The 61,667-nt window shown below is 33.8% G+C and overlaps 3 protein-coding genes across 3 annotated transcripts; 1 reads left to right on the plus strand and 2 right to left on the minus strand.

Annotated features, from left to right (window-relative positions):
• Window positions 1–12,386: 12,386 nt before the first annotated feature.
• HELRODRAFT_108457 (hypothetical protein) lies at window positions 12,387–18,194 on the plus strand (the record flags this gene model as incomplete). The annotated part of the gene is made up of 3 exons (XM_009032273.1): window positions 12,387–12,651; window positions 16,387–16,615; window positions 17,165–18,194. 3 exons carry the CDS (start codon window positions 12,387–12,389, stop codon window positions 17,757–17,759), a joined length of 1,089 nt encoding a protein of 362 aa, XP_009030521.1. The 3' UTR covers window positions 17,760–18,194.
• A 1,655-nt stretch (window positions 18,195–19,849) lies between these two features.
• On the minus strand, window positions 19,850–28,535 carry HELRODRAFT_70217 (hypothetical protein; the record flags this gene model as incomplete). The annotated part of the gene is made up of 7 exons (XM_009031856.1): window positions 19,850–20,043; window positions 20,298–20,377; window positions 20,414–20,623; window positions 21,806–21,869; window positions 23,556–23,662; window positions 24,222–24,299; window positions 28,231–28,535. Coding segments are annotated over 7 exons (1,038 nt in total), but the record flags the coding sequence as incomplete, so codon positions are not given.
• Window positions 28,536–33,292: 4,757 nt separating this feature from the next.
• Window positions 33,293–60,426, minus strand: HELRODRAFT_108462 (hypothetical protein). Its single transcript, XM_009032274.1, has 44 exons — window positions 60,350–60,426; window positions 59,756–59,927; window positions 59,295–59,451; window positions 58,842–58,919; window positions 55,474–55,550; window positions 53,550–53,617; window positions 53,010–53,101; window positions 52,330–52,351; window positions 51,339–51,517; window positions 51,016–51,100; window positions 50,656–50,804; window positions 50,234–50,324; window positions 49,657–49,817; window positions 49,338–49,392; window positions 49,004–49,167; window positions 48,249–48,330; window positions 47,844–48,007; window positions 45,717–45,807; window positions 45,237–45,404; window positions 44,977–45,119; window positions 44,706–44,876; window positions 44,397–44,480; window positions 44,169–44,250; window positions 43,953–44,012; window positions 43,294–43,380; window positions 43,042–43,163; window positions 42,602–42,939; window positions 42,186–42,260; window positions 41,269–41,418; window positions 40,367–40,415; window positions 39,649–39,740; window positions 39,357–39,441; window positions 39,015–39,179; window positions 38,632–38,699; window positions 38,314–38,446; window positions 37,941–38,043; window positions 37,734–37,857; window positions 37,297–37,387; window positions 36,699–36,799; window positions 35,985–36,099; window positions 35,497–35,663; window positions 35,311–35,394; window positions 34,919–35,027; window positions 33,293–34,578 (listed from the first exon to the last, which is right to left on the minus strand). The coding sequence occupies exons 2-44, from the start codon at window positions 59,875–59,877 to the stop codon at window positions 34,462–34,464; spliced, it is 4,920 nt and encodes a 1,639-aa protein (XP_009030522.1). The 5' UTR covers window positions 59,878–59,927; window positions 60,350–60,426; the 3' UTR covers window positions 33,293–34,461.
• Window positions 60,427–61,667: the final 1,241 nt, after the last annotated feature.

The raw sequence follows: 61,667 nt of genomic DNA on the forward strand, positions 1-61,667 counted from the left end.
CTCCGTCATTATTTCATTCATCTTTTTCCTCACCAGCTGGTCATCATCAGTCAGGATGACGATGGTAGCATCATCACCTTCTTGTTTCATCATCATCTTTACAATCATCTACATCATCATTTTCTTCATCTTCACTTTTGACATCTTCATTATCATCGTCAACACTTGTCATCTTCCCATCATCATCATTTGCACTAATTTTATTTTTGTTTACAATCATATTTAAAGGTATCTACATATTCATTGAAACACGCTCTACTTGTAACAAACATAATATTGTGTGTCCTAAGACATTTTTATGAATACACGTGAATAAATACACAGACACACACACGCACGCACGCAAACGCACGCACACACGCTTTATTTATATTAGCTTGTTTATATATGTATATATATATATATATATATATATGTGGGTGTGTGTGTGTGTGTGTGTGCTGTTGTGCGTGTACAAACACAAACCGACCGACACGCATGCCCATAATTATGACGTCATCGTATGTCACGTGATAGAGTGACGTCACGTCATGCTTCGGTGGCTGCGTCAAGAGCATCAAAGAACGAATTCTACCTTACTTTTTCCTTTCATTTCTTTTTTATTCTTTTATTTTTACATTCCGTCTGTTGCGCGTATTTTTGTGTGGGGGTTTCGGTTTTGGTTAAGAAGATCTCGTAAAGAAATGTTTGCTTGTTCGTTAGTATTGAAGTATGTCGAGATTTGTGTTGTTGTGTCTGCGGATCTAAATAATTTAAATTCTACTCTAAGGCGGGAAATATTTGTATGGAGCAAGTTTCAACGTTTGGGTGAAAAAAAACCCGGAATAACTGATTATGATATCTGCAGATGACCTGTCGAAACGGAACTTAAATTCAATTTCTACTTTTAAATTTAATAAATTGTTTCCGTAAAGCAATATGAAAACAGATTTGAAAATTTTTGAATTGATGCGTTTTGTGATTGTGGTGATGGGGACCGCGAAGACGATGCTGTTGATGATGATGATGGTGGTGATGATAATGATAACAGTGATAATGATGATAACAATGACATTGATGATGATGTTGACGATTACGATGATGATGACAATGATGATGATGACGACGATAATGATGATGATAGCAAGATGCTTGTTTATGTGGGAGAGACGATGACAGGAAACTGATAAAGTGATGATAAATACGTTGAGTTAAATTAATCTTACCCTGCAATTGTAACAATATGATGGATGACCACAATAAATAAATATAAATAATTGTGTGTATGTATATATGTTTGTGTGCGCTTATGTATGTGTGAGTATGTGCTTATGTATGTGCTTATGTATGTGTGTATTTGTGTATGTATGTATGTGTGTGTGTGTGTGTGTGTGTGTGTGTGTGTGTGTGTGTGTGTGTGTGTGTGGGTGGGTGTGTTTATATGTGTAATAAGTATATGCATACGTGTGTATGTTTTTTTATGTGTTTTTTCTGTAAAACACAAACATCGGACAATCATATTGCTAGATAAATACCCACCAAAATGTTTACACCAAGTGTGATGTGTTGTGATTTTAAGTATGAGGCTGATGATGGCAACTACAACAGCTGCTTGAATCAAAATTAACTTGCAATCAAGCTTAAGCCAATCATCTCACGAACCAACCAGCCAATCAATCAACAGTCAATTTATCAACCAACCAATCAACCGATCAACCAGTCATTAAACACAGCCAACCAATCAATAAATCAACCAATCAAATCTCAATCAACCATCCAATCAAGCAATCTCATGTCGCTTATTAAATTTTAATTGACTTATCTGATTTTAATTACGTTTCAGCCTGCAGTATGGAAGTACCGTGAAATTGATTGTATAACACTGTGTGCGTGTGTGTGCGTGTTTGTGTGTGTGTGCGTGTATGTGTGTGTGTGTGTGTGTGATGTACTCAATTGTTGTTTGTATTATAAAGGAACAAGAAAACAACACACACACACACACACACACACACACACACACACACACACACACACACACACATACACACACGTGCATAAGAACACACACAGCACTACTCATTCAATAAGACTAATCAATTTAATACGGTCCCGATTCAATCAAAAACATTTAATCACACACTCACACACACACTTACATGCAGGCACGCACGCACTCACAACATTATAAATAAACACGTTTAAACACATACACTTACACACGCATCAAACTCAAAAGTTACATACATTCAGATAAATACGGTCATAAAACCAAAACTAAACAAATCAATACATCTTCACTGCCAAATATATATATACAGAAGCTTGCAATAGGTATGCAATAAATCGCACACATACAAACACACACATACACATACAAGCATGCACACAATAATATTTACACAAAACAAAACACGATTCTTCATAAACTTACGAACACACAGAACTATATAAATTAAAACACTGAACATACACATGAGCACATACAGTTACGTATAGAAGCACGCACATACAAATACATGTACAAATGCAGACAAACACTCACAAACAAACACACACACACACATACAAACATACAATCAAACATAAGTACTTACACATATGCAAACAAACAAACATACATACGTACATACAAACAAACAAACAAACATAAAACCAAACAAACACACAAACAAACAAACACATGGTGCGTGTGTGCGTGCGTGCACATATTTTTTGTTTGCGTGAGTGTACATGTAGTGTAGTTGAATGATTGTTTGTTCGTTTGCTTGTTTATTTGTCTGTTTGTTTGTTTGAATGTTTGCTTGTTAGCAGCATTTAATTCAAAGCAGCTGCCTCCCTAGTCCTAATCAAAAGTTAAATCTACATTAATTTTAACTTTTTAACTTCAATTATTTCTCAATAATAGAAATATAAAAGATTTTCATCAAACAACATCAACAACAACATCAACATCAACAACAACAACAACAACATCACAACAACAACTGTAACTACAATAACAGCATGAAAAACAACATCATCGTCAACAACAACAGCAATTATAACATCAATAACAATAACTACGACAAACAATATCAACGATAATGTCAAGAATAATAAAATCAGTAGCCTTCGAAATTTAATTTGAAAGAAATTTGAAAAAATAATTTTTCATGATACTTAGATGTTACGAAATAAGGTAATGATTGTGAATGATGGTTAAGATGATGATGAGTATTATGGTATGATATATATAATTAAGATGCTGATTATGATGATGACAATGATAAGAATGTTGCTGCTGATGATGGTGGTGATGTTGATGTTGAGATGAAGATGACGATGATGATGACGACGATGAAGATGATGGTGATGATGACTATGATGACGAAGATGATGATGATTGTGATAGCGATAATGATGATGATGATGGCGGTGGTGACGATGATAATGCGGCAACACGAGACCGTGAGAATGGGCTTGATAGCGATACACTTTGAAGTGCCATGCGATCAATTAATGACTTAATAACATTAATAACAACAATAATTTTATTACTATTATTATTGTTGTTGTTGTTGCAGTTGTTATTATTGTTGTTGTTGTTGTTGTTGCTGTTGTTATTATTCAATAATGTTGTAGTTGTTATTATTCAATATTGTTGTAATTGTTGTTGCTTCTATTATTAATATTATTATTTCTGTTGTTGTTAATATTAATAATAATTAGAATTATTATTGTTATATTATATTATTCAGTTGTTCATTATTTAGGCGCAGAGTAAATTAGTTAATTATTCTCATGTGAAAATTCTACTATTACAAAAAAATTATTTCTATAGATATATATTACAAATTATTTAACACACGCACACACATACTTGCCTATAGAAACACACACACACAAACACATACACAAACACATACAAACACGGATATATACAAAGCAAAGTATGCAAATATTAATTTTTTAAATTTGTAAAAAATAAATTTAACTATTTTAATTAATTCAAGGAATATAATATATTTTCGGAAATATATGTCAAAATAAAATTGGTGTGAAAATCGTCATCATTGCAGCTTGGGTGAGAGTTGTCATTATCGTGAGGATGATAATGACGTAATCGTTATCAGTTGTCGCGGTAATCGTCGCGAGTGTTACCGTCAGGTTTTCGACATCACCGCTGACGTTTTCAACCTCATTATCATCACCAAATATCATTCTCATCACCCCATCATCATCCTGTAATCATCATCCTCATTAAACGTTTAAATATGTACATTAATAAAACAAACACCTTGATCTACTGCCATCTAGAAACCAGCCAGTCAACCAACAGCAACTAACCACAACTAAACACAACTAACCACAACTAACCACAACCAACCACAACCAACCACACCGTCCGCATCTTTCAAGGAGCCCATTAATTAAATCATCATGGAAGACTTGTTAACGCTCTAATCGCGAAGCCAACATCAAGCTACATGCTATATGCATGAGAAACATACAATTACATACTTATACGCAAATCGTGCACTTACGTACAAGTGTACACACATACATACATACATACACATAAACATACACACATACATACATACAAACATACATACATACATACATACATACATACATACATACATACATACACGCAAGCACACTTAACCATACACAGGTACATACCCACATACGCATATTCAAGCTCACAAAATATTACACATGTTAGCACATATACAGACACACACATACACACACAAACACACACACATATCAATATATGAGTGTAAGTATATGTATATATACAAATATGTATATATACATGTATGTATATATACATCATCATCTGCGTATTTAGTAATATATACTACATAGCAGAAAGTTAAATACGTACATGCGTACAAATGTTGATGTCGTGAGTGCGTTTCGTTTATTAAAGGCAGTTCAGTTCTGGTCCTTTTAATTTTTTTGAAATACTTCAGGAATTAATAGCTGCGTATGATGATTAGTGTTACATTGTGATCGATATGTGTGCGTGTGCGCGTGTGCGTGCGTGTGTGTGTACATACATTTATGTATACATATATACATATGTACATACATACATACATACATACATACATACATACATACATACATACATACATACATACATACATACATACATCCATACATACATACATACATACATGCATGCATGCATACACACATACACACATACATGGTGTATGTATGAACTGGCCGACAATTAGCACGTTACATAACATAAACATCCGCAAGCTTTCAAAGAACATCAAGCCAATAACAATAACAAAATATCACTAACTCTGATATGGCGACAATAAAATAACAATTATAATAATAATAATAATCTTGGAACCAATAAGATTTGAAATAAAATGACCACAAAGATGTACAACTACCATCGCAGCAAATATAAAATATAATGTAAGCAGAACTTTGGAGTGATTGCAATAACATTATTTTTATTATTATAGTTATTATTATTATTATTATTATTACTTCTGTACTAGTAGTAATACTATAAATATTGGTACTACTAAGGTAGTAGTAGTACTAGTATAGTAGTAGTATTAGTAGTAGTGGTAGTAGTAGTTGTTGTAGTTGTAATAGTTGTAGTAGTAGTAGTAATAGTAGTAGTAATAGTAGTAGTAGTAGTAGTAGTAGTAGTAATAGTAGTAGTAGTAGTAGTAGTAGTAGTAGTAGTAGCTATAGTAATAATGGCGGCGGTAGTGTTGTAGCGAAAATTGAAAAGCACTGGAAGCTGATGACACGTCCACAAAGATGAAGCCGTTGTTTGAGGATTTTAAGCGCCAGTTGCAGCCGATGATCGTCATTTTGAATGTTGCTGCCAATTCCTGCTAAATTCTTTTCTCATTTTCTTCATTGAATGAAATTTTAGACCGCAACGAAACCTCAACAACTCTGTTTGATCCATCAGTGACTTGTTGCTGTGATCTCCGCTCTTATAGAGTAACCAAAAAACTTTGGCTGCGCAACAGTTGATAGGCAGTGAAAAGTAGCTCCTTAGATTGTCTCTCTTATCATTGCGTCAAAGCTTTTCAATTTACGTCAGGGAGATGTCGCATGTTTTTAGTTGGTACGGACGAGGGTTGCGATGCAACGGAGCGCTTCAACACTCACTGTGGCGTCCTTGGTGTAGTGCTGTCCAGTTTGTCGATTTCCTACCTTTAACTAGAAAGAACGCATATATATATACATACATGTACACACACACACACACATACATTTATAAATATATTTAATATGATATAAATTTAGAGCTAATATTAAACAGTACACACAAAACAATTTATAAACATCAAAAAACAAAACATACACCCATGCCAGCATATTGCATCTCCCTCCCAACTTATAAAAACGTGTACAAAATGAATACTACGGCACACTCCTTAAACAACTGTGTGTACAAAACAATTATTGTATAGAACTCAAACCACACACTCAACAGTTACATACAACTGATGTTTAAATAGATTGTTTATCGCTTCCACCAATCAGGATTCTTTATTCTTCTATGACCTTCACCCTGAACTTCTGACCTTAAGGTCGTGCCACTGAAATGAACATGCACACGCACTTATATATGTATTGCATGCATGCATACATACATACATACATATGTGTGTATGTATGTATGTATGCATGCATGTATGTATGTACGTGTACACATGCATGTTGTATTAAAAGAGCATTCGTGAATATAATTCATTTATTAAAGTGTAGCCAGACATTGGGACAAGTGATATTGAGTGATATTGAAAGAAGACTAGTAATGTGTGTGTTTGTGTGTGTGTATATATGTGTGTGTGTTGTGTGTGTATGTGTATGTATGTGTATGTATATATGTGTGTGTGAGTGAGTTGTGTATGTTTGTATGGGTGTGTATGTATGTGGTGTTATATACGTAGACGTGTTTATACGTAAATAAAACTGTTTTATTTCATTTTTTACATATTCAAAGATGCAATGTTAATGTTATAATTTAGCGTAATGACTGTCACTCACTTTAATGTAATGATTAATGTAATGTAATTTAATGTAATGCATTGTGTTTGCGATTTACTCTAATGTATTGTAATTGAATGAATTGTAATGTGTTGTACAGGTTGTAGTTCTCTGCTACTTACTTGATCGTGCCTTATCAAAGGAAACGTCATTCTTCCATGCAGCCAGCCATCATCCTGATAATGATGGGGATGCTGTTGTGGATGATGGTGATGACGACGACAACGTGATGGTGAAAAGGTGGATGATGATGATGATGATGATGATGTTCATGATGTTCATGATGATGATAAAGAAGATGAAAAATTGATAGTTATGATAATGAATATTATTATGAAATGATAATACTACTGCATTAACATCATCATTATCGATATATCATTATCATTTTAATATCACCATCATCACCATATCGTTATCAGTATTCTGATAATGTTATCATCATTTTTATATCACCATCATGAAGATTATCTTGTCTTGCAATTATTTTAAGAATTGACTTCCCATACATACATAGATACACCAAAGAAATTAAACGCTAAATAAATAAATAAATAAACGTAGAATCTCAAAACAATGCTTACGTGTTCATCCACAAACAATTAATTTCACACACACACTCACACACCTTAAGTATTTCAATACAATCACATTATCGCTCAATTATAAACGCTATCACATACACGCGCGTGCGCACACACAAACACATACAGGAAAAATTAAAATAAACATACATATGTACACATATACGTACGTATGTATACGTTCAATCACGTGACTACAGAAAAAAAACCTCACAACATCACATACACACACACACACAAATACATACAAACACACATACAAACGCGCACACGCACACACATCCATCCATCTTAATTTCGACAGCTGTTAAACGTCTTGATATGATGTGATGTGTTTATCATTGCACTGAACGATAGCAAGGATACTAGGACAGCCTGCAACGTCAACATTCACTACCGTTTTCCTGATAGTAGTAGTAACAATAATAATAATAATAATAACACTAATGATAATTATTACAACATTGTTGTAATAATGGCAGTTGCAGCAATTGTTGATGTTGTAGTAAGTGTAGTAGCAGTAATTGTTGTATCGGTGGCGGAGGTTGTTGCTACCATAGCAGCAGAAGTAGTATTATTTGTTGTAGCAGCAGCAGCAACAACAGTAGCAGCAGCAGCAGCATTAGTAGTATTAGTACTATGAATATTATTATGGTTTTGTTTTTAATTAACATTTATTGTTGGAGTTAGAGTTAAATGTCTTGTGTCTGTTGTCATATACATGCATGCATGCACAATGCACACGCGTCAGCATTCAACCGTGGATACATTGCCAAAAGGCCATCGCGAAGATTTAAAAAAGATTCTAAGGTATCAGACGGCAGACTATGAATGCAAAATCTGTAAATTTATTTTGTCCTTTAAAAAGTCTTTAAATGCTGATTCTGTAAATGCGTATGTATGTATGCATGTATGTATGGATGCATGCATGTATTTTTTTTTCCAGTCATTTATTTGGTAAATAAATATATATATACATCTAAATAAAGATGTATGTAGGCATGCATGTATGTATGTATGTATGAATGTACCTAACAAGCACAACTAGCGTATGAGAGTTTACATAATGTGTGTCTCTAAGGTAAAAGATATCAAAGATAATTTTGATGAAACACATTTTCCAATTGCGTGTTAGGAAAACAAACGTGTGTGTGAAGATGTGTGAAGATGTGTGTGTGTGTGTGATGAGAAAGAGAGAGAGAGAGAGAGAGAGAGAGAGAGAGAGAGAAAGTAGTAGAGAACGAATTAGTACGTTAATTCACGTACACAACCTGTGTTTCACGTACATACAATACAAGGATACGTAATCACGTTGAAATAAACAGTTATGGTACTTAAACCCTTATCTAGGTACTGTAGTTGCTTATCATGGAAGGAGTAATTGAATATCTACATTCAATTGCCATCCTGCCTCTTGCCCTTTATTTATCCACCATTCCATCTTTTTATTCATCCAATATTCATCGGTTCATTAATCATCTTATTCATTCATTCATTCGTTCGTTCGTTCATTCGTTCATTCGTTCGCTCGTTTGTTTGTTTGTTCATTCATTCGTTCGTTCACTTATTTGTTCGATTCTATGTTTTTACTTACTTAATAAGTTCTCCATTATGTGTTTGTTTTGTTTAACTTTGTATAGATGAAACAATTAACTGCTGATATATAGCAACATAGATCATACTAATCATAATCATCATCATCAAAGTCATCATCATAATCATCATCCGCTTAGTCACCAACATATTCCTCATGGTCCTCAACATCAGCTCCAACATCATTATCTATCCTATTGCCATCATCATCATCTTCAACATTAGCATCATCTTCTTCGTCATCTTCTACGTCATCAGTGACATCATCATCAACGTCAACCAAAATTTTACTGCTGTCATGTAATCATTGTTTTTATTCGTGAATGACTCAAGCGGTTTTTGTCTTGTTTGTTTCCTGGTTTGTTTGTTTGTTTGTTTATTTGTTTGTAACATGTTTGTTTCTTAATATGCGTGTATATATTTATATAATTATCAATATATATGATCATACATTTGTATAGTATTATATACACAAGTCTATATAATATATACGATCATATACTATACATTGATTATCTAATAAATCTATATGTTTAAAATGCTTTCAAATGCACTCTACAAACGGAAGTGAAATTGGATGACTACATGCACACAAAAACACACACACACAAACACACGCACACACACATACACACACACATACACAAACAAACACAAACAAACACATACACACACACATACACAAACAAACACACAAACAAACACACACACATACACAAACATACACACAAATAAACACACACACATACACAAATATGCACATATGCCCACACGCTCAAGAGCGCGTACACTTTGTACGTATGTTGTATTAGAGTAAAATCAAACATTATAGCTAATATTGATAGAAGATAAAAATTGGCTCCTGCTGATAAACTCCCATCCATCTGTCTATTCTAACAACCTTATCAAGAACTAACAACGAACGCATGTGAATGTATAGCATTGTATGTATGTGTGCGTATGCGCATAATGTATATATATATATACATATAAATATATTTATATATAATTTGTGTGTTGTATGTATAATATGTTTTTATGTTGTGAGAAGATATGTTTTATACTGTATGTATCTAGTCCTAAGTACCTGAGTTTATAAGTATCAAGCTCCCAATAGGCAACTACGCTTTGCATCTTGTTGTGTTGCGTGATGTTGGAACTACGTAAGGCTGCTAACCAGCCCATGCGTGCGTGCGTGCGTGCGTGCGATCTTGAAAATGTTTAATAAATATTTCGATGCAACTTGTATTGAAGTGAATGTACGTATACAATAAAAAAAGAATTGCGTATTAAAACTACATACAAACGCGTAAAAGTACCCACACACAACCATACATACAAATGTACATACAAAAGTATAAAAAGTACACACAAACACACAAGCACACATACAAACATACCTACAAACATGTACAGAGGTACTTACGGACAGACATACAATATCTTTCAGAATACTTTTGTACAACTGAATCATCGATAACACGATCCTTTGCATTATCGTGACGTAAAGCAGAAGTTTTCCCGCCAAAAAAGTACACGTGTGTGTATGTGTGTGAGTATGTACGTGTATGAATATGTATGTGTACAGTATTGTATTTGTGCGTATGTACGTGCAAATGTCTGGCTGCGAACGTGTGTTCGTGTTTTTTGATCTACAATTTTATTTTAATTTTTTTTAAATAAATTATTGTTATACATGAAATTTGTTATCAATGTTCATTTTTGTGATTGTTATTCGTGTTTCCACGTTTGTTATCTTTTACCAACAACCTCCTCATCATCTTCATCATCTTCATCTTTTTCTTAATCATCTTCTTCCTCATCATCATCATCTCCATCATCTTCTTCTTCATCATCATCGTCCTCTTCAAACGTAGTTGCCATCTTCGTCATTTTTCACAAATGCGCCAATCTCAATCAATCCATTTAAAAATAATAGGAGGAGCCTAATATTTCGCATCGACCAATCACCTTTGAGATACCGTTTGATGGGAAATCAATCTGCAATTAGTATTAATATAGCTGTTTTTCTTGAATGTGGTTGTGCACGCGACTAGTTCATTTGTGTGTGTGCGTGTGTGTGTAGTTCATTTGTGTTGTGCAGTTTATTTGTGCGTGTGTGTGAGTGTAGTTTATTTGTGTGTGTGTCTGTGAGTGTGTGCGTGTGAATGTGTAAATTTGCGTATACTGATACATTTATGTGTGTGTATGTATGTATGTATGTATGTGCGTGTACAAGTTAGATGCCAATGTTTGTGTGAATGCAAGTTCGTTTACGAGTGTAAAAGCTTACATGTATGTCTTTGTATACTATGTATCTATAAACATAAAAGAAAAGCTAACGAGCGGAGAATAGAACAATGCAAGCATGTGAATATTAACGTTTAACAGTCACATAACTAAGACAGCAACGACAACATCAATGACACTAACACATGTCAAACATCTGCAATGACATCAACAACTTTTCTTACATAAACATTTAAAAAAACTCAAAAGAAACATCAACACTTCTTCAGCAGCACTATGAAAGTATTTCAACTGCAAACAACAGCACAAACAGAGACTTACAACAGCCTCACAACACAACACTAATAGTGACATCACGGATTGGGCGGGGCCTAACGTTCGTCAGGAAGATGATTCGCTGATTGATTGGCTGCTCCTGGCCTCAGGCCGTCTATAAATAGAAGCCATCGTGCCTGCTTTAGATGATGAGGATGATATGATGATGATGATGATGATGCAAGATTAATATTTAAGCACTTTTTGATATTTCATTGGTTCACAGTTAACAAAATTTTGATTATACCAATGAACCAAAAATAGCATGCTCCATCCAACTGATTATATATTTTCAAAACAATGAGCTATTTGAATTTTATCATAGTTAGATATATTTAAAATAATAACTTCTGAACTTCAAGTCAAGTTGAAATCACAAACTCGAGGGTAGGTTGTCATTTAATATTTTATTTTTAAATCAACGCCTGTGTAGATGCAGTTCAAATTTGCGACTACAAGTTTTTAATCAAAAATTAATTAATAATCTTCTTAATTAACATTCGACCAATTTATAATTTCATTAATCGGTTTAAATTTAAAATTTTTAGTTCGTGTTCGTTGCAGCAAGTTTCAAAATTTTATTACCATAAAAAATTGCAGACCGTCAAAAGTTTAATTATCGAAAGAGCACGAAGTATGCATCGCTACTTCTCCTGCAGCGACTGCGGGAAAAACTTCGCGACGTCGAGTGGCTTGAAGCAGCACCAACACATCCACAAGAGCGTCAAACCCTTCCAGTGCAAGGTCTGCTGCCGGTCGTACACACAATTCAGCAACCTCTGCCGCCACAAACGGATGCACGCCGACTGCCGGCAGCAGATCGACTGCCACAGATGCGGCCAGACGTTCTCGACGCTTGTGTCGCTCAACAAACATAAACGGTTCTGCGACGGATCGATCGGTCTAGCCGTCAGTAACATTAGTAACATCGCTAGCAGTAGTGACAATAATGCAGCCGTAACATCAATTAATGGTTGTCTCAATAAAAATTTTAATAGTATTAGTGGAAATTTCAACAAAACCACAAAAAATATCGCCAACAACATCGGAAGTATTTCCTTAGGCGGATACGGAAGCAACAACTACAACCAATCAATCATAGAGTATTTGAGAATGGCTAATTGCGTTGATAAATCCGCTGATAACAACATCAGCAGCAGCAGCAACAACGTCAAATATAACAACAACAACCTTCAAAATAACAACAACATGGAGAGGAGGATGTCTGGGAAGTTGTTCGACGGCAGTGGCGATAGAGAGATGGGATCGTTAGGCAACACTAACAAAGAATTCAACAACATGAAACATTTCAGCAACGATTTTAAGAGTCACATGTTAAACAACAACAACAGCAACAACAATGACAGCACCAACAATAACATTAATGGTGACATTAACAACAATGTAAACAGTTTGCTTGACGAAAAGAGACTATTTTATAAGAACAATATTTACAACAAAAATAATAACAACAATATTTATTATAAAAACAACAACAACAACAACAACAGAAGGAAAGGACATTCAAATGACGATTATTCATTTATTTACAAAAACAACAACAACGACAGCAACAACAATAACAACGTCAATTACAGAACCAACACAGATAACCAAAGCAGCATGAATATGAGTAGAGAAGAGCACATAAGATTTCCCAACAACGACAACATCAATAAAATCAACAGAAGCACCATTAACAACTACAACCACAACAACAACAGCATGTCTAACCCAACGTTCAATCACCACACTGCTCTCTATCCAGACACGTTTCAAAACCACATGTCACCACCACACAAAACTAACAACCGATCAAGTAGGATTATGGAAACGAATGAAAAATTCTCCACTCAAAGTAACAGAGATGCCGTGCCATCATCAGCCAGCGAGTCATCTCCTGTTTCAAGCTATCCTTTCCATTTCGTTCAATACAAAAATTCCGAGTTTCATCAGAAGGTAGCAGTCGGTAGAGAAACAGAGGATATAAAGATGATGAGAGTTGATGGTAGAGATGATGACGGGGAAGATTCTGGAAAATATGATGACGTTGACGATGCTGCTGATGAGGTGAGTAACGATGGAAAACATTCTGCCAATAAAAATATCGACAAACCTGTAACTGTTAGTAAATTACGACAAAATATTTCCTTTCGTGTTGACAACATCATCAAAAAAGAACAAACAACAAACAACACAAAGCCTCACAACAGCAATGATGACAGCAGTAACAACAACAATAACAACAGCAACAGTAATATAAGCAACAACAACGGTAACCACAACAGTAGTGACGTCAATTCTCAAAACTTCTTCAATTCATACCACCAGTATCTATCCACACATCCATTCCTATGGAAACTCCACCAAAACGTGCGGAAACTTCATTTTGAACTGAATCCATTTTTAAACCCCAACCCCACATGTTACTATGGCTCCATTCCTCCATTGCCCCCATCTTCCTTTTTTTCTTTTCCTCCTCCATTTAATCCTTTCCTCTGGCAACTGACACGTAATTTTCTCAGCCAATCAAACAACCGTTTCAAAAATGGAGGCCAATCAGCAAACGAAAATATTGAATGTTGGACATGTCCACCTAATCAGCAAGCCAATGGAGTTGAAGCTTTTAATGATGATATTTGTCAGTCGCCCAACCAGTTTGAATGTCATAATAACGGAGATGTTAATGGTGGGTGCACGCCACCGTCAACAACAACCACATCAACTTCTACCAACTTTTCATCAAATTCATCATCGTCGTCGTCATCTCCAATTTCAAAAAAAGTCTCCGTGGAAGGATCTGCTTCCAAAAAGATGTCGTCCTGCACAGAACTTCGCAGCAGCATGTTTGGACGCAAAAGAGCAACCTCGCCGCTTGATTTGACAATCAGTCAAAATGATCATCATAATCTTCAAATCGAAAAGCTAGAAGAGGACTTCAGCGACGATTTTGAGATTGAGGCTGGCATCGCGAATGTTCAAGCCACGAACGACTACCAAAATTACCAACCGTTACTGAAACGTTGCAAAACAATGTCGCTGCAACAACCATCACCACAGCAGCAGCAACAGCAAAAATCACTTCAGAAAGAACAACAGCAACAATCACTTCAAAAACAACAACAGCAACAGCAATGTCAGGAAGACGGGCAGCAGCAACAACTACACACTGAACCAACAAGTCGTCTTAATGAACACGCACAACAACAGCAGCCACAAATTCACAATCAATCACAGTTACAACACCACCACCAACAACAACAACACGAACAACAACACGAACAAGAAAAAAGAACATCAACAACAAATCAATGCGCCTTCTTATCAAAAATTAATGACGCGAAACAATTAATTGCTGATTCTATTGGCGTTGAAAAATCTGATCTGTCTACTTTGACATCATCATCATCATCACCGCCACCGTCATCGTTACCATCATCATCATCATCATCATCGTCATCATCATCATCATCACCATCATTAATATCACCATCATCATCATCATCATTGATATCATCGTCACCAACATCATCACCATCATCATTGATATCACTATCATCATCATCATCACTATCATCATCATCAGCATCGGCAACATCATCATCATCACCAGCAGCATTGTTGTTGCCATCGTCAGCAGCGCCACCCATAAGCTCGATGATGATTATGATCTCTAAAAATTATGAAAATGATATTACCAATCCTAACTTTGATGAATCATCACCACCATCATCGCCACCACGATCATCATCATCATCACCGCCACCATCATCATCACCACCATCGCCATCATCATTATCACTAACGACACCGATTTACGACAAAAACTACGCAAGAAATTCAACCGACATCGACAAGCGTGTTAGCACCCGGAGCAATAACAGCAACAACATCTATGACAACAACATTGTTGATAACAATAACAACAACAAAAACAACAGCAATAACAACAACGTCAATATCAAAAACAACATCAGCAACAACAGCAACAACAACTCAAACTTTAACTACAACTTACATGCTGACAACGACAACATCAAGAAAAGCCTGGACGCTGATGTGGCAAACGATAGATTTCCATTTTACAACAGCTTGTTGAAGTTCCACTACCAACATCGTCATCGTGAAGAATATTTTAATGAGGGTGAAACCAAGGCTGAAGATGACGGCAACCGTTGCAGCACCAACAAAAATGACTCGAGTCGCAACATCACCACAAACAACATCAACATTACAACTACTATTAACAACACAAACAACAACAGCAACAACAACGCATCATCGTATTTCAAATCTTGGGACAACAACAAATTTGTTGATAAATACTTCATCTCTTCAACAGCATTCGACAACTCTGCTTTAACTAACGCAGCAAATCGCAGTGCACCATTTAGGGCTGACGACAACGAAGCTACCACCAGGGCAAACAACAGCGGCAACATTAGAAGCAGCAGCGTCCACAACAGCAGCAGCAGCAATAACATCAACGACAACAACGTCTTCGGCAACGTCACATCGTCTGCTTTTTCCAGCATCGAAAACAGTGATGAGTTGATGAGCGCAGTTTACAACAAAAACATCAGCACAACATCAACTACCAGCAGCAGCATCAGCACCACCACCACCAGTAACAAAGACAAGTACTCCTGCAAGTTCTGTCTGAAGCAGTTTCCACGGTCTGCCAACCTGACACGCCACCTGCGAACGCACACGGGAGAGCAGCCATACAGGTGCCAGTTCTGTCGCAGGAGGTTCAGCATCTCGTCGAACCTGCAGAGGCACGTCAGGAACATCCACAACAAGGAAAAACCATTCAGGTGCAGGCTCTGCGATCGACGTTTCGGCCAACAAACCAATCTGGATAGGTCGGTTTCATTCATTCATTGGATGGATGAATGGATGAATGAATGAATGGACGGATGGATGGATGGATGGATAGATGGATGGACAGACGGATGAATGGACAGTTTGGTGAATAAATGGACAGGCAAACAAAGAGATAGATAGATAAATGGATGGATGGATATATAGGTAATCGAATAGATAGATAAATTAATAGATGAAAACTGGTTGGTCAGTAGACTGATGAATTGAATGAATAGACTGACAGATGAATCAATGAATCGGTAGTCGTTTCAATGGATCATCTTGCGCGTGACACTGGCTGTAAATTGCGCTGAAATATGCGCCAATGAAATCAATTATTCACATGAATTTGAGAGATGTCTGGAAAATATTGTCCATGTTATATTGCTATTTAAATTATTATCGCTCTTTCTTCAGAGTCGAGAAAAAAAATTATGTGAACTGTATTTGTGATGAAACCATGCATGTATTTATAATGAAACCTTTATAAATTAAAATTGAAGAATAAAAATTGTGGCTAACTGATACGTTCTTCAAACTTCTCCCAGACACTATAAGAAACATGAGAATCAACAGACAAGCGACAGCACGCAACAACACCATCAGAAGCCACACCACTACCACCATCACCAACAACAAATATACCCCAATCATTGTCTATTCAACCACAAAACCAGCCAAACAACCGCCAGAGCAGCACAATTCGGTTTCAGCCCCTTCAAACGCAACGAGGACAGTAACCATCACATCGCCAACAACACAAACAACAACGACGAACATAAAAAAAGCCTCAGCAACGACCTAACAATGACCTACCGACAGCACATGAATGGTTACTTGGCCAGGTTCCCGGCTTTCTATCAACATCTCGTCTTCGCTCCTTTCGTTCAAAAATCCCACCAAAACATTCAGAGCGAGAAAAACCAGATGGAAGGCCTCAATAGTAACTATCCAAACGATGACGCCAATGATGACGACGACGACGAGGACTGTCATCACGTGCAAGAAACATCGACCAATGACAACAGCGAAAAAAGCGAAACTTTAAGCAGTAACGATGGCAGCGATGGCAACGACGAAGAAGACATTTCAGTTGACGATGAAGTTGAAGACGACGACGACGACTTGGAAATCATGAATTAATCTACGCGCGCTGATCTAGCACGCATATAACACGACGCAACATTTTTTGCGAAAATTTTAAAACAATTTCGATTATTTTTTGTGAAAAATTTTTACAACACAAAATTAAAAAATTATATATATTGTAAATTGTTAGCAAATGGTGGAAAAATATTTCCAACCTTCATACAAACGACGCTTATGTACAAACACAAACACACATACATATATGTACAATGCCTTTATTTATATTTTACACATAATAGAGAACCATTAATTTGAACGAAAAATTGAGTAGAGTTAGACAAAAATGTTCATTTTAAAAGAATTGTTAATAACTTCATTTATATATATATATATATTTATTTATTTATTGGTCATAAATTTATCTCATTTCTTTGATACAGTCATTGTATTGTTGTTCTTATTCTTGAATGAAAGATTGTCGTGAATTTTATGTTTGGCAATCTTTGAAAATATTTAAAAAAATAATAATAATAATAGAAAACTCGATCGAAAATTGAAATGAGGATAATTCAACTTCACACATTACACACAACACTACGAAACTTCATCAAACCACAAGCAGGCTCTCATGAGACAGAATGTTGGGCCAGTTAACTATTAACATTTCCATGTTAATTTTAAAATCGAATGTTTTTTCTCTCCACGATAAATAATATCACAAGGCAAGTTCGAAGTAATTAGCACAACGATAATGATAAAAAGAGCAAGCAACAACAACAATAAGATATTAACAACAACAACAACAACAATAATAATAAAAATAATAATAATGAATAATAATAAAAAGTATTGCAATTGTTTTGAAGAATTACTAGTCAACTACTTAACAGAGTTTATCATCTTTATAAAAAAAAGCAGCAGTCTTCTGTTTGTAAGGCCAACGCATCAAGATTGACATTGAATAGATAAGTTGCCTTTGAAATAATAACTCTCACAAACAAAAAACTCTACTAAACATGAAAAGAAACAGAGCATATAGCCAATCTCATGCTAACGATAATATTAGATACAACCATCCATTGAATCTGCATGATATAAAAAATAAAAATGTCTAATGACAAGAAGACACACATCTTTAGTGCACTTTACTTCACGCTAAATTAATTATGCGTCAACACATGTTATGTATGTATGTATGTATGCTTAAGATAGTCTATACGCACATATTTATTAAGTGATAGAATACATATACACGTATATTACACACATACACACACACGCACACGCACACACAAATATATATATACAATACACTTGTATTGTGCCCATATATGTACATTGTACAATACTTATATATCTACCATTTCGTATGCCACGTGTAAGTGAATGAAAGAAATAAGGCAAGTTACGAAGCTGGATGGATGACAGAAATTAAACCACAAATACATACAAATCGTTTGTATGTTGTATTAGTACGGTATATTCCAATAATAATGTATGTTATACTATTAGCACATGTTGGACAGGGGTGTTTGTACAATTTGTCAGAGGGTATCTGTATCTGTGGTATCTTCGTCGGATGATATCGTTTTTGTACGGTATTGATACAATTTTTGATGATACCATTTGTGAATGGTAATGAAACAATTTATCAGCAGTAGTTTAATAAGCAGTCAAATAAGAAAAATATAAGCAGATAGAAATTAATAAATAAGTATAAATAAATAAATGAATGAATGAATGAATGAATGAATGAATGAATGAATGAATGAATGAATGAATGAATGAATGAATGAATGAATGAATGAATGAACAAATAAAAAATAATATGTACCTCTATACTATAAGCAAAAAACATAGAAAAAGACTAAAATAATTTCGTTAATCTAAGTGGAATCTATCAACAAAAAGTAAAAACCAAATAAACAATATACAAATAAAGAAATCATAATTGAAATTTAGAAACCGAAAACTGAACTGAAATGAAAGCATACAACATCGTCAAATGAGCAATCTAAAAACGCAATAATACTTCAGGTTGATAAAAAGTATTATTAACATAACATAATAACAACAACAACAACAACAATTAACCCAATTCATAATTTTGAGAAACCAAATTCATCACTGAATTAATTAATTAATTAATTAGTGAAAAAGTAGACAACTGCTTCGTAGGTTGCCATCATGATCGCGGTATTGGGGATTTGTCGAACCATCTGCACCCCTAGGCCCCTGTACAGGCCACGAAATCCTTCCTCCTTCTGCACCTGGCCGAGGGTTTGCCAGAACTTTTTGTACTTGTCCCCTTCCTCTCTGAGACGTGTGCGAGCCACCTCTGCAGAACAAAAATTTTTAATTCGGTATAATTTTTAAAATAAATTATAAATCGTTATTCATCCATCTACAAATATTTCGTACAATTTAACAATTACAAACCACCCCTTATTAATTGTTAGTTATAAGTTTGAATGATCAATTCCTTACTTAGTCTACACAACTAACACAGCTATCATTATCATACAACCATTCTCGGCATAATCATCATTATCATATCCACAATCATCATAATCAGCATCATCAGATGATCACCATGTGGGTAGGCGATGGTTGTAGCGATGGTCTTGGAAATAGCACCAGCACCCATGTACTCAACGAACAATCGGAAAGGACTCGGTGTTGGTGGTTCGAATGCACTCGGATCCAACTCGAAGTCAACTTCTCGAAGTGTTAATCGTCTGGAAGCTGAGATCATCCTCTTGATCTCTTCGTAGACCACCAGATGGATGGCTGTCTCCGCCAAGCCGTAGTAGGAGGCGGTGATGCCCTTGTAGAATGCACGAATGCCACCAGTTCGGTAGATGTTTTTGGCACATGTTAGCGTCGACACTTTGTTCCTGGATGTGTGTGAATGTGTACTGTACAACATGTGTGAATGTGTACTGTACAACAGGTGTGAATGTGTACTGTACAACATGTGTGAATGTGTACTGTACAACAGGTGTGAATGTGTACTGTACAACACGTGTGAATGTGTACTGTACAACATGTGTGAATGTGTACTAGACAGAGGAATGTTTCTTTTAGTTTACGATTTAAGTTCTTTAGTGAAAGAAATCTAATTAGGAACGATGTATCATTTTGATCACTTTGCATCTAAACTACCGACATTGTTGACTCAGATCAGACAAGTAACTGTAACAACGACAACTCGGGCTATATAAATTTTCGAATTAAAACTTCAAGTGATCTCTCCGCTGAAATAGCGATGCAAAATTCCAACTATTAAAAAGTTAAAAATAATAGACATCAAACGTTCAGAAATTTGATTGCTTCAAACACAAAACACACTCAGCTAGCTATTCGGTCGGCTTCGTTTATAATCACTTTGTACCTGCACGCATTGTTTATTACATAAATTACATAAGCAAATACACATTTCCGACAGACGCAGAGGTCAAACGAGGCATCGGATCTAATTTTCGAAGTTATTGAGTTCTTTCAAATAACGCTCAATTTTTTAGAATAAAATTATAATAAAATAGCTATCAAGAATTATCGTTTTCTTAACCTGCCAACCACATTTTGAGTAATTTGGTGCCTTCACATCAAAACTTAACAAACATAAAAAATAAAACAAAAAACCTCCTGACACTACAACAAACAACTTCACCAAGCAACAACATTGTCTCAGGAAACATCGATGGTGTGCTTCTCCACTAAGTAAAAATTATTTTATTCAACAACAACAACAAAATATTTTATTGCTCCCTTTAATGTCGTAAACTTTATTTTCAACAGACAGTAATCATCAGATAGCATAGACAAGAAGTACTTTAAAAAACTATCTGTTGAAACCTTCCCAGCACTCAACAAATCCGCATAACAACTCAACGACGCACAACAACTTACACTGGTACATTTCAGTGACTCCGAACGAAAACATCCTTAAGGAATTTATCCCGGAATTTATTTCGGGATAAATTCCTTAAAGATCCCTTAAGGAATTTATTTTTTCCTAATAACCAGTAAAAGATGCAACATTCTTCACTACAATAAATTTAATTTAATATTATGAATGATCTTTAAAAAAAACTAACTGATTCAACTGCATTCTGGTCTTCACTACCCAGAGTGGGTTGGTGCACGTTGCTGACGAGGAACCTGTCAACATTTAAGCAATTAACTAATTAATTAATCAATTAATTATTAATCAAGAAATCAATTAATCAATCAAATAGTTATTTAATCGGATAATTAATCTATTGATTACAAAATTGATCGTAATCGTGACACAATCTTATTTTAATCGCCATAGTCTTATGTGGGAACACTTTCTTTTCTAATGTTCAGCAAATTTGGGTTGGCGAAAATCATTAAAAAAACCGCCTGGATCACATAACTCTCACATCAAACAAGCTAAAGATATTATTAAGATCTCAAACTTCAAATAAATGATATTAATTTAAACTTAACAAAAAACTAAAATTCTACATAAAATATTTTCTGACGACTTCAAATGAACGAAACATAGAGCATATAACACTATTATCACACATACCACAGACTAAATCAGTATAATTCGTACAAAAATGTATTAATAATGAAATATTTCAGACAAAGACATAGCTTCAAAAAGATAATTAAATCTCTACCAATGCTATTAATTTTCAATTACATAAAGTAATAACAGTAATCTTAACATTTTTATATGAGAGGTTAAAAAAAAGTTCAATTACACTCTTCTAAAGTTCAGAAGATTCAACAAAGCGCACAAACATCGTATATGAATACGTGCTAAACGACGCATGCGATAGGCGGGGATCTTTTTGTCATATTCGAACCCGGTTACTACGAAACAGCACCAGGCGACCTTAATCACTATACCATCAAGCCGCCATTAGTGAATTGTTAAATTACAAATCTTCAACTCCCAGCAACAGCAGACGTTCTCCCAAAATAAAGTTCAGAAAATGTTTAGAATATACCTCAAAATAATGTAAAAAATGAGCCTGATTAAGATTGATAATCAATAAAAACAACCAACACTACAGATACTGGATAAATTGATTTGAGACCATGATTTGAGTGCAAAATAGCAAATGACATCCGGATATTGAATAATGGAAACTTTATATTCGTTGAAAATTTTGAAATTTTTTTATATATCATATCTGACCATCACTTTTAAAATATTAAACCTGCCACATAAACTAAGGCGATCTTTGTGTGAAACTTCAGGAAAGAATTTTGATAGCATCAACAACAACAAAAATGCATCTCATCCAATGACATCAGTGCATCGTGACATCAGCGCACTGCACAGTTTAAGTTTCAATTAAACAACTGAGTACGTGTATGCGTGTGTGTGTGTGTTAAGTAACTGTTCAAAGTACGATTGCATTATTTATCAAATGCTCTTGTTAACAGTACAGACAAAATTATTATTATCATTAATGAATATAAATCACAGTAATTAACTTTATTATGCTAATTATCACCCTCACCATCAAAACTATTTTTATTCATTTTTCCACAATCAACATCGTCATTACCGTCATCGGTATCACTATCATCATCTGCCGCACCACAGACACCATCGTCATCATCATCACCATCACCATTATTGACATCATCATTATCACTACTACCATCATCATCATTATCATTATCATAACCAACCTGCTACAGCAACACACCACCACCATCATCATCATCACCATCATCATCGCCACCACCATCATTACCATAACCAACCTGCTACAGCGACACACCACTACCATCATCATCATTACCACCATCACTATCACTGACATCATCATCATCACCACCATCATTACCATAACCAACCTGCGACAGCAGCTGCGAAAAGATGGACTATAGGAGTATCAGGATTGAGAAGTTGGGAGTTGTTCAGGAAGACCTTCGCCTGCGCGTATGCAGCGAAGTAGATGGCCCTATATGGTACGCGAGTGAAGGTGATGTCGTGTTAGTATCATATCACTATATCACTATCATCTTAGTATCATCACTTCATATCATCATCATCTTATCATCATATTACATCATCGTCATCATTTCATTATCGCTGTTTTATTTGAATTGCCTCAGAAAAATATCGGAGAGAGACTTGTGATGAATAAATAAATAATAATTTTTCGTCATACTTTTTATTGTTCATTGTCACAACACACACACACACACACACACACACACACACACACACACACACATACACACACACACACACATATATATATATATATATATATATATATATATATATATATATATATATATCACAAATAAGATAAAACCACAAGTAAAAAATATGGTAAAATCATGTTCAAATGTTTAACCAATATTACCACCACGCCAACACCAACATCATCATACTTCATACAATCACCATCTCGTTATAATAATAACAATGTCATACCAAAACCACCACCATCGTTCCTCCATCAACACCACCATCGTCCCCCCATGACCACCACCATCGTACCACCATCTAACCTGGAAGGGGCCACCCCGATGAGGTTAGGAAGCAAACCTTTAAACAGGGCACCAGCACCCTCTGATACTATGATGTTTCTGGATTGGTGGCGATATGATGTGATGGTGATAATGTGATGATAATGTGTTGGTGTGATGATAATGAGAAGATAGTGTGTTGGTGTGATGATAATGTGATGATAATGTGTTGGTGTGATGATAATGAGAGGATAGTGTGTTGATGTGATGATAATGAGAGGATAGTGTGTTAGTATGATGATAATGTGGTAATAATATGATGACAACAACAACAACACACGTTTAGACGGCATTTTCCCAGAGATCGGGGGTTGCCGTTTGGCTACCTATGATGAAACCGAAATACCCCTCGACGCCATCCACATCTGTCACTCGCCTCAGTATCACGCAACCCCGCTTTCACCCTGTCCTTCTCCACCTGCTCTCTCCATCCCAATCGCGGACGACCCCTTCCTACCACTCCTTCAACCTCGAACTCCAACGCTCGCCTAATCCCGACCCTTTCACCCCTTCTCAACACATGTCCATACCACCGCAATCTCGATCTCCTTATCAATGTCACAATGTCCTCATTCAGTCCCATCATCGACATCAGCTCTGTACTACTCCTCCTATCCTTCACTATAACCCCACACATCATCCTCACCATAGCTCTTTCAGCCCTCTGCAGTACACTTTCCTCCTCTCTCCTCAACACCCAAGTTTCACCACCATATACCATCGCTGCTCTCGCACATGCTTTATATACCCTCCCTTTCATCTTCACTGACCATTTCTTTCCACACAATACCCCACCCAGTTCCCTAAATTTCATCCATCCCACACGAACTCTAGCCGTAACTGCGCTCAAACATCCTCCATCCGCGTTCAGCTTATCCCCTAAGCAAACAAAGCTTTCCACTCTTTCAATACCACCACTCAACCCCGTCCTTGCGTCCGTCCTATTAATCACACCATGAACACATTTCTTACATTTGAACGTGCCTTCCACCTTAAAAAATATTATTATTATTAAAATACATTATTACAATATGATGATATTGTAATAATGATATATGAAAATAACAAAAATGAAGCCATGACACTGAAGCTGAATATAATGACGATGATGAAAAGAAGAACAAATGGTATAATCATATCATGTTTCTGAAATAATAACAAGATATTTTATTTATAATTTTATTGAGATTTTGAATGTTGTTTCATTTAAATTACTTATTATTAATATTCGTTTATAATAATAATAATAATTATAATAATAATAATTATTATTATTAATTATAACTGGTAATGAAACCAATGATAAGTCAACGTAATCAATTTTACTAGGCAACAAAGCAAACTGGTAGACAGAAAGCATTGGAAATGAATTGATAAAAAATAAATAAATTCATGATTTCAGCAGACAAGCTGTCTAGTCTATGTTTTCATCACAATATAATTATTATAAGTACTGTCTACATACACAATCATCCCAGCCAAAATAATAACAATAACAACAACAACATCATCAACAACAACAACATCATCAACAACAACAACAACAGCAGCAGCAACAACAACAATAATAATTACCATCATCATCATCGCATAATCGCCATCGTCACCATCATCATTCTCATCATCATCCAAACATTCATTTTATCTTTTGCTTTTAAACAGTAAATATTTCAAGATTAAAATGTAAATAGACAGTCCAAAATATTATAAATAATAATAATATTATTATTATTAGTGCATCACAAATCAATCACTATTGATGTTATCATTACCATCATCATCATCATAACTTCATAATCATAATCACCACTATCTTCTTCATCACCACCATCATCATCATCATCATGGCTGCAGTTGTACTAAAAATAGTTTAACATGACAGAAAGTTAGATTCTTATGAATGACCTTTGGACAGAAAAATTTCAAATGATGAGGTGTTCTACAGACACATGCACATACACACACACACAAACACACACACACTGACTTTTGGGAACATAAATCTTTTAGATTTTAGATGCAGTCATCCCAATAAAATTTAGATTATTTGTCCCGAAAAGATATTTCTTAATTAAAACTTATTTGAAATGTTGCATAATTTGAAATGGAAACTTAGAAATACCCTTGCTTATTAGAGAAAGCGGTTTAATTTAATAAACTATGGTGAATAAAATAACTAATTAATTTGGATAAAAAATATATATGTGCCTCTCCCTCTCTCTTTCTCTCTCTCTCTCTGTGTGTGTGTGTGTGTGTGTATGTGTGAGCGTCTACCCACACGTCTACCTCATAAACATCTGCTCAAACAAGAACGTTCTTATATAAATTGAATATAAATTAATATAATATATATAATATAATATTAATATTAATATAAATTACATGCGAAGTTGCAAGTACAATATGAAGCACACACACAAAAACATACAATCACACATATAGCAAACATACGCACACACATTTCCAAACACTATAAACTCTTGTATAACCAGAGATAACAATATGAATGAATACACCATCACAAAACATTACAAGACAACTGTGCACTTGTTACATCTCACTTCATTATTAGCAGATTAAGAAATTTTTAAGCCCATATATTGAACTTCCACATGTACAATACAACTCATTCATTTATTCATTCATTCACTCACTCAATATTTCATATATTCATTCATATATTTATTCAACTACTTATTCATTTATTTATTTATTCATCATTCATTCATTCATTGATTCACAGTTCAATCTCAGCATTCTTTTGCATATTTATTTATTCATTCATCCAATCATTCACTCATTCGTTCATTCATTCGTTCATTCATTCATTCGTTCTATTTTTTTTCATTCTTATACTTGTTATTGTTAAATCTGTCTGCTTAGCTGATAAATTAAAAATTTTTAAATCAATTATCTATCTGTCTAACTCTATGCACTGTAAAGTATAGCTAAGTACATTGCTAACAACCACACATGCAACAGTACATACTCAGGCGTAGGTATAATGAATACAAATTGACACAAACAGTCACATGCATTTGCGTGCCGGATTGCAGGATAAAATAATCAACCTTCAAGGTATTCTAATTTGGTAAATGAAATTAAGCACAGACACGTCCAAATGCTCATTCATAACTTCATTCATCTATCCACTCGTTAATTTCTTCATTCATTCATTCATTCATTCATACAATCATATTTTCACTCAATCATCTTTCATTCATTCACTCATCCATCTATTTATTCATTGTTTCTTTTATTTAGATCAGCATATCTCTCAATAAGTTCATAAGAGAGCCGGCAATGTATCAACACACGCACGCACACGCACACACACAACAACAACAAACACAAACTACCTTCAACTACAATTTTAAAAAATACTTTCTATCTCCGATGTTATTATTTTTTAATTATTTTTTAACGCTTTAAAAATGTAAACAAAACAAAACAAAACCTACAAAAAAATAACAACAATAGCAATAATAACATCAGTCAATAGCTGCAACAGAAGAGCAAGGCAACACCGAACATGAAAGCCCAATTTTACAAAAGAATGCACACACAGAATGTACAATGAATGAATGAATTAATGTCATTGACATTTACTTGAAGAAAAATTGGATCAAACATAGTGACAGTGACAAGCAGAGCTGAACAAACATGAAAATTTGTTATGAAAGGAAGAAGAATTGCTAATTATAACATCATCAATTGCATCACAAATTGCTAATTATAACATCATCATTTGCTGATGATGATCACCTCACATCAAGTCAATCATTAAAACTAACTTATCAGTGTCTTTGAAGCCATATCCTTAAGCCTATCATTATATTAATGAAACTGCACCTTATTGCTAACTGTAAGCAGCATTTTATTCCCCCCATCATCATAAAAAAATTAATTGAAACTAAATAAAAAATGAAGCTAAAAATAAAACCTGAAGCAAGAGAGAATTCCTAATCGAGGCTGTGAAACGATGGAGTACCCTGTCGTCTGCTCTGCTATCAGGACATTCCCGCCGCCAGCAGCAGAGGTGGACCCCCTCGTTGTTACGAACAATCTTCGACAAGCATCATTAATCCTACTGCTGCTGTTGTTAGTCTTGCACGTACATGAAGATGGCAAGGATGATAACGAGAGCTTGTGAGAATTGTTTCGTAGCAGCTGTGGGTTCTGGTGGTCTGCTGCAGCTGTGAGGTGACTTCGATCTGTTAGCAGGGAGAGACGAGATGATTGCAGACGAGTTTTCAAAACTTCGAGTGGACAGGTTAGGACCGCCCCTGCTGTTCCGCCTAGGCTGGAAAGATAGTATCCATTCAGTTATAAATAAAACTAGGTAATTTATTAGAAATGTGGTTATACAGTACAGTATATATACAACATAAAAAAACTTTAAATCAATGATAAAATATTCTAAATGATATTATAGTTGTTTGCATTAAGCAAATAACTCAGTGCTTCAATCTATTTATATTATAAACAAATGAAAATTACAGAGTATTATCTGCAATGCAACATATTAATGAATATTATAAACCTAATTACTTCTGCACAAGACAAACATCCACCCAACCAATCCAACAAAGTTGATACTTACGCTCCAGCCAGGAAATGGACAGTACCAGCATCAACATCCATCAACTATTTCAGCAACACTTCCTCAAACAACCGCTGAGTCTCCTATTCAAAATTTGAAATTTCCTGGAAAATTTCATTTTTAAACTTTATAAATTTGATTTGTCAATTTGTCATTATTAGGAGTGAAACTAACAATTGACACCAGTGGCATAAAAATGAAATAGTGACAGCAATTAACCTGGCTAGAGACAGTAGAGAATACAAAAAATGTGACATTATTTTAATGAAAGCTATATAAATATTATAAAAGCATTATGTTACGTTTTGAATGGCAAGATAGTAAATATAAACTTTATATTATGAAGCAAAGAACAAGTTTTTATGAATAAATTTTTAATTAAATTATATATATGTCAATTAACTTAACTACTACCCATTTAATAACAGTAATAATAATATAATATAAATAATAATAAAAAGAGATTATACATTAGTTAGACTAGACTTAATTAATCATTGAATAAAGTCATCTCTGTATGCATCTCATATGAAAGATAGCATGGAAAATTTTGTATTTTAATTAGTTGTGTACTCTGTACTTGTTCTACCTTATCTGCCAATTTGTCATTCACAGTCAGCTATTTTTAGAAAAACCTTTTCATTATAATAATTAAACAGTATAGTAAATTAAATAGCATAACTCATTATTAACTGAAAAATTAAAGTCTGCTTGTAGATAGTAGATTAGAAGAGATTGGTAAATTCTAATGCTAGAGTAGAGCCGCTAGATGATATTATTATTATTATATAATTTATAATATTAATATAAAACAACACCAAGAATTAATTAATTGACTTTGTGAATAAATTTATATTATTAAATTATAAAAGCTGGCAAACAAAACATAGCAAAACACATTTTTTAAGCTTTAAATTTTAATTTTTCATAAATTTTCATAAAAAAAGGAACAATGCAAGCAAAATTATTTTCAAATAGTTAAAAAAGTTGAAATGCCTTTAAAATGTTTCAAAGTTTAGTTAGCGTTAATAAAACTTACAACTTTTTAACAAGAATATACTTGTAAAAAAGTATTATTAAGTTTATTTTTAAATAGTGAAGATAAAGAAGATTATTTAATTTAATTTTAAAATAGAACTTACTAGTTTAGATTTTAGTTATTTAATTATTAGAATTAGAATAAAACAGAAGTCTTATACTCTCAGCACTCAGCACAACCTAACCCTTAACTTAACTGTTAGGCAAAAAAAGTGTAATTTTTCACACCTGCCAATGTTAAAATAGTTCATCAAAGTGCAATTTCATGCCCACCAATGTTAAAGATACATAACAGTACACTTTCACGATGTACTCTGTACTAAAGTATACTATTCTGCCAATCATGCATAACCATTACAGCAGTTACTTACAGCATTACAAATATGAATCTATCTTTTTAAAAACATTTCGATTTTCATTGTAGATATGAATATGCTATTCTATTTCAATTTATTTTATTTTATTTAAATGTTCTACTAAATTAAATGTTTATTATTTCAAGTATAGGAGATTAACATTCTAATTTTTATTATTAATAACCTAAGTTCACTTTTAAGTCTATTAACACTCTCACTTCCATGCTTATCTCACAGAAATAATTGCATGAGTAGTCTGGTTGTATACCTTTGCTTGCCTAAATTCAAAACCGAAACCAGAGTATTTATATGTCTAGCTGGCTGGGCCAACCAAGCGACAAGTAAATAAAACTACAAAAAAAGACAAAAATTTACGACATATTTTTTAATAATTAGCCCCTAGCTTTTAAAACAGAACACATTAAAAAATCATAAATCAAACTACCAGCACAGCACGTGTATACCGACTTGCTAGTGTTAGTAGTGTTAGACTGAACATTTTTTTAAAAGTGATATAGTATAAAAATGAAATAAATAAAAAGTTAAATAAATGAATGAACAACCTTGTCGTGTGGGAATGATGAAATTTTTAAGATTAAACCTCCTGGCGATGTTGCAACAGCTGGTCCCAGGAATGTTCATTAACAAACTGAAATATGAACAAATGTTGGCTGGACTACTAGGAGATAAGATTTGCTAACCTTGTCTGTAGGTGTAGCTATACTGTACTTTGTACTAATTTTACAATGTTACTGTTGTATGAAGCTCACAAACGCAGTGCTGACAACAATATTATATTTTCATAATATTTAATCATTAATAATTAGTAGTTTTTAAGTAATACATTTATAATGATCTAGCTTCTCTGTAATATTATCTCAATCCGTTTTTCAGTGAATTCATGTAACCTGTAACGTAACGAATAACTCACAAAACTTTTTTTGACAAATAAAACCAATTTTTTAAACAAATTTTAGATATCTAAGTCAATTTTTGTAATTTTCTGTTTGACAATTAATTATAAGAAAAAATAATGAAAATTTTGTCGTTTTTTTACAATTTAAAAATATTTTTTGTTGAAACAGTTAATTATTAATTGGACAGAAATAGAAGCACAATCTTACAATTCCAGCATTTCATTACAAAATTCTTATGTATTCAATTGTCAATTCTTAACTGCTCTTTATATTCCAAAATTGAAAGCATGTGTATGACAAAAATTATGCAGCCCGTGACACACAGCTCATAAAAGTCAATAACAAGAAGTACGGAGATCCACTTTACATCATTTGATACTTTTCGAAAAGCCTGGGTAAATATTTAAAAACTATTATATATATAGATATATACATATATGTATCTATATACTATACTGTATACACTCGCGCATAGATACATACATAATTTTTAATAATACATAATACATATACATACATTTATATATATATACATAATTTTTGTACAACGCCGTATTGTTGATACAAATGAAATGCTATCAATCACCTCTATTTTTGGTTCGGTACAAACAAAGACCACAAGCACAAAACAAACATTATTTTTTCATGTTTTGGATAAAAACATAATTTACACACACACACACACACACACACACACACACACACACACACACACACACACACACACACACACACACACACACACACACACACACACACACACATATATATATATATAGNGTCTATAGNTATTGATATATATATATATATATATTGCATATATATATATATATATATTGCATATATATAGATATGCAATGTATTATATATATAATATAAATATAGATTGTTCACATTCATAGATGGCTATACAATTATACATTCATATTGACAAATAAAACAGACGTATATGATGCAGACCATATGAATACAGATAAAATGTTTAATACTTAATTATATATATATAATTATATACATATATATTTATTAATATATTTATTAACACACATATCATGCAAATCAGGGCATGTTATAATTAATAAATTATTATAAACAGCTTTGTTAATAATTATTCATCACAATGTTTAAGATCGGAGCACACAGTTCAGTATAATTACCATCAAATTAATATTTAAGTTATATGCATGTTATACTTACCTATAAACCTACCTGCCTATGTTCAAGCGGCTCATTTGTGAAAAATTCATGGTCTATTATTTAAACCACCAATAGTTGCTCAACATTGACTAATCAGACCTGCAAACTTCGCATTACTCTAATTAAATATTAGCAATCGACCTTAAACTTCATATGGAACGCACATATACATTCACTCATACGTCATATACAACATATCCAATATACATATATATATATATATAGACATAATAAAATACAACACTGAGTTTTTATACCTTCGATATGCATGTTATAAATGTATATATTTATACATTCAGTTTATACATACATAATATATATAAATTATATTTATTATGTACATAACTGTGCATTTGAGCGAATGACCACACATTCTGCATGCGAATTCATACTTTTGACCTCACGTGATTAGCACGTGATGCGTGGATGTTCGACATGCGGAGGACCTTCAAATGACACAGATACCGCATCTCTCTCTTTCGTCCTCTCTCATTCTCTCACTCTCTAATAGAGTACCGATTAAAGCGACTGGTTCTGGTGTTACAGTGTTTGGATTCGAACGCTTATCACATACAATGTGTGTAGTGTAGTGCGTGAGTGTGTCATTTGAAAATGAGACATAAAGAAAAGGAAACAGGTGAATGTGATCAGTCTGTTATTGTAGTACTGAGTTTCATTTGTAAACGTGTGCCCGTTTATTTTTGCTTTTGACAAAAATCTGTAGTAAAATTGGTCCAAACATGTGACACGAGGTCTAATTACAATTACAAAAACTTACGGGTTTGAAAAAATCAAACAACTTATTCAAAAAAATATAATTTTCTGTGGGTTTGACCAACGACAATCAAGGCTTAAATGGTCAGGATTAAGTTCATTTTTTCGATGCAACGGTCTCGAGAATTTCATTGGTCGTTGAGGTTTAACGAAAATCAAATACATTCGAAATTTTGGTTTCATTTATTGAATAAAGACTAAACGTAATTATAAATAAAGCCAAGTTATAATTTATGCGTCAGATAAAATGTTGAAGATGCGATCATGATCCTTTTAATCGTGCTATTGAAATCAACTTGATCAAAAAAATAAGTGATTCTAAAAAACATTCAAGATTATTCATTGAAAATTAATTTATACACGCAAATTAGAGCAACAAGCAATGCTTTTAAATCAAGGATGTTACCGATGTTAGCTTATTAAACGATAATTATTTTGACGTAAGACGGGATAGCACAATAATTTGATTGCCACCTGACTGATGTAAAGTTCTCATGAAAGTTCTCATATATTGTAAAGTCAAATATAGTCAAATATAATATGAATGTGTGAAAAAACATTTTGATATAAAATTTCTAATAAACATGACTACTGGGAAATTATATTTCGATAAAAAAAATGGAAAGAATATTTGGAATTAAAAATTAAAATGGAATAAGGTAATAGATTTATGTGTGTGTGTGTGTGTGTGTGTGTGTGTTATGTCTGACGAACGATGAGTATAGTCTAAAATAAAATAATATACATTTTTATAGCGCTGAAATAGAGGACTTGAAATGAATAACTCAATCACAGTGTTCAAATGATATGTCACATATCGAACATAGTCAGGAAGGCAGTTTGCATGAATGAATGGAATAGGTCTTAAAGACGAAGTATCATCATACAGGTTAGCAAAGTGCTGGCGTTCCATCATCTGTATCTTAAAATTTTGTCAGTCAGAATAAAAAGCGATCAGCAGATATCAGAAGATATCATCAGAAGTATACGCTGGTCTCGCAAATAAAAATCAGGAAATGATAAAAAATAAAATTATGAATAATGGTGGTGGACAGCGCGCACGTTAACATTAAATTAACATTAAATGTATCAAATACGAAAATCAGGAAAGGAATCACTATCACATACAATCACCCGGTAACACACACACACACACACACACACACCGCATATTATATTCTGCACATTAATCAATCAAGATCGAATAATAATTGACCACTTAACTTGCAATAATGAGATTTATTTATTATTGTACCACACCACGTTTGAACATCATCGAGGGGCAAAAAAATAAAACAACCATGCAGTAAGTCAACAAAATTTGAAGAGGACAGGAGTCATTTCTTGCCGTAGAACTTGTGGTTCAGTAGGTAGATGAGCAGGTTGACATTGACCTGAGCCCTGTCAAACATCTTCATCACCGCTATGCCCTCGTACTGCAGCTCAAGTAGATTCTGCATAGAGAAAGTATGACAATCAATTGAACCTTCAATATATATACAAATCAAAGTTGTACCTAGCAATACCAATGAAGCCTTTATTTCATATTTAAATTGACAAACGAATCAAAATAAAAAAAACAAAAGTAATATTGAGCGTTTGAGAAAATAAAAACTGAAAGCCTTGCAAATTGTCATCAAGGAAGTACGAGACTGTTAAAAATTTGTTTTGTAATAATGTTTGAATAACATGACGGTCGGGACATTGAAAACGTGTTTCGCAATCTGTTGCATACACATAAAAGTGTTATAAACACAGAACGTGCAAAACATTGTAAGGAATCACAAGTAAAACCTGGAAGTGCAGTTCAACTTTCTCCATGTTCACGCCCATGAACTTTGCGTGAACAATGAACAAACCAGGCATGTCTGTTGATACGATCTCAAACAACACATTCTTGAACCTTTTAAGAAATATTATTTTACTGTGCCTGCTTAAACAAGCTCACAACACCAATCTATAAATAAAAATTATGTAAAATTTTGTTTTACAATTCAAAGTAATATGTATAACATTCCGTAACGTATAGCAAACTTTTCTGTAAAAAGTTCGCTATAGACATTTTAAAACATGACTAATGGTCAACAAAAACGGCAATAGTTAACCAAACTAATCAACAAAGAGAAAAGAAAAAAATATTAAAAAAAAAACCACATGAGAACAAGACAAATGAACATTAAACAAACTGGTTCTGTTGGAGCCCCTCAATGGCCAGGAGAACCCCCTTCTCATGCAATCGCAAGGCGCTGTACTTCACCGAAGTTTTCTTGCTGTTTTTATGTCGCAAAGTAATTTCGGATCAGCAACCAATTAAAAAAAAATAAAACTGCTCAAGTGTAAAAATGAAATTTTTTCAAATTCAACAAACTAACCGAGCTTTAGCCGCTTGTTTGGAGAGACAAGTCTTGACATATTGATTGTAGTAGTTGATCTGTTCCTCAAAGAAGGCCCTCTTCTGATCCAAGTTCTTCATGGTCTGCCTCAGGCGAGCCATTTCAGCCTTCCTACGCTGCCTGTGCAGTCTCTGATTGCGCACGTCCTAACAAAGTGCAATTGCATTGCAAAAAGTTTTTGTAATGAGTAATGTTTTAAAAGTCACATTGAATACGGCGAAGCCGATTTTACAGCCAATCAAATCGTAGACAACATTATACAAAAATATTTTTTTGTAAAAATTGCAAAAATAAATGGAGTCATTAAAGTGATCCATGTAGATTGTATGACAAACATTCAATTAACTTGATACCCTAAGTATGAAACCAACCAAATACATCACTGACCGGGCCAGTCAATCAACCAACCGACCGACTGACCAACCGGCCGACCGACTGACTAACCGACCGACCGATAGACCACAAACCTGCAAGATGGACTGAACAATATTTTGATAAGCATTTTCTTTTGACACCATTCCTGCCTTTTCCAACTTGTCTAAATTTTCCCTTATGACTCCCTTCATTGGTTCAATTGGCAGTCTGAAGAAACGTTTCATATGAGTTTTTTATTTTTTATAATGGCAGAAATTTATCAACTAAATAGAATAAGAAACAAACATTTTAAAAAATTGACAACATTATCAACAGCTCTCTAAATCAAAAGTTACATTATTAAAATATGATGCCAACATTTTCATGCTGTTAACCGTGTTAACAAGATATTAACAAGATTGACAAGACACATTCGTGATCAAATGAGCGTCGGCAACTGCACAAGTTTAATGCACAATTACAAGCCGGCCCCCACTTCGATTTTTAACAACTAGCCAGAGAACATCTCGAAAACAGCATCCTGAAAACCGAAAAATTGCGCAACTTAACCTTTCCATTCAAGGTGATTTCCTCAGAAACAAATAGTTAAATGAAATTAACAACTGACCTAGAAAGCATGAAATACATACAATCCAAACAACACAACTAATTTAGCCAATCAAATGGCAATCCCACCAATTCATTCAACCAACCATCCATCCCTTTATTCAACCTCAAATCCATCCCTTTCCATCCTGTCATTCAGTCAAACATCCGCTCATCTACCGAACGAGCGAATGAATAAAGAAATAAAAGAAAGAACAAACTTGATTCCACCAGCAACGGATTGTTGTCTGATGAGGTTCGACCTGGTGCCTCTCTGCTCAACTCGATCCCTCGCTCTCAACAGAGCTGCATGTACATTTTCCTGGTGGGCGGTCATTTGTATCATCACCATCATCATTATTTGTATCATCACCTTCATCATTTGCATCATCACCATCATTATTAGTATCATCATCATCATCATCATTTGTATCATCATCACCATCATTATTTGTATCATCACCATCATTATCATCATCATCATTATTTGTATCGTCGTCACCATTATTTGTATCATCATCACTATTTGTATCATCACCATCTGTATCATAATAATCATTTGTATCATCTTTATCATCATCATCACCATAACAATCACAACTAATCACAATCACATTTTATAAACCTGTAAACACCAGCCATGCCTACAAAATATTCAAAATTTATTCACCTAAAAAACCAACTAGCAATATCATAGAATAAATATATTTCCAAACATGCGTCATGCACCCATCCAAACAAGCATGCATGCACCTATCCAAAACATGCATGCACCTATCCATTCATCCAACCAGTCATCCATTCAATCAGTCAACTGACTTCAGCTTCAGTAGCTCTGCAGTTAAGGACTTGAATGAGATTATCACCGGACTTCTGACACCTCAGCACGTCAACAATCATTTGTTTTGTTCTGCTCAAATTTTCAAAATAATAACAAGCACTGAATTGTTTTATGAATAATATTAACAAATTGAGCCTCATAGCAAATAATTAACAGCCCTTAGTAGTGATGAGAAAAAATTAATTGAAGACCTTTCAGTAAGGAGTAGAAGAAATTAAGAACACGTAAACCAAGATGAAATCTGACGTCATAATCAATGAAATGAAATGAAATCTTACGTTACAACCAATGAAGAAACTCATTCAATTACGCGACAAACTGAACAAGTAAATTATTTGCAAAAGCACATCCTTTCCAAACAAATGCTGATCCAAAGATGATGAATAAAAAAAAAACAAAACATGAGGCAACTGACCTCAACATTGTTGTCTGAATGTTCAACTGGTCATCATCTGGCAGCTCGAACTTGTTGGACAACATCAGCGAGATTTCCGTCTTGGCCATCTGCTGTCTAGCCACTTCATCACAGCTTGCGTCGCCTGCCAAACAACCAGCAACTATTTACTTGCGTGCATGAGCGTCAGTGGTTGGTTGAGCGTAAGACGTCAAACGAAGAGCAAACCTAAAATGGCGTCCACATCGGCGACATCCCCAAGGTCGTCCAGGAGTTCATGGAGGGGGTCGTGCGGGTCCGGGGCGATCACATGTTGGTGGACCAACAACAGCTGTATTTTGTCGCGTGTTGCCAGTATTTAGTATTTATAATGAATATTCATAATACTTAAATTTTAATTCTGAAAAGTAAATAATCAACCGAAATGTAAAATTTTGTCAAATCATTATTCCAAAAAAACAAAATTTTATAGACCTAAATAGATCGTAAAAACATAGAGAAGAGAGAAATCTAAAATATTCAGAGCAGAGACAAGAAAAATAACAGCAAGCGAGGCAAGCAACAAAGTGTGCAGATCAATCATTCAATCATCGAATCAGACCTTGTGCAGATCGACAATCTCCCCAACGGAGATGTAAATGACAGGTTTGATGATACGGGCGACATCTGAGTATCGGTCGATGTTGAAGACAACATCCGGCTCGTCCACCTCACATATCTCCTGGAAGTATCGCCTATAGACGAGACCAAGTATCGTTTATGGCAACACAAAAAACACGTAAAGTAAAGATGGATGTTGGAAAGATGGGATGGATGATGAACAGAGATGAAATGTAAAAATGAGAGGTGGAGTTAAAAAAATGAAATGAATGATAGATGGATGGAATGATGAAATGGATAGAAAGGATGAAGAACCAACTTGAATCTTGCGTGGGCATCCATGATATATTTGTTCATGGAAACCAGGTGGGGACTGTCAGATCCGAACTAAAAATTGAAATGATTTACATTTATGAAATGAATAAACTTTTCTAACTAAATTAATTTAACAAATTGCCATAACTGAATTTAGTTAATAAACAAAGTACTAGCATAATTAATAATTATAACATGAAAGTTATCGTTTTATTTGATTACTTTACAATCTCAGCAAAGAAATTTCCGTCAATCTTAAAAAAAAAATAACAAAAACTTCAAACTAACAAATCATAGCAAATAAATCATTGCAAACGAACAAAACAAAAAACAAACCACCAACAAACAGACAAACGAACAGACGAACAGACAAACAAATAAACGCACCCCTTTGTTAGAAGCAGCAAACTGCAATATCTTGGCCACAGATCCCAAATTACGTCGCTGCTCATTAGTGAGGCCCTGGTTGGCGGCCACTTCAATGATGTCGAACGCATCTGGCGCCACGATAGCCGAGTTGATATAGCGGTAGTAGATCAGGTTTCCAATGATCTGGCGAATGTGTGTGTCGATGTGTGTGTGTGTTGGTGTATGTGTAGGTTTGTGTGTGTTGGTGCAATTGCTGCTTGCTTAGGTAAGTAAAATGATCTGGCGAGTGTGTGAAGGTTGTGTGTGTGTGTGTGTGCGTGGGTTTGTGTGTGTGTGATGATGGCAGTTAAAACACACAACCTTCAATATTTCTTTCTCCTGGGCCTCAGGGAATCTGGCGTGCAATGCGTTCTTAAGCACCTTCGACATGTACCTCATGCCGTACCTACAAGAAATCATCTTCCCTATTCAGCTTATGACAGGTTAATAACAACGACAACCGCAAAACGTCGTCGCCAATAAATATTCTTTCATTATTATTCTTTAAAAAATATTTAAACCGACAAATCAAAATACACATATGAATAGTTAGCCTAACCAAATTTGTAGCAAAATGATAGACCATATAGACTAAAGATATAAGGTAACATACGGTATCTTATCAATGGACATTAGGATGGCGCCGAGGAACTTCTCAGTGCACTGTTGTAGCACCAAGATGGTGTCACTCAACTTCATTCCGACCTTCATTCGAACGATTGCGGGTAGTTTCCAGGTGATATGCGGAGGATGAATTATCATTATTATGTTGATTGGAATTAGTATGCGTGTGTGTGTGCGTGTGTGTTGGTGAGTTTGTGTGCGTGTGTGTTGGTGAGTTTGTGTGTGTGTGTGTTGGTGAGTTTGTGTGTGTGTGTGAAATTAAGTTAATCGATTATATTTAAATTTAAATTTAAGTAGTTTATTAGTAATCCATACACTCAATGTATATATATATATATTGATAAATTGTTCGTTATTTATTATGATATTTTTAATATCATTACTAATGAAAACCTATAAGTAATAATTATCTCTGTCTATTACAATCAATCAAACTAATTTAATATTACCAATCAATCAATCAATCAATCAATCAATCAATCAATCAATCAATCAATCAATCAATCAATCAATCAATCAATCAATCAATCAATCAATCAATCAATCAATTATACTTATTGGTATCACCATCACTCACTCTCACTCTTTCTCATATTATTTTTCAATTTATTCATTCATTTCATTTATTTGTTTGTTTGTTCGATTATCTAATTAGTTATCCAATCAATTAATAGAAATGTTACAAAATGATGAAACATCCCACGTACTTCTTCATGCTTCAGGGCTTGTTCAATGCTCACGTCATAGGGCAAACCACTAATAAAAAAATTTTCGTCAACATTTTCGACATCACCTCAACATTCAAGTCGTCACAGCATAAATTAAATTAAAAAAATACATCTAAAAAAATTAATTTTTCAAAATAATTTCATAAATCAATTTGTGTCCAGATCTTAAAATTCACATGAACACTAAAGCAGTGAGGGTGAGAGTAGATTGTCTCAGACAAAATAAAAATGAATACATCACATTCCAATCTGTTTCCATTAAATGTATGGCATTAACCATGACTGAATATTTATTGTTGCTTCTTTCAAACATTCAACACGAATTAATCTGCAAGCATCCATCATGTATCAAATTTTTTCTCCAGATCCTAATTAGAAGATTTCCATTTTATCCACACTACATCTTAGATAAAGTTTAACTCAGCCTTCCCTATCATTAATGTATTGGTGTGTGTGTAGGTTTGTGTGCGTGCGTGCGTGCGTGTGTGTGTTGGTGGAGTTGCTAATGATTTAATTCAATAGTATAGTAACACCTCCTAACAAACTTTTTGCCAAATATAAAAATACCTAACAATCTTTAAAGTAGACAAGTTGAAGAAAACAAAAATGAAAATAATCAAAATTCCTTCAAATTTTCAGAATAAACGGTGTAAAAATGGCCTCTTCATTACGATAAAATGCCCCAAAGTTGTAAAAAAAAACATTCGATAGTAATAATCATTTTGTTAAAAGTTTTAAAAATTTTGAAAAGCCTCACATGAAGCCTTACATCAGCCTGGCAGCCTAGGTGCAGTAATAATTAGCATAGAAACGACGTATACAATACACATAATAGCATGCATCAGTGACGTGAAACCACAAGAGGAGACGTGCGTACGAACCTTGGCTTGCCCGTAGTTGCTTCGGTTTGATTGACCCACTGCTTGTAAACCTCGACGACGTTTGTGTTGATTTTCAGGTTCTTGTCCTCCAGGATCTCTATCACCATGGGATTCAGCAGCTCTTTCAACAGGCTCTGACCTCTGGCATTTCTGTTCACAATGGTATTTTTGGGTGGCAGCTATGTTTATAAACACGCGTGGAAAATGCTTGAAATGAAATTTGTCCCCATCTGACACACGAAAGACAAGCGTGAAATAATTCTAAATAAATGGTCAATAATAAAAGTAATTCACAGTTATTGCCAAATAATGAAGATTATAGATAACCAAAATGCCAAAGATACGAAATTGTAACACTGATTAGGAAAATTAAAAGCATAATAACAATAATAATAATAAGATAAAAAAACGAAAAAAAAACTAACTTAGAAACCATAAAACTCAATAAAACCATAAGAGAAGATTGAAAATCTTTTGAAACATGATACCAATTAATAATAAAATCAACACATCTATCATTCGACATATTTATATTTGCTATACCTTTCACCTGGCTAAGAGTAAGAAGGCATAACAAAAAGAGTTATTAAATGAAATGTAATTATTGTAATTATGATGGGAATAAATCTAATAACAGTTAGATCAGCAAGTATGTATAAAATTGTAAAAAAGAACGAAAATAATGGCAGAAAAATAATACTCCATTCTGGCAGTTTGCTGGAATACTTGTGAATTGTACTTTTTTAAAATTGAACAAATGATCAATGGTAAGCAAATTTTACTGTGTAAAATGATGAATTAGTTTGAACATTTTTAAATAAAAATCGTTATAATGAATGATTAACAAAAATATAAAGCAACATACTGCCAAAAGCAACGGAAGACAACTACAACACCAAAGAACAACAACAACAAACCTATTAAAACTGACAATCATCTTGATGACCATTGGATTGCCAGTAATTATATCTGATAGTGAAGTCACCTTTGACCTGGTTATAGTAGATAACAACATGTTTTTATTCAACAAAACTGATTATCATTTTATATTAAATCCCACTGATAACTAATCATCTACACACACACACACACACACACACACACACACACACACACACACACACACACACACACAATATTCAATAACAAACTTATTTGATTATTTGGATGACAATACCAACTTTTGCCACCATTTATTTGCTCACTCTTCATGATTCCTCATCATCCATTTTATAACTCATCATCATACATTCCCTCGCTCACTATCATCAGTACCCAACCAATCCCTGTTCACCCACCACCACCTATCATCCACCACCCACCCCAGACCCACCTGATTTCTTCCTCGAGGGCAGTCTTGAACAATCCGAGCAGCATGTACTCATCTCTTTGGTTAGAAGCGTAGTTGTAGAGGGATAAGACGGCAGTCTCCATGAACTTGGTCGTCTTGCTCTGTGGCAGTTCAAACATCAACTTGGCCAGATAGTGCGGCTTCGTCTGCAGCAAATAGAACAAATGTTGGTAGGCCTCCAGTTTGTCGTGACTGGCCTTGCTCAGTCCCTTCAGTCCTCCAGTCAGCAGGTTGTTAGCCGGACCCAACGTTCCTGTGCCCGATCCAACACTCGCGTTGGATTGATATTGGCGGAGGAATTTGTTTTGGGACACCACATCCTAAGCAGGTGTGAGGAGAGATGAATGAATGAAATGTATAACTGAACATGAAGATGGTCATGTTACAAAACTAAGTCATATAAACAGAGGAACAACACAAACCTGAAGAGTGATCCTGTTTTTAACAAGGAGTCCAATCTTCACATCCATCTGGTTCAGATCTTGATCCAACTGCTGGTTGCTTCGAATCTCTTGGACCACCTGGTGACGTAACTTGTCCAGCTCTAAAATAAAATTCATTTATTTATTAATATTTTACTAATTTTTAAACTTATATTTATTCACTGAAACTAAAATGAAGTAATGGCAAATCATCAAAAATGATACATGATGCATGCATGCACGAGAGCCAACCAATTTCTTCATTGTAATCCTGATCCGTGATATCGAGCAGATGAACAAACTTCCTGATGACAGAAACTGAAGAATTGTCTCCATGCACTGTGTGTGTGTGTGTGTTCTCCATTTGTTTGGTCCAATCATTTTTTAATTATTGATAATATAAAGATTGTTAATTTGAAATAAATCTATTGTAAAGATGCATATGCAATCAGTGGCAGGTTGGTTTTACAATCTGTAAAAAAGAGTGCCACAAAGATTATTGACCTAATCGTGTAGCAGAGAATACACCACAAACTTTAAATTATATAAAATGCAATTTAATGGTTCAGAATGCTTTCAAACGAGCTTACCACATGTCAATCAATCACAATAGTTAACTGACTACACTGTACTAACTGTGTACTGTACGTATAGGAAGAATTAAATAACTTATAACAATCAATAATTAACTTGAAACACTTTCGTCTACTTTTAAAATAATTGTATGAAAGACTATTATTTCATTTGTAACAACGTGCCTGCGACATTTAACTGACAAACAAAAGTTCAGAAACGTGATACAATAGTAATGCCAACGACAGCAACGTTTCTAATCATCACATCAACGCTAATGGAGACGGCGGCATTGTTTGTAATCAATATACATCGACGCAAATAAAAGTGAATCTCACTTAAAGCCTTGTAGTCCTGTCTAGCTCTTGCTGTCCTCATGAAGGCTTGGATCTTCACTACTGATGGCTCCTGAGGTAAATGGTAGAACAATTTTCCAAGTGATCAAAAAAAATGTAACTTTCTGATAAAAACATCTACATGGTTATCCACAAAAAATTGTATTAAATATTTAATTAATTTCAATTCAACGAAAATTGAAAGCGTTTAAAATAAACTCCCACTAACATGTTTTTTGAAATAGTTCAATCTCTCTTGATAAGCTTTCCTTGTCAGGTACATTCGAGTCAGTGCTTGTGCCTGCATTCAATGAAATGATGTCGGATTGGGCTTTGTATACAATGAAATGAGGAGATATCACAACTAAAAGAAAAGTGAGAACACGACGAGACATAACAGGAGAGGAGAAGAGAGGACAGAACAGAAGAGACAGGAACTAACTGCACCTGTACAACGGAATGTTCATTATCGCTGTAGTAATTCATTTTCCTTCTCATCTCCTTCGTAGCTTTCACTCTCCGCCACCAATGCTAAACAACATTTTCAACAATTATCATTTTCAAAAATAATAAATATGACAACTTCTACAATTTTAAATAAATAAACAAATCACTCGTTGGTCTAATGAATTGCCCCCAATAAAACGACTTAGATCGTTGAATTGAAATTAATTCAATACATTTGTTAATAGTTTACCCAGTTCGTTTAAATAAAAAGCATGCAAACCGCAGGATAGGCTAACAGAAGCAATCTACCTGTATGGCCTTGACGGCAGGTGTTTGTGAGAGCAGAAGTTTCTTCCTCCTAAGAAACCTCCTTCTGACCATGGCCCCCTTGATGTGGGCTTGCAACTGGATGATGTAATGTTCACTGGCCTTGAACAGTGAATGTCGCGCGCTTGATTTGTTTACCTCGGCCACACAGTTCTGGTGTTGTTAATAAGGACCGATATCAAAATAATTAAATAGATTGCAACAGATGACAAATAAAGCACCAAGAACATCAAACAAGAAGAGGTGTCAGCACCTCAATATCATCCCTGGTAAGCAGAGAGTAGTCCTTGACAATGTTGCTCTCCTTCTTCCAAGATCCTTCCATTGTGTTGATATTGAAAAAATATTTGCTCCCATTTGATAACTTGTTCATCATCCAGCCTGATCCAGTGTCACCTGGAACAAAGATGGTGAAGAAGACGAAAATGGAGAAGTTATGATGTAAGTAAACATGGTGATGCAGTAGGAGTTAGTGTTTAACACATATGTAGAGATATACAAAAAAACACCAACCAGCGCATTCCTTTTGTGCCTTGAAGTCCCTCAGACAGGCAGCATAAGCCTTGGAGAGGTTGGCGCTGATGTGGTTCAGTCGGACTGATGGATGCTGGAGATACGTCAACATGTTTTTGTCGTCTTCGTTCTCCACTGATATGTTCACAGCCGCCACACACGCCGATACTGGTGATGATGATTGTTGTTGTTCAGTTAATGATGATGATTATGATGATAATAATAAAGTGATCGATCAGTGCAAAGATCTATAGACACAATGATTAAAATAAGTGATATCAATAAGGACTACAATAGCTTTGTAATGAGTCCTTATTAAACATGAGTATACTATTGTTATCACCCACCATGATCTACAATGATAATAAATTAATCGACGCAGATGCTAAAAATCATGAAAAAAAAACAACAACAACAAAATTGAATAAATAGTCGACAGAATTATTGAACGAATTGTAGAGTGAATGATTTGTTAGCCACATTGCTCTGCTTCCTTCAGATCAACATTTGCATAGTGGATGGTGTCCTGTATCTCCTCGTACCAGAGCATGGCGGTACTGTCCTCTGTCTCCTTCAGAAGATCCAACAAACGAATAAATATTAATAAATAAATAAATAAAAACAACAAATGAATAATACAAATGAAAATAGGAAAATAAATAAAAACAATAACTGGGTAGGGTACGTTGAATTTAAATACGGAGCATACTGCCTTTTGCTGAATAAATTATTTAAAAACTCTTCTGTGATAATGTCAGCATTTGAATAAATGAACATAGTTGAACCAGCATGAAGTCATCATAGGTTCAACTATTCAGTTCAGTTTACCTTACTTCTAAGGCTCATATTTCAGGACAGAATGGCACACTTTCAAAATCATCAAGCAAACCAAAAATAAAATGTGTAATAATGAAAAAATTATTTAAGCACAAGTAAGTATATTTACATGTGCACATAAACACACAAACAGAACATAATGTTTAATGATTCAGTTGTTCATAAGGGCAAAGGAGATGTGAGAGATTGTGGGTCATATAGGGGTGTGAAATTGCTAGAGCACGGAATGAAGGTAGTGGAGAGGGTGCTTGAGAGGAGGTTGAGAAATATGGTGACAGTTAATGAAATGCAGTGTGGGTTTATGCCTGGTAGGGGAACGGTGGATGCGTTGTTCATGGTGAGAATATTGCAGGAGAATTATAGAAAGAAGAAACGAAGATTGTACATGTGTTTTGTGGATCTAGAAAAGGCTTTTGATCGAGTACCGAGGAAGGTCATTGAATGGGCGTTGAGGAAGAAAGGAGTGAATGAGAGACTTGTTAAAGCTGTGATGCAGCTGTATGAAGGGGCAAAGACAAAGGTGAGGGTTGGAAGGGGGATGTCGGACGCTTTTAGTGTTAAGGTAGGAGTGCATCAAGGATCAGTGTTATCACCGTTTCTGTTTGCAATTGTGATGTATGTTGTGTGTGGAAACATAATGGAGGGGTTGGGATTTTGTATGCAGATGATTTAGTCTTGATGGCTGATAGCATGGAAGAATTGCAGTTAAAATTTGACAGATGGAAAAGTGTTTTTGAAAAGAAAGGGTTAAAAGTTAATATTGGTAAGACGAAGGTAATGGTGAGTGGGGAGGGTGGGGAGCGAGTGATAAGTAAAATAGACCCCTGTGGGGTATGTGACAGGAGAGTGAAGGCTAACTCGGTATTGTGTATAGGATGTCAGAAATGGGTGCATAAGAGATGTAGTGGTGTGAGGGGGGCACTGAAAAAGGTGGAAGGCACGTTCAAATGTAAGAAATGTGTTCATGGTGTGATTAATAGGACGGACGCAAGGACGGGGTTGAGTGGTGGTATTGAAAGAGTGGAAAGCTTTGTTTACTTAGGGGATAAGCTGAACGCGGATGGAGGATGTTTGAGCGCAGTTACGGCTAGAGTTCGTGTGGGATGGATGAAATTTAGGGAACTGGGTGGGGTATTGTGTGGAAAGAAATGGTCAGTGAAGATGAAAGGGAGGGTATATAAAGCATGTGTGAGAGCAGCGATGGTATATGGTGGTGAAACTTGGGTGTTGAGGAGAGAGGAGGAAAGTGTACTGCAAAGGGCTGAAAGAGCTATGGTGAGGATAATGTGTGGGGTTAAAGTGAAGGATAGGAGGAGTAGTACAAAGCTGATGTCAATGATGGGACTGAATGAGGACATTGTGACATGTGTTGAGAAGGGATGAAAGGGTCGGGATTAGGCGAGCGTTGAAGTTCGAGGTTGAAGGAGTGGTAGGAAGGGGTCGTCCGCGATTGGGATGGAGAGAGCAGGTGGAGAAGGACAGGGTGAAAGCGTGGTTGCGTGATACTGAGGCGATTGACAGATGTGGATGGAGTCGAGGGGTATTTCGGTTTCATCATAGGTAGCCAAACGGCAACCCCCGATCTCGGGGAAAATGCCGTTTAAACGTTTGTTGTTGTTGTTGTTGATTCAGTTGTTCATAAAATCTTCAAAAAACTTGTTTAACTATTAAACAAAGACCATTCAGAGCAGGATGACTTATTATTATTAGACAAGAAAGATATCTTGTAAAAAATAATGAAAAATAAAAAAACAAAAACTGAAAAATTACTTCAGCCTTCTTCTGTTTGGCAATTTTGAGCAGCTGCATGTAGTGCACAACACCATCTTCATGAACGTTCTTGATGCCGGCGTTAGAGGCTTGCAAGCAGCTGAGAAGGAGGTGGACATCATTTCTGTCTATCATCTCATTTATCCGAGCCACTGCTTCGATACCTGGTTGGTTTGGAAAGGGAAGTGCCGGTATGTAGATGGTTTGTGGCTTGTCAAATAGATTCACGTTCGATTAAAGTTTACTTCTGAATAAAATTAACGATGAACACCTTATGTGGCTTATTTTGTAAAGATGAATTATCACGAAAAATAGATTCTAGTCAAAAGAAAACCGTTCTTGAAAGAAAAAGCACATAAGCTATGTTCTGACATCAACCAACCAGCCCACAGCAATTTCACTTACGTTCATGTTCAATGGCCGACCTGTAGTTGATGTCATTGATGCACTTCACAATGTCGTGGTGGGTCAACAGGTCAAAAGTTGACTGAAAATTAAAATTTATTTAATATATCTTCATTTTTCGACTTTTATTAGATGTGATCTTAAGACATAAAAGTTTAAACTTACTTTATACAACTTATTTTACAGCAAACCAATCAAGTAAACTTATATACATATAAAATAATCATATTGAACCATTTAATATAATTATAAGACATCAAATAAATTTTTTCCTAAATTCAACTTTTCAGTTGAGGCAAAGTATTTCAGCCTAACTGATGTGACCTCTCTTAAACATGCATTCAATGAACGAACAAGTTTACCAAATTAATCAACCATTCTGCTGTATTCATTGTGACCAATCATTCTTCAATTCTACAAACAGGCAAAAAGAAACAAGAATTTTCAGGTTCAACCAGATTAGTTGTTGTTTGATCTCTTGATCCAGTCCGCCCATTAATTTGATTAAGTCATATTATATCTTTTAAAAGACCAATGAATTCATTGAAATCACAACTACAGACACACTAGAATGGTGATGAAAGAAATAAATTGATCAACCCAACTAACAAACAATTACAGAGACAAATCAATTAAAATATTTTGAACAAGCAAAAAGTTTGACAAATGAGAAACGTCCATCAACCAGTTGAATCATTGTTAATATTTCAAACGAGTTAACGAAAAATTTTTCTAACAGCCAATCACAAACTGACCTTTGATCTGCTCTGCTTAAGTTTCTTCAAATATTTCAGATACTTATCAATCAGGTCAGCGTCTACGTCACTAATGTGGGCGTGTTCAAAATTTAAAGCATCCAATAAGCCGCGAGGATCGTTTGAGTCAACTGTTTCATTGACCTTGGCAATGGCATTCAAAACTAAAAACACAAAATGCAAAAGAGCCATGTAATAGTTATCATGCAAAAATAAAAACGTACGAGAATTTATCAAAATGTAATATTAACTATAATATAATGTAATAAAACATAATAAAATAATATAATAAAACGTAATAAAAACTGAGGTAATAAGTTCACACTTTTTTAACATAATGTTTTAACATAATGACAGAAAGATGGTGATGACAGAGCAAACACTAACTTCTCATTCCTTTGATGATGTCATCCTGATCCAAGTCACTCTGCAAAGCGTAGATCAATTTTAATGTAACGTTTAATGTAATGGGTTTAATGTAATCAATGTAATCTGACGTTCAATGTGAAACGTAATGTAATTAGAATCAACATCATTACTACATTCGTTGTCATCATCATCGTCTTCAAGAATAATGATTAAAATGATTACCATCTAAACGGTCAACATCATTACAACCACATCATCATCATCATCATCATCATCATCATCACCTGTTTTTCATGTTTCATGCACTTGAGTTCTTCGTGGTAGAGGCACTTGGCAGTTGGATATTCAGTGGGCAGTCGAAGTTTCGGTTGTTGAAGCAGCTGCAGAGTAGCGTCGTAATCATTACCCTCGAGGACTTCATTTATCTTCCTCAGACTCTCCTTAACTGTTGTCATATTCAATGTGGTTGTTATTATTGACGCTGTTGTTGCAATCAGTTTATTGTCGTTTTTATTATCAGTGGTCATATCATGGTGACCTTGATAGATATGCTAAATTGTACATTGTGATGAAAGAATTGTCTATGTGTTGATTAACTAAGCATGACCTATAAACCATGATAGTGAATGAGGTAAAAAAATTATTCAATAACCTAATTAAGGAAATAAATTTTTATCCTTTACATTCAGTACATCATAGTACGACGGACCATGAGACAGTCGTATAAAAAAACGATTCAATAATGCAATAATATACACTCGTCCTTAAACATCTCAAACAAGAAATATTAAATTTAGAAACAATTTAAAAAGAAACTAAATCAATAAGTCTATTGAGAACAAACACCACTGAGTGACCAACCAAGTAGCATGTCATTGAACTCTTCATTGGTCCTCAGTATGCCCTGCTGTAGCTGATCCTTCGTCAGAAAGTCATCCCCCTTGCCTGCTTCCTGCAGTGACGATGTAATGTGGATGTAATGTTTAGGTCACAATTTACGAAGCATACAATGTAACATGTAATCTAGATATATTTTAAAATTAACAATTAATATGTATGGTAATAAGAATAAAATTTTTATTCTTAAATTCACTGGGTCGCTAGTTTACTCTGTAGCATGTACTTCTCTTACTCAGGCTGATGGTCAGATTACAAAACGTACGTAAAAAACATTAAAAATTTAATTGATCAAGAGCAGCAATAATAAAAACACGAATTTAGTGGTGCAAGCCAATTTAATAATCAAAATGGTGCTAAAAATAATAATAATAAAATTGAATTACTCTGATTTCTATAAATTTAAAAAGATAACAATCCCCTCTTGTTTCATCAACATCTCTGAAGTTCAAGTTTGAAGATTTCAACGCCCTCACCAGACCGGCACTATCTTCCCTGCTGATCATCTCATTTATGATGGAGAGATGGTAGGTGTCTGGAAAAAATATGTAGCTAGGTGAGATGCTGAGAAATGCACTGCTGGTTAAGTGAAATTGGATACGAAGAGTTAAAATATTTAATCTAGCAGTGCGTAATGTTGAAAAAGCAATGTAGATAGTTGTAACTTTTAAAAGATGAAAGATAGCACAATTGAATGAACATGAAATTTTGAATAAGTAATTGGTCGGTTGTTTGGGTGAACTGACTGTTTGCCATATTAATGTTTCCTTGAATTTCGGCTTGTGTGAGGAGTTCGTCATATACATCCGGCACATTGTCTATGTTCAGTGACTGTTTGTTGTTTGTTTGTGTGTTTGGTCATTCGTTTGTTTGTTTGTGTCGGTACAAGTTGAATATGCTCATATTAAAAAGTTAAAAAAAACTAAATCTTTCAACATTTTATGAAACTGTCAATCAGAAACAATTTATAACGCTGTATTTTACATAACGCACAAACACACACACACACACACACACACACACGCAAACACACAGGCAAACATCACGAGATTCCATTGCAACACCCAACCTTATTCCTTGCATTCTCAGCTTTCACAAACTTAGCATCATAAAGTAGTTGTTGGTAGTTGTCAGCGAGCTGCCCATTGATGTTCATGATGTGGGCAGATGGGTTCTGGAGGGCTTCCAAAGTCAGGTGTGGGTCCTCTTTGTCGATGGCTGAGTTGATGGCTATCACTGCTGCGTGCACTGTTCACGGTGATGGTGACGACGATGATGATGATGGTGCAAAGATGATGACGATGATGCTGTAATGATGTTGAAAGATGATGGTGAATGATGTTGAAAGATGATGGTGAATGATGTTGAAAGATGATGGTGTAATGATGTTGACGATGATGTTGAAAAATGGTGAATGATGTTGAAAGATGATGGTGAATGATGTTGAAAGATGATGGTGAAAGATGGTGAATGATGTTGAAAGATGATGGTGAATGATGGTGAAAGATGATGGTGTAATGATGTTGACGATGATGTTGAAAAATGGTGAATGATGTTGAAAGATGATGGTGAATGATGTTGAAAGATGATGGTGTAATGATGTTGACGATGATGTTGAAAAATGGTGAATGATGTTGAAAGATGATGGTGAATGATGTTGAAAGATGATGGTGAAAGATGGTGAATGATGTTGAAAGATGATGGTGAATGATGGTGAAAGATGATGGTGTAATGATGTTGACGATGATGTTGAAAAATGGTGAATGATGTTGAAAGATGATGGTGAATGATGTTGAAAGATGATGGTGAAAGATGGTGAATGGTGTTGAAAGATGATGGTGAATGATGTTGAAAGATGATAGTGATTGATGTTGAAAGACGATGGTGAATGATGTTGGAAGATGATGGTGCAATGATGAAAGATGAGGAAGAGTACTACGACGACGTTGAGGATATTAATCAGTGAATTTTATTAACCGTTTGTTAGTTTATATTATTTGAAGCATCTTAATAACACAAGGTTGATGAATGATTAAGATAAAAATGAGATGAGAACTTACATGCAGCTTCATCAACTGGCATCTGGAAAAAAATTAATAAATTGAAAGAAACTGACAATAAAAAAAAATGAAAAACAACTTAATGACATACTATATATTATGTTTTTATATACGTTGTTGACATATGTACTATATATAATTCACAAACATCTAATCTTACATTTTACAAAACGTTTTGCATTGATTTAAATTAAATTCACATTAAATCTTTATCATACTTTTATTAATTTCACATTCAACTGTTTGTTGAAAAAAGAATTTGTGAAAATTTTTCTCTCAAACCAAACTCTGAAATCTCATAGAATGTTATTTATCAAACCTTTAAAAACATTTTAATCACATCAAAAAAATTATGTGCCGAATAATTTATAAGCTAAAACGAAATAATTCCTAGCAAAAATAATTAAGAGGAATTTGGTAAATGTTTTCAACATGGATATGGTGTAGAGATTACATGTTGAATTCAAGCCAAGCAACATTAAAACATGCAGAAAATTGATGTTTTCTGATTGATAAGAATAACTTGAAACTAGCTACTTATGATGAGAATGAAAATTCCCCTAATGAATATGGAAAAAAATTTATGCTAAAAACAACATCAATATGAAACGTAAACAAACAATTACACAAACAATTACACAAACAAACAACCACACAAACAAACAAGTTAATAGCACCACCTCATTGGCCAGTATTCCACCTATCTTGGAGAAAGCAGGCATGGAGATGCCATACTTGTCCAGCTCCTTCCTCATGTTACTGATCTCCTCATCTGCATAATTATGCTACAGTTTACATACATACATTTCGGCAAGTTATCATCAAACGATTTTTATCACCAGTGTTGCTATTCCACGCTCGTTACCAAACAGAGTTTACTGATGTTCTTATGAAAAAATGTCTTATCAAGATACTCTATCTACTTTAATGTTAGTTTACTTCTATGATATCCAGTAATGTTAATGGTAAAAACATTGGTGTTTATGTCGCTTATATGATGGCAAGATGATGAAACCCGTGAAACAATTTTTTTTATGTTATGCATAACTCAGGGATACAACAAAAATTATTAGCATAAGTAAAAATAGCTGCAAAGAATACAGATTGCAAAAAATAACTGTGGTTATTAAATATCTCATAATAACTTATTACTACCATCATAACCATTACCATCAACGTTATTATTATTATTATTATTACTACTATTATCTTGTAAAAACCTGTAAATTGAATTTTCCCATACAAATCTTGTATTTGTGGAGCCCTGCCAATCTTGAACATGTATAAACTGCAAAGCCAAAAAATATCACATTTAAATTTAATTTGTCAACATTAATTAAATTAATTAATTAATTCATTCATTCATTCAATCACGTACTCACTCATTCATTCACTCATTCATTTATTTATTCACTCAATCATTTTTATTCATTCATCCAACAATTCATTCATTCAATTTCATTTAGATAGTTGCATTAACATTAAAAACACGTACATAAAATTAAAAAAATATTTGTCGTTCTAGTTTGTGGATATGAAAATCTAGAAAGCGCAAAAAAAGAATCACAATGTCTAAATCAATTTAATAACATTTATTTAAGAATTCTTTCATTTAGTGTTGGACATGACTGGTGAAATGTCCAGCAATTGGTTCAACTATGTAGCTAACTTAACAACTCAAAAAAGAGAATATTTATTTTATTAAAAATTTCGGGCCAGAGAGATGAAGATAGAAGAGAAATAGAAAATTATTAAGTGGGATATGAATCATATATAAGAAACTAGGTAGAAAAAAAATATGAAAACAAATACGTTCAAACATGTTTAAACAAAATATCTCAGTAAGAGAAAAACTTTATAAAAATCTGAACAAGTAAATAAATAGATAAATAACTGAATGAATGAATGCTTATTCAGAGGCTTAGTCTTGTATTACTGCCTGTACACGCACACGCACGAATACACATATTATATATATATATACATGTAACATTTATACACATACATACATACAGTTTTATTGTCACAAGGTATTAGTTAAATTTTCATAAATGACAAATTGGTTAAACATTTATAAATGATTAAACTTATACTGGCAGTTATAAAAAAGAAAAGTGATTAAATTTATACAGGCAGTTATAAAAAATAATGATTCCTCATGTCATTTTCAAGAAAAAAAATATTTAAAAATGATAAAAATATTTAAGTGATGGAGAATCTCATCATCCACCTTATAAATGTTAAAAAAACTTTCCATGTGATGTCATCACCCAAAATTGCATTCTTCAAAATGAATAAATATAAACGAGTTACAAATTAATGATTAACAAAAATAAACGACTTTCTTATCTGAAATGTGACTGACAACGTTGAAATATAATTGAAATTCTGCAGTTGGCTCTAACTTCGTTCATTCAATTTAAAAAAAAACACCTCAAACTGTAAAAATCTCCCACATAAACAGCAATACACAAACACTACTGCTGTGCTACAACAATTAACCAATATACTTATATTCTGTAGCCTTTTGAAAAGGCATTTTTTTCTCAAAAAAATAAATTCTCTTGAATGATAAATTCGTTTAAATGGTATATTAAATGGTATAAACGTTATCATCACGTTAACAATATTTTTATGTTAAAGTTACAAGCAAAGAGAAAGTCATAAATGTGATTTATGTAGTTATTTGGACTAGTGTATTGTTCATATTGATGTTGGTAGTTGTGTTCATCTATTGGAAATCTTGAACCTACGGATAAAGGAACTCTTGACTATGGTTGGAAGCTACAACACGGTGTTGGGGATATAGAGATTATTGAAGCTATATCATCGAGGTTGGTAGTTAAGAGGTCAGGAGTTACAACTATATCTAAGTTTTCTTGACACCATGTTTCATTACTACAAAAATGATTTGTTCACCATTATAATGGATGAATAAGTCGAAAGATGATGAATAAAGCTGAAAATTTATTTTATTATTATTGTGTTAGTTGATAACGTTATAAAGCATTTGTAGCAAAATACGGAGATTTTAATTTAAAAAACAGATATGAAATTTTAATTATTCATTTTTTTAATCTGTGACACCAGCAGAACCACATATTTGCCATTTTCAATTAGGAAATATAATAATGCTTCAAGTACCTGAGTGCGTGCAGGCAGTATATAAGTCGAGGGATGTTCTTTCTGTCGTAGATATCTGTGGTCTCAGGGTAGAAGTTCTGTAAATTAATTTTTGATTGTGATAAGATGGATGGATGACGATGAAATTAACCAGAATGTAATGCCATCACGCAAATTTGACTACTTAATCAAAATTTACCACTTTAAAAGTCAACAAATCATAAATCTATTAATTGAAACATTTTAAGTTGAATCTTTTAAAAGCCATATTCATAAAAAAATTACTTTGCAGTAAAAAAAAATTAAAAAAAAAAAGAAGACACAAGCGCTTTAACGTGCTAGATGCTAGAAAAATGAAATAATAATAATTCATTATCAAGCTGTAGTTTTGGTTAATGGCCAGAACCAAATTGATATCACACATTTAAGATTAACAAACACACAAAGTGTTAATGATGAAATGACTTGCAAGTAAGACAACTGGAGAAGAGAATGATGCTGGGAAAATTGGAAATAGGCATCTATTAAAAAAAATCACAATATGTAAAGGCAGCAATGACAAGAATGATATTTTCACATGTCACATAGTAAGGATTACCAGATGTGAGTGCATAAACAAGGACCATAAATAATAATAATAACAACCACAACAACAACAACAATAATAATAATAATATAAACATTCTATTTTTAAATGTTTTTATTTTTAACTAAAAAAACAAATCAAATGATAAAAAAAGTTTAATAAAATGTAATATAATAATAATGATCATCATCATCGTCATCATCATCATCATCATCATCATCATCATCAATATTTATGTTATAGTAGCCAAGATTAATTCATTTTAAAAATTCATCAAAATAGTAGATTATATTTTAAAAAAAGTTCTTTAAAAATTTATGTAACCAGGAAGCTATAAATAAATCTTTAGTGAAAGAGATAATAAAATATATAGGCGCCACCAAGTTTCGGGTCAGAAAATGATTAAATGGCACATGATTGGACGATGTTTCAATTGTTTTATTCAAAATAATAACAGCAGGCTAAATCAATACATCAGGTAACATTAAGTAACAGCAATAGTAACAATTCATAATCTTTTTTAAGAATTCAAATTTTGGTAGGATAATTTTTACAATACCTTGCATGTTATAACCAATAGAACATGAATGTACATAGTTTGTGTGATAAGCTGCGGATTTAAATAAGTTAAGATAGACAGTAACCGGTATAAACTCATTTGCTAAAGTCAACACAGAAGAACTTTTAGTAAACCTATCATCAATAAACGAACAAGCAATTAAGTAAAGTCCCTTAATTAAAGGTTATAGCAAATAAAGAGATGCATCAAACCTGTGAAAAAAAACCTTTCATTATTAAATTTTTTACAATTTCTTGATGAGTTTATTGCGAAGGTAAAAAATAATAAAATATCAATTAAGTTATAAAATTCAAGTGTCAACGTTCTAGGAACATAAGATGATTAAAACAAAATAGATTCCTTAAATAAATCACACTACTTCATATGGAAATTTAATACACTCTGGTATTTGATTCAGAAGTGTGAAAACATGCATGAAAAAATTCATGAATGCTGTCTGAATATCAGTATCAAGGAATACGAGAATAATTGTGACATGTCCAATAAATGAAATACTGAACATTACATTATGCACATTTGCTAACATCAACACACCACTCTGCACGCACACACACGCACGCGCACACACACATACAGATGCATAGCCATAATTATAATTTAGAAGCATTATACAGAGCTTAGGAATGATTTGTTTAGAATCTAAGCAGAGTGTTGACCCTGTAGAACTCTGATAATAACTCAACATTAAATGTGATGGCTTGGCTATGCAGTAAACTACCTAAATTATAACAAATGTAAATCTAATTTGGACTGAATTTTTTATTTGAACACTTCTCTACACATCTACAGTCATTACAGTGTATCTGTATTTGTATATGTGTGTGCGTGTGTAGAGTGTATTATCGTAATGTCAATTGCTATCGCAAAATGTAATTCTGAAAAAGTAGATGAAATAGTTTGTTAGTCATAAGGTATGGGAGATGTTAGTCATGGTTTTAAAACCAAGTTAAGCAGCAAAGAATTTTAAGTTTCATGTACGGTGAACAGCTTCATATAAGCTAACAATGAGCTTCTCTCGCTTCAGCCGGTTAAAATATTTAAATAATGCAGCTCATTTATACAAGTTCAAAATTTTAAATTTCTTCAACTCATTAGTGAGCTTCTGTGTTTATTAATGTTATATTAAGCAATCATTCATTCATTCATTCATTTGTTTGTTTGTTTGTTTGTTTATACATTCGTTTTATCACTACTATAACATGCACTAATCGTATTCAAACTTTTTTATCATTCCATCACTAACACAACTCATCATCATCATCATCATTATTATCTTTTTGGTAGAACAATATTATTATTCATGAACAGTCATAGAATAAATTTGAAAAGTAAATAATTGGATTTAAAAACAATCAAAGCAAACAACAACTTATAATGAGAGAGAGAGAGAGAGAGAGAGAGAGAGAGAGAGAGAGAGAGAGATCATTACATGCCAACAAAAAAGAAATGTACTCTTCATTTTACTTGACAAATGCAAACAACTAATATGACAGATGCTTGAAGCAGAAAAGTGTTCCATCAAACAAGCTTGGCTTGATCAGAATGCAGTGTTTGATGCATGGACTAGGACATGCTTACCTAGATAACATGTTAGAGAGCTTCATTATTTGCCAAGGTCAGGCGTTCAACTGGCTACCATCCTTTTTAGCTCATTGAAGGCATCCTAGGATGGAATTTCAAGAAAGGCATATTGATGCACCCAAAGTTCCAATAGTTCTGCTTAACTGTGTTCATGTATAATTTATAATTTTTATCATGAGCAGTTGAGTGTATATATTACACTTGAGCACATTGACTAACTTCAGCAATATTATTATTTTTATTAATTTGCACAGCATTGTAGAAAACATATAAAATATATATGCAAATATCTTATCTGAAATATAAACAACTAACAAATACTTTATTGCTAGCATGCTTTTGCCAGTATTTGTGTACAATATGGATTAAATAAAAGACAATCATTGTTGTTCATCTATTCATTCATTCATTTGTTTACTTATTCATTTTTTCATTTCAGCTCACTCCTTTCAATCAGAAGTAGCTCAGAACAAAATTAATTATTTTAACACTTGGTCTATATATAAATAGATGGAATCCAATTGTGACAATAACAATACTTGATGTAACAGCAAGTTTAATTTCAATGAAACAGGTTAAAAAATAAATTAACAGAAAGAAAAATATAAACAACTGCAGTCAGTAATGAACCGTGCTACAAACCTCAGGCAGGCCTATCTCTTTCATGGATTTGATCCAATGGTTGATGTTGTCAGTGTGACGAAAGTGCAGGCCTCGACTCTGCATTGTTTAAATATTGTATTTGAAGAGCATTGTATTATATTCCAAAGAAGTGAACTGGACTTGGATTGTATTGCACTGTAGTTGGTTCTGCAGTTGTTTATCAACTATGCAGTTGCAGTTCTGTGTTGTACTGAGGTCATATTTCAATTTTATTACAATTTATTTCAACAGCGTTTTAATTGTATTGTTGTGCTTGTGATGAATTACGTTTTAAGCTTTAGGGCTTTCTACATAATTCAATTTTAGTCTGAGCAAGTCTACAACAATGATAAATATCAACCAATCATGCCTGCCTGATAACATCCAGATAGCACTGAAGGAGAAGCAGATCACAAAAGCAAACAAACATAGAAGGACAACATTTCAACCAACTTGATATTTGGAGAGATCGAGATCGTAAATTTTTTTGAAGGGAATTCGATCAGGCGAGATGAAGTGAGCCAACTTTGCAAGCACGACTCCATTCCTCAGGTTCTCCTCCAACTCAACACTCGGTGGGATCTCTTCCTTGATGCAGGCCTCGATCCAGCTGTCAAGTTATGGTGAATTATTTGCACCCATGAGTGATTGAAAAAGTTTGATAGTTGAAATGAAAAATAACACCATCATAAATATGAGCAATAGGAGTAGGATTTTATGGGTTGATTTAATTTAATTAATCTGTTTGTGAGCATCATAAACATTTACTTAATTAAATTGAAATTAAATACTTAAATTAAAACATTATGAATTAAAAAATAAATAATCAAATTAAAATATCAAAAATTAGATTAAAAGAATAAATACTTATAAAATAAAAAAAATTTGATTAAATTTAGAAAAATATAGCCGACACTTTGGCTTCCTCCAGTCTGCAGAGATATTCATAGGCTACATTCTCTTTCCTCATGATGTCCATTTCTTCTGCTGTCAGCCTGCCACACATCTCACTATCCTCGACTGAGTTGTCCGCCATTTTAAAAAAATTTCTACTTTTGTTTTATTTGAATTTCAGTTTGATTGATTCTGTTTTGTAAGTATGTAAAAGTCCCTTCAGTTTCACACAAAACACACAGTTTAGAAAACATAAAATAAAATACTTCAATTATTAATTTTTAATTATAAGATAAAATATGCCAATATGGCAGATGAGATGATAATATAATTTTTTGGTTCATTTCTAATTTTATTTTATTATTCAGATTAATAATTTTAATTTAAATAATTTTATTGAAATCTATTAAGTATTAAATTAATTAATAGACTGGATTTTAATTTATAAATTTTATTGAACTTAATTTAAAAAATCAACAAAAAGAAATATGATCTGTAAGGTGCTGCAAAGTAAAGTGTTGTAAGTAAAGTAAACTGATTGAAATTTTAATTAATTTAATTATGAATGGGTTTTTTAAGAATTATTTAAAATAAAATTAAGGCACTTTTCTAACAAGAAGGCATGATTCGTAAATTTAAATTTTGAATTAAAAACAGAAATTGAGAAATCTTGAGTCAACTGGCTTATCTTATTAAACTAGAAAAAAATAAAGATTTTATTTACATTATATTATAATTACATAATAATTTGAAATTCAAATTAATGTAAAAATTCAAATTTTGAATTGATTTCTTTACTTTTACCACATTAAGTAACATCACTTCACAATATAGCAGATTACACTAAATTACATTAAAAGTTAGATTCGATAATTACATTACAACTACAGAACAATCATAGCCCAGGTGTAAATCTGAATTACGAAAAGGCGGGACCATCTGTTTACATAGACCAAACAAACAATTCAGCTGTAGATGATTAAACTCTAATTATAATATAAAATATTCTAATTATATGAATAAACTGTCTACTAAGTCTGCGTTCATTATGCATCGTCATTATTTTGATAAAAACACCGACAGTAAAAACATCATTAACAAACATATGAGAGGCGAAACACAAAATTCCAGTGGCGAGAAGATTGCCGATAGCCGTACTGCATCACCGTTAAACGATCAATCAATCAATCGATCAAACGATCAATCAATCAATCAATCAATCAATCAATCAATCAATCAATCAATCAATCAATCAATCAATCAATCAATCAATCAATCAATCAATCAATCAATCAATCAATCAATCAATCAATCAATCAATCAATCAATCAATCAATCAATCAATCAATCAATCAATCAATCAATCAATCAATCAATCAATCAATCAATCAATCAATCAATCAATCAATCAATCAATCAATCAATCAATCAATCAATCAATCTATCTATCTATCTATCTATCTATCTATCAATCTATCAATCAATCAATCAATCTATCAATCAATCATTATTTTAGAATAATTACAACGATTTTGTCTTGAATGAAACGAAGCGATAAAAGACGTCACCGATAATAACGAGAAATAAGAATTGAATAAACAAAATCCAGATTCAAAGCTTTGACGACACTGATATTTTTCGGATGAGACGACGGGTTGCAGTACCGTAGTCACTTGGCAACCAATTAATAAATAAAATCTCTGAAAAATTTAGCCGGTGCAATGTACAAGCCATGCCAGCCGCTTGTGTCGATATTTTTGCTAGTCATTAACTACGAATTTGTATTTGTACATTGAGCTACCACGTTTATATTTGATGAATGGTAGCCACAGTCAGCCATCAATGCGACTCACGACTTGGCAGCCAACTATAAATTCTCTTAAAGTTTAGCCGGTGCAGTGTACAAAGCCATGCCAGCTGAAGGGTCAGTTG

This window comes from Helobdella robusta (assembly GCF_000326865.2).
Source record: "Helobdella robusta unplaced genomic scaffold HELROscaffold_8, whole genome shotgun sequence".
In the NCBI taxonomy this organism is placed as follows: Eukaryota; Metazoa; Annelida; class Clitellata; order Rhynchobdellida; family Glossiphoniidae; genus Helobdella; species Helobdella robusta.

Excerpts from the sequence above, each read along its gene's own strand:
- HELRODRAFT_108462 (XM_009032274.1), bottom strand. The coding sequence starts at position 59,877 with ATGGCGGACAACTCAGTCGAGGATAGTGAGATGTGTGGCAGGCTGACA. Across the intron at positions 48,008-48,248 it reads GTCGGCCATTGAACATGAAC|GTATCGAAGCAGTGGCTCGG; the intron begins GTAAGTGAAATT and ends CAAACCAACCAG. Across the intron at positions 36,800-37,296 it reads GCAGAGCTACTGAAGCTGAA|GAAAATGTACATGCAGCTCT; the intron begins GTCAGTTGACTG and ends ACCGCCCACCAG.